The following is a 68,805-nucleotide window of genomic DNA, read 5'->3' as shown; positions in this document are numbered from 1 at the left end:
GTGGGGGCTTGCACCTCTCCACCTTAGTGCAGCTCACCCCCAGGTATGCCCAGCTCCTGCCCTGCCGTGCTTTCCTGCCCACCGCTGCTCACAGTGCCCGTGGTCCCCCCAGCGCCCCAGTCCACACTAAAACCTCATCGCTCTGCCGGAGTTTGGGCAGCAGTGGCAGCGCGGTCCGGTCAGGGCGATGCTCCCGCATCCCGCATCTCCGGTTGTTTCACACCGCGATGCCCCCGGCCATCCCGCGCCTTCTCCCAGCGCACTGCAGCAGAGCAGCTGGGAAGGAGAGACACGCTGCTGGGGAGGATCATTTTTTAAAAAAGATTTGGTAGAGCTTCCCAACACAGCAGCAGGTTCAGCGTGCCGCAAGCTGAAAAGAAGGGGAAAGCTGTTTATCCAGCGGTACCTAGCAGGGCAGGAGGATGCTATTGCCCAGGCAACAGTTACAACCCAAGCCAGGCAAGTTACGGCAGAGCCTTAACCGCGGGCCAGGCAAACGCCGAGGGGACGTTTGTTAACGTGCACGGGCTAGTCGCTTGTGAGCGCTGAGCGTGGGGACGCTGGAGCTACAGAAAAATCGCTCTGGCCGCTGAATTCAAAGCAACCCTCGTGTAATCAGGAGCTCGTGGCTGCACGCACAAGCCCTGTGCTGGCTCCCATCCCAGCCTGGCCACGGATCTGCTGCTCGACCCTGGGCGAATGGCCCCGCTTTCGCAGTGCCTGGGAGCAGCACGTTGGAAAGGGCTGGAGAGGACACAGCTCCTCCTCAGAGAGCTATAATTAATATTTGGAAGCTGCTGGCTGCTCTGGCAATCCCAAGCTATCCACATTGTGCCTGTGCCATTCACATCTCTCTCCTCCTGCTTTGTGGAGGATATTTATTATTTTTATTAATTACGTACTGCAGTGCACTTAAAATAGGGAGGAAGGGGAAGGAATGGCCAGTGCTTTCCCACCATGGAAAAGCAAAATGTTACATTTTGTACTTGTTGAAAGTTAAAAATCTTTCATTTCACAAAGTGTGAGATGCATTACTAATTGCACAATTATTTTGTTCCGTAGCGCTCGCGAAACAGAACTTGGAGTGCTTTCAGCAGATTCTGGTGTTGAGGAAATAATGACTTGTTTTAAAAAAAAAAGTACTAAATTAAGTGCTCTTCCTTTATGAGAATTATTTCTTGGGTTTCTAGGGTATTTCTTCTCTAACCCTTCTTAAGATAAAAGCAGCAAAGCTTTGCTGCATTAGTAATACACTGGAGTCCGTGCAGACCCTGAGAAAAGGAAGGGGAGGAGCAGGGACTGCTCCCTGCCCACATCCCACCACCCCACGCAGGATTTGAGCCCCTTTCTGGCAGGGTCTGGGCTGCAGCAGGTCACTTGCTTCCCCTTGAAGGATGGTCCCATGAAGGCCAGATGACACCTTACAGGCAAAATTCATCCTGTGCCCTACAGAGGAGCCAACAAACATCACGAATGCATACAGCGGGAGCAGCTCCTGCTCCCAGAGGACAGAGCCGGTATGAAGCTTGAGCGGTGGAAAGGAGAAGGGCAAGGTGTGTTTGCACTCAGGGAGAGGCACGCTGAGCTGGAATACGGCAGATGAGTTCCTTTCACAAGATGTGCACAGACTGTGTTATGCAAATACTCCCAGGGAGGTGGATTTTGCAGGTCTTTACATTTGGAGGTCCCAAAAGTTCTCCTGGGGTGGGAGGTGGGGTAGCCCCACCTCTGCAGTGCTGGGCTGCAACGTGTCCTTCCATGGCTGCTCTGTGCAAGCCCACCCTGTGTCCCTCTCCCACCACAAACTAGCCAGCCAAACTCAATTTAATACAACTATAAAACTAATTACATTGAAAATAGCTCTGTGGACTTTTTTCCATGTGCTTGTCCCTTGCCACTCTCCCACCACACACATAAACATCCAACCGTTGGGCCATACTCAAGTCTCTTTTCCAGCTCTGCCCTAAGCCGAGGGCATGCCTGGCAGCACACGAGAGCAGCATGGACTAGCAAGAGCAATCTTGCTCAGCCCAGCAGGAAAGCGCAGATGTTTGGAAAACTAACCTCTCCAAGACTAGAGGAAAAATAAGTCTGTTTCTGCAAGATTGATCTGCTGGCACCAGCAGAGCGATCAGCTGGACTTCTAGGTGAGCGGCAACAAACAGCAAATTAGAAGGTGTCAGCCCGCTGAGATTTCAGACAAATGAGAAAAGGAAGCAGGCGATGTTGCTACACTGAGCCTTTCAGCAGCTGCTGGCTAGGCTAAGCCAGCTCCTTGCTTTCCTGCAAGCCAGCCCAGGACTCTGCTGCAGTGGCCAGTGGCCACATGCTAAGGCCAGGGAGCCGGTGGCCGGGTGGGACCTGCTGCCGGAGCACCTTCAAGCTGAGCCGTTCTTTCCGCCAGCCAAAACTTTGCTGTCAATTACCTGTATTCTTAAAGCAAGCTTGAAGCTCTTTCGGTTTGCCTCAGAAGGCTTTGAAATGCAGCTACCCGAAACCCAAAATGCCAGCGCCCCATGTGCGGCAGGAGCCCAAAGGCTCTGCAGGGCGCTTTGGCCGGTGTGAGAACGCGCGGTGAATCACCCTTCTGCTACAGCCTGCTTTAAACATGAAATTTCTGCATCCCTGAACAGCATCCCTGTTAACTTCTGCAGCCCAAGATAGATCTGGATTTTCCTTAATGCCCCCCTCCTCGTTCCACCTAATTGTGATGGTTCTAAATCTCTCTTCTCCTGACAAGGAGCAAGATATGCCTCGCTGTGCACTGAAAAATAAAGTGAGTCATGTTCAGAAAGAACCATTCCCATGGAAGGTCAGTGGGTCAAACAACTTGAGTTGCCTTCACAGGCTGTGATGGTCTGATGACAGATGTTTCCACCAGTGCACAATATTTCAGTAACCGTTGTTTAGCTGCACTAAGGAGGATCAGAGCACCCCATGGAAACTCTGTCTTTATCCCCAGATGCTGACCTAACATATACTTTAAACTCTGATCCCAAAGGAATGATGCTCCCGATGCTTTCTTCCACCAAAACTGATATTGCTCCAAATGAGATGGATAATTAAACATCTCTGCTGATCCTGAAAGCCCTCAGAATAAAAAACCCCACATTACAACAGCACAGAAGCACATCACTGAGGAATGCACGTTGGCAGCCAAATTCTGTTCAGGTAAAAGCACTTACATGTGTGGTTTTGTCTTTTTCTGAACTCTCAGAATTTTTAAGAGATTTTTGTCTTTGGTGTTAGAGAAAAAACTTCACCTGATATTTTTAAATTTAGATTAATGACATCTGCTTTCATTCCTTCTCCCGTTCCCGTTAAATGAAGGCAAACATGTGCCATTTTCTCCTGCCACTTTTATCATAGAAATTAATGCTCCTTTTTGGCTGAAATGTCTGGAATAAGTTAAACTACCCCTGAGAAATGATTGCAATAGCTGGATGTGCAAGACAGGCAGAATTAAGGGTTTGCAAACAAAGTGGGGGAGGGAGTACGCTTTCAAGTGTTCTATAATTACTAAGATTTTTTTTTAATCCTGTTTACATTTAACTTTGCACATTAAATTCATAACTGTGGTGTGCAACCAGGTGCAGTAGCGATACACGAAATCTTATTAAGAGGAGTGAATGAAGAAGATGGGAGGATTTGGGATGGGAAAGGAGGGGCATTGTGATGGAATTAGCACCTGCTGATTTTCATGCTTTTTAACAATAAATTGCTTGTCAAGAAACTCGATGGGGACCAACTACTGTCAGTTAACTATGCACTTGAGGAAAATAATTGGAATGCAAAATGCAACAGCTCACAGCAATCTCCAAAACGTCCGGCTCCTTGGGTTGCCATCCAGTGGGCTCTGCCTTGCTGCAGCTTGGCATCATTCAAGGTCCTTTCCTCTCCTCTCTTTCACTCGCTCGTGCTAATTGCTGTGGGTTTTTTACAAACCCTTGTTCAAACTTAAATACAAAAGACTCTTGAGCAGTCTGGCTGCATTGAACTATTGTGGCTGCATCTTTTCAGCCCTGTCAGTGATGCTTGAAATAAAAGAGTTAGATTTTAACCAGGTTTGCTATTAGAATGGAAACAAGGATCAGCTGATTACTGGTCTCACTTAGGGAAGTCTCTCAGCTGACACTGGTGCTTAAGCGTTATCAGCCACTTCGTATTAATAGCTGTAGAAATGAAAGTTAAGTGCCATCATCCTTCTCATACAGAGGCAGAAGTCCAGGACCCAAGGAGAAGTGACTTGTTAAGATTGCTCAGAAAAATAAGTGCCAAACATGAAATTTAATCTCCACCTGGGGATTATTTTAAATTCTCATTGCTGCCACAGAAATGGGAGAAGGACCTATACAGAGAAAAACAACGGAGCTGTGGGTATACTTCAGGATTTATATTTCTATTGCTTTTCTATGGTCAATAGGATACCTGCTCCCATGGGCTGGGTGACATCCTGCACCCTCCCTTCAATGTCACGAGAGCCCTCCTTGGATCCCAGCACCGCTCATCTTTGGAAAGGGAGGTAAGATGCCAAATCAAGACCTGAACCCAGGGCTGAATCTGGGTTAAAAACTCCTGTCAGGGATCCGGTGAAACGCCCAGCCTCAGGCAGCTGGTGGTAGCGGCTGGTGGGCAGATGAGTTATACTCGGTCGATTGAAGGATCCCAAAATCCCAGCGGCGAGCTCTGCTGAGCTTCCCTGGGTGACCTAAATGCATTCACCCCGTTCCCAGCAAAAGTCTGGAGACTCTCAGGCTGGGCAAAGGCACTGAAGCAGGAATGTGCTGCAGCGGGACCCCATGAACCCACACCTGCAAACCCAGGGCTGAGACAGGCTCCCCACGAGCACCTGGGAAACCTAAGCTCAGTCTAGCACAAGCCCAGAGGCCCGGACTGCCTGAGCCTGCTCAGCAGCAGGATTTTTTCTATCATATAAGGAAACATCTCCTGCCAAAAACAGAGGAATGAGAGCTTATCTCCGAGATATGTCATCTGCCTGTGCCGCCTTCAGCTCAGTGTTATCGTGGAGCTGCTGGGGGACTCTGACCTTTGTGGGAAATGTTAAATCATTGCGGCTTTCATATTGTTTAATATTCCTCATTGATTATTTTCCATCTCCCTGAAGGCAAGAGGATTTGATTGAGAGCCAGAGCTCAGCAGTACCCAGTGCTGTGGGTGGTATTGAGCTTTTGAGAGAGAGAGAAAGCTGACAAAACAAAATGCAGCAAATTACCTTCAAAAATAAAGACAAGAAACCAAAAAAACTTTCAGAATGGATGTTTTTCCTGACCTGGACTAAAATCCCACTATCTTTTCCATAAAGTTTTAAGTCCCAGAGACAGACAAACATTGACAGCTTATTTCAGCTCCAAACCCCAGATTTCATTTGTTGCAGCTACAGAAATATCACATGGTCCTGGTTGTATTTTTTTTTTTTTTTTGGCAAGAACTGGCTGTATTTGGCATGCCCACCCAAGAGTAGGCTTGTGGGTGCCCCAGCCATGCGTCCTCACCAATGATCCGGGGTGCTGGCAGCACGATGCTGTGTGCCGGCTCCCCGCCTCACCTCCCGCTCGTGGACGGGAATTCCAAATCCAGCCTCAAGCAGGCAGGAGGAGGAAGAGCTGCCTGTTCAGCTGGCACAAGAGGGGCTGCTGCCAGGGAAAAGGCCAGCAGAAGCAGAGGGCAGAGCTCGGGGGAGGCAGTTTTTCACTGCGTGGGGGCCAGCGCAGCTCCCATGAGGATGTCCTGCTTCCCCGGACCCAGAGCATCCGTCCTCACATAAATCCACCCCTGTGCCAGACGTGCTGAATGGAGCAGAGACGCTGAGTAAGGAGGGGACCCATCGTTACAGCCTGTTTAATTGCCTTGAAGCTCGTTTTGAGGAACCATAAGCAGTAATCTCCCTCCTAATGGAATAGCCCAGAATAGCCATGTCTGGACAGCTCTTGCTACTTGATTAATCTCATCTCGGCCCCAGCCTCCCTCTCCCAAAGCTTCTTCCACAAAGCCCTGACTTGCCTCTTTCCACTGAGTCATGCACAGCACAGATCCCTCAACTCCCAGGCTGTTTCCTCAGCCTCATTATATTTTTAAAGCCTGGGTTGGTTCTTTTCCTCCCCCTGCATCCAACCAAGTATATGTTGGGATCTGGTTTATGAAGTCAGGTTTTGCATCTCCTGCCAGGAGTCGCAGTAACAGCCTCCAAAGGGGATCTGGTGCTCAGCACATCCCGTGCCATGCTGGCCGTGCCGCAGCTTTTGGCATCGGCAGAGGAGAAGCCCCATTGCAGCAGCCGGTGCAGGGGAACACAGCGCTCTATTCAGCCCAGCCATTCCCTCCCTGGTTCCAAGCTTTCAGGGTCTCTGGCATTTACAAACAGTTGTTACTCCTCCCCAAACTGCCTCCCTTTGGCTCTCCCCACCCGCTCTCTCCTCTGCTGCGGTATTCATTAGCCGGGACCTCCCGCCCACGAGGCTGCGAAATTGCTGCCCTCGCTCCTGCCAACAAGCATCAGAGACCTGGAGAGAAAAAAAAGAAGAAACCCAAGAGGAAAACATAGAGCTGAAGAGTGGTCATTGCTTCTGTTGTTTTAAGGGTTTTGTGCTATCCCGTGTCAGCTTAGGCGATGTCAATATAATAATAGCAGTAGATAATGTAGAAATACTGAGTATTAAGAAGTAGCTTTGAATTAATCTCAGCTTTATTTATTTATTTTTAAGTACAGCAAGTGCACCTCCTAGCTCCTTTATCTTTTTGGGTGCACCTGGAACTGTGAAAGCTTTAAACATGCAAATCCAAAGCTTAAACAGGGTAAATAGTTTTGCTTCAAACACTCCAGAATGGTGAAAAAAAAAAAAAGGGGGAGAAAAATCATGCTCTATATTTGGCCTTTGGATTTGTTGCATTTGCAGAAGGGGAAGGTTTGGGGAGCTTATGGATTTGTACGGGAGCTGAAAACCTCATGCCTGCTTGGCAGCCTTCATTGCAATGCACGCAAAAGGCGAGAGCTGCTGTTCTTGCATGCCAGGGTGAGCCCCAGCACTGCCCATCCATCCATGCTGAAGGGCCCTGCTGCAATGTGGGCACTGGGGATGGATTCCCCCCAACTCTACTCAATGTCTTTAAAAATTGCTTTTTAAGCATGTCTCTTCCCATCTCAGAATAAAACTTGCCTTCCTCCCACTGCAGATATTTGTGGAATCTTTATAAAGTGTCCAGGAAGGAGAATCATTTTCCCCCTTCACCCCTGGGCCCTTCAAAATTCTAAAAAAAAAAAAAATAATTTATCATCTTCCTAGAAAAACAATAGTGATGTCAGGAGTGGTCATGGAGACAGCCCGGTAACTAATCCCTGAAGGATCCCCACGGGTCTCTGCTCCAAAGGAGCCTGCAAGTGGCAGAGCTGGGAGCTGTGCCCTGCCAGCAGCACCGAAGGGGACTGTCAGCAGAGGATGCTCCGCCAGCGCAGATTTTCATCCCTCCGCTAAAGAGCTCTGACAGCACACGCCAGCTGAAGCTGGGTGTTTGCATCAGCCTAATGACACCGCCTGCATCCCCTGCTGCAGAAGTACACTCCAGCTGCGCCAGCCGCGGCATTTCTGTGCCGCAGAATGGGCAGCCAGGGGCACTAGCGAAGTGGCTGTGACCTTGAGGCAAAGCCTGGCCAGAGGGATGAGGACAGCTTAAGCCATTTCCCAGAGGCAGACACAAAGAGGGACGGGCCAAATCCCCTCTCTCGGCCATAAATAAGTTTTCCAACCCATTAGGAGCACAACAGAGCGAGTCTGTCGGCAGCGGGGCGTTTTCCACTGCTTGGGGCTGTCCACCGTGGATGTTACAACCCCTCGCTCTGAGATGGGACCTAGGAACCAAAAATGGGATTTTCCCAGCATTTGGGGTATGTCATGCCTGACTCCTCAAGGTTTAACTTTTGACCAGGATCTTGCAAGCTCTTGGGGGTTGTAAAGAAGATTTGTGCTATGCGGTCCATCTTTTAGCTATTTGCAGCGAAAGAGGGCACTGCATATAAGAAAGAGAAGAGCCGCAGCAGCAATTCACTGACCCTTGAATAAAACCTGATGAGCAGATGCCTCCATTTAGTCCTGGCTCCTTTTTCCATTTACACCAGACTCCCCAAAGTACCTGGTGGTTGGTCGCGAACAGTGAGCAAATCTGACCAGAGCACAGAGCTCAGGTGGACTTGAGTTTGATGTGAGTCAGAAACCCTAACATAAGGGGTTTTAAGATTAAAACCCCTGTTTTTAAGGTACCTTCTGGAGTTCAAGAGCAGGTTAATGCGCCAGTGGAGTCAGATCCACTTCCCAGCTTTTCTTCAGGAAGAAAAGACAAGGGTTCACATGCTTTCTGCAGGCTCAAAAAGCAAGGAGCTGGAGAGGGCTTCCAATCTATTCATATTAATTGTATTTCTTTACAGTCTTGACTTTTACAGCACTCCCCAGTTTGAGCTCCTCATTTTTCAGTGTTTGGGGCTAGCTGGCAGGTTTTCAGCTTCCATCAGTGAAGTAAAGCGGATGGTTACCCCCAAGTGCCTGAGAGCGCCCAGAAGAGCCAGGGGAAGTCTGGAGGAGGGAGCGGGACGGCGCCGTCCTTGCAGTGGAGAGAATGAAAAGGGACAGCCATGCCACGATGCAGCCCTACCTGCTGCTTCTCAGTAATCACCCAATTTAGCTGGTTTTTTCCCCTCTCTCTCCTTTTTCTCTATTAAGATTTATGGGGAGGAAGGTGCCCAGCTGCATCTGAGTGCAATAAACCTCTTGTGGCTGGTAAAAACCGAGGAGCTATTCTTCCAGCTTGTTAGCAGTCAGGAAGATGGAAGGAAGTGGGAGGAATCCAGAGGGTGAGGTTTTCTAATGCCTCACTCATCACTGCCGAACTCAGCGCTATTTATGGTGCAATTATCACCGCAGACAGACTCCTTTATCATCCAGCCAATATTCTGGGTAGAAATCCTATTGCAGCCCAGCCACTCCATATATCATTTGGGTGCAGGCAACAGCCAGGTGAAGAGGTTCGCTTGCGGAGAACACGTCTGCCAGACTCTGCTTGTCCCCGGCATCCCTGCCCGCCCTGTATTTACAACCAGGGAGGACGCTGCTGTCCTTCCAGTGCCCAGCGCAGCAGGAGGAGGCAAGGATAGCGGAGGGCTGTTCTGCACAGCAATGCCAACGGGGGAATCTGCTCCTGTCGGGGCACGAGGGATGGTTTTTGACTAGGAGCACGAACACAGAGCCAGTAACAAGTCTGCTGGGCTGAGGATGGCTCAGGGCAGCAGGGAAGGGAGAGGGATCTGCAGAGAAGTGACAGGAGGTGAGTTTTGAATCCCCTGTGGTTTCGTAAATGAGCCACAAGGTAGGAGAGGGGGAAGCAAGCCCTGGCTGGAACAGCAGGTTCCCTGGGTCTCTGTGTACCCTCACAGCTCTGGAACACCCTCCTCACCTCCTGCCTGGCCCCATCACCAAAGCCAGTGCTGCAAGCACCATCCTCGAAGAGTCACCTTGAGTGGGCAGTGCAGCTCCACAGACCAAAATTTGGATATTTTTCCTTTTTTCTCTTCCCAAAACTCCTTCTTCTCTAGGGAGGAAACTGCCCCTTTCTCCTTACTTTCTGCTGAAACCCCTCCCGAAATTTAGCTGCACTTCTCCATGGGGCTAGAGGGTCTTGGAGCAAACTTCCACACAGCCCGCTCATCGGGCTGGTTTTGGACAAGACCGGAGCAGATTGGCTCATGGACAACACCAGTGAAGCCAGGTTTCCTCTTAAATACCCATCTGGAAAAAGACTGTGGTGTACATTCTCTGATGTCTAATAAATGTTGAGCATCCCCTTCCCCTCCCCATTAGCAGGTGCATTTCTCTTCTCTATTCCACCACCCATTTTCACAGACCTTGTCAGGACCTCGATATATCTGGAAGCCTCTTCCCCTGTGTCAAACGTGGGTGGTACCGGGCAGCTGCTAGTGGGAACCAGCAAGAACACATGCAAGGCTGCTGAGTTACATAGCCTAATTTTCCTGGAGAATCAGACTAAACTCCCACCCATGTCACTGTTTCCACTGCCAGGGCAGAGCTGAGATGCCCCCTCATCACCACTCTACCACCTCCCATTTATCTTTCTTTGCACAGAGCTGGGCTGGATTTATTAAGGGATGAGCCTTCATACTTGCAAGGAGTGAAATTCTTGAGGCACAGGAACTAAAATAGCCGGTGCTCGCATTGCCTGTTTACCTCCTAATTGTCACTGACTCCTGCCTTTTCACGTTCCTGGTGCTTAAAAAGGGAAGAACAGATCTAGGCAATGTAATTTAATACACCAAACATACTGGCTTAATTGCAATCCCCATAAGCCAGCCACACAAAACTCTAAACAAATTCGATTAATTTATTTCAATTTGCACAAGTCTCCCTCTCAGACTGTAATTAATGGAGGGAAACAATTAAGGTAAACACAGCACAGCTGAGAGAGCTGTCCTTGCTAAAAGTCACATTTTATTTAAATAATGCTGTATTTAGCTAAGTTCCACACTTTTAACAAGTTTCCTGTTTCCTCGATATTTAATCAGTTCTGTAAAAATTTTGCCTGGGCTGAAGCGGTTTTGTGAAATCAGAAATCAACAGGAAGGGCACGAGGCAGGGAGAGACCAAATCACCGACGGGTACTTGGGGGCACGTGGGCTGTGGGCAGAGACTCAGTCAAGGGGCCAGTATGTATATATAGGGCCCTACATAACCTCCCTCTCTCTCTCCACATGCTGGCATGCTCCAACGGAGTATTGGCGATGGCTTGCTTGCTTTGCTGAGATTTGCTTTAGTTGGGTGGTGGTGCCCTCCACCAAGGCAGTGCGTGTTGCTCCCATTAGCTGCACCAAACACCTCCCCCTTACAATCCTATATATCTGGACTGAAGCTAATTGGTGTTCATTAAGACTTTGACAGCTTCCAAGAGAGCTGTTAGCATCAGTAATGGCTCTCTGTGATAGTGTGCCATCCAGGGACACGGTTCCACCCGGACCCTGCCATGGCAGGGGCTGGACAGAGCTGTGCTGGGGTAACCCTGCATCCCCCCCCCACACACACCCAGTGCTCAGCCTCAGGTGTGTTACTGTCATAAAACTGGGGACAGTCACATGCTGGGGCATTAATTCCTCTTCCAGGTGCTCCCTGGGGGGCTAAAAGGCTGCCCTGAATCAGGTGGTGTGGGAGGGCTGGGAGGCAGCTCCGTGCAGCTGCCCCAAATCCAGGGCTCCCCAGCTGCAGGTTGGTGGCATCACTGGCGTGATGGGCCCAAGTGGTTTTTTTTTAAAAAGCCTTTAGGAAAAGCCTGTCCCAGTAAATCTGTTTACTAACAGTGTAAATTATCCACGGTCACGCTGAGGCAGCTCCACCTGATGCATCTTCCCAGATCTCCTGCTCCTGCCTGGATCAGGGCTTGGCTTTGCATGGCTCCCTTGTGCAGTGCAGCCAGGAACGTGACAGCAAGGCACCTCCAAAATGCCGCCGAACGGGAGGCAAAGGTGTTTGTCCACCTGCCGCTTGCTATCTGCTCCGGGTCACCTTCAGCACATGCCCGCAGTCACCTGCTCTGCTCCGTACAGAGACTGATTTCACGCCACACGCAGCCTGGCTGGAGGTGGCGATGGGGATGTTTCTTCAGGGGGACGGGCAGGTCCCACTCTAACTGCTCCAGCAGTGGCTTTGAGTCACTTTTTTCAACACTTGTCATTTTCCAGCTTTGAATACATCCCGTGGGTGAGTATTCTGAAGGAGACAGCACATCTGTCTTCATTGCTTTCCTTTTTTTTTTTTTTTTGAAAAAGCAGGAACAATACGATCTGCCTTTCTTTGCACCAACTGGTGCTGCTAAAGGATGGAAAAAATTAGGTGCTGGTTTTCTCCTTTTTCTTCCCACCTTCATTAACCTTAACATGTATGGTGCTCCTCTTTCAGCGAGAGCATGGCCTTGCTAGAGAAGATCTTAGCTCGAACAATCTCATGTTGATTTTCTGCTATCTCAAGGACCGGCTGGTCTAATTAGTTTGGAAATGCGCCATTTGTTAAAGAAAGACAAGGCGCAGCCTGACACCTGCTGTATTAATTACTTGCCTCTTTAGCTAATTGCTTGCCCACACTATTAGGTGAGGGAAGTTGTCACCGATGTTTCAAGTTGAAGGTGCCAAATGGGAAGAGAGGGAATGGTGTTGGTGGAGAGGAGGTCAGGTTTCGGGATGATCGAAGCAGTGCCAGTGCTGGTCCTGGTTTACACCTCCCCAGGGATGTAAAACAGGATAAGTCCCAGCATCTACAGAGGTGGGGGCTGGATGGGGTGGGAAGAGGGACCCGTTTGGAGAGTGGTCCCCTGACTACCAGGGACCTTGCTTGGTGACCCTGGGCAACACATTGCCTCTTCCCAGCCCCAGTTCCTCCCTGTAAAATCCAGAGAAGGATACAGATGCTTATTTGAAAAGCTCCAATGAGGAGTGTTGTATAAAGGCCAGAAATCATTACTAGGTGGTGTTGGGATGCACAGGGGAGGAGTGCACACAGAGATGGAAAAATACAGGGAAGAAACGAATTTGAGCGGCAGAAAGCAAAGCGCGGTGGTGCAGGCAGTCAGGACCTCCTGTGCTGCAGGGCCAGGCAGCTCATCTCCCCTGGGGTCCTGAGTGCCACCAAGGAGCCTACGCAGAGACGGACTCGTGTCCCTACGACTCTGGCTGCTGATTTGGGGGTGAAGCTGCTGCATGCACTGCCACCAAGTCTGTCTGGGGCAGAGAGGCTGGAGGTGCCCATAGCTGCCAGCCCCAGCCATGCCAGGCAGGACCAGATCCAGTCTCTCTGCAGGCTTGTGGCAGATGACGAGGTGAAGCAGGAGCCCTTGGAGATCAGGAAAGAGCTGCTCCTGGCTGCCCCAGGTCCTCTGTGTCCCCGCAGACAGAGTCAGGCTGTAGCAGCCTGGGACCAAAAGCTGCCCAGAATGGACCTTGAGGAGCAGAGCATCTCTGGAAGGGATGGTTTGGTAGGAGCTAATAATAAGCCCAACATCCACCTCACAGTCCCACCAGCTGGTGAGGACACTGGGGTCCCCTCACCCAGGCAGACATTTGGGGCAGGCTTGGGTGGGTGGCAGTGTGGAAGTTGCTGGGTCCTTCCTAACTTCCCCCCCCATCCAGATCCCAAGTGCTCAGTGAAACAACCGGTCATCCCAGTGGGGCTGAAAGATGCCTGGTCTGCCTTCACAAGGGGTGGTGGGAAGCTGTTCTGTCCCAGCTGCGTACTGGGACAAGGGGTTTCTTCATCTCCCACCTTTGAGCTGAGGCCATGCCCAGCAGGGGGGCCGGAGGAGGACATCCCACCCCCAACTGCCCCAGTCCCCTGCTCCAGTCCCAAGGTGGCAAACAAAATCTTGCTGGAGGGAATGGAGAGAGGGTCCCCCAGCACAGACCCTGTGCTCTTGGGGAACTGGAGGTGGCCTCAAGCGATGCCCCGCACCGGTTCCCGGCTTCACTTCTGGGCTGATGGAGAGCTTGGGGCAGCCTGGCTGGGGCCAGGGCTGAGAGCAGGGCTGCTTTTTGGGCTGGAGGTGAGAAAAGCATGGCCAAGGCTCTGGCAGCAGCTGATGCTGTACATCCCCTCCGCTGTGCCTTCCTCCTCGCCTGCACTCAGCCTCTTCCTGACATCTAGTGGGAACAGGGCAACACGGCAAAGGGATCTGGTGCCATTTCCAGACTCCTGGACACACAGACACGAACTAGCTGCCCGGTTGGGTACAAGGCCCAGGATGCTGGAGCCACCAAAGAGCCTGGGACTGGATGAGAAAGTCCCCTCCAAAAAAGAAGGAGGGCTGGCATCTCTCAATAGGTCCCCATGGGAAATGTGCCCACCAGACAGTCTGAGCCCAGACCAGGCTTTCTGTAACCCTTTTCTATAAATGACAGGGCCTTCTTTCTTCCTCCCGCCGCAGGGCAGTGGCAGGGCGCTGGTGGCTGGGCTGCTCCCGGAGCAGCCGGCTCTCCTCTCTCTGCACCCTGCGTGGAGGAGCAGGATGGGACCCTGGCCATGGCCCCCGGTGAGGCTGGAGGCAGGGGCTGGCATCGGCCACTGCACACGGCTGGGCTTTACCAGGGCACAGCTCTTTGTGGAGAACTGCTGGGGGTGACATTCAAGGTATAATTCCTCATGGAGCTAGTTTTTAATGGCCTGGCAGAGACCCTGCTCTGAGGCAGGGGACCTTTTTTTAGGGTTAGCCACTATCTCAGACCGCTTGAGCCCTCTCCCTCTCTTCTACAGTTGTTGCAGGTTCCCAGGCAGGGTGCAAAGCAGAGCTGGGCAGAGGAAGTTCACTTCTTGCCCTTGGTTTTGGATGGCACATTTGGGAGGTAGGTGGAAGAGGTGAGGTGGGAGGGAGAGACAGCTAAGCCCTGTCCCAGCAACATATCCCTGCGCTCGGGGTTGAAAATCATCCCCTCTCCATCCAGGGCCACCCTCTCCTTTTAGAGCCCCTGCGTGTCTCCCTGCATCGTTACTCAACCCTAATGTCAGCTCCCAAATTAAACCTCTTCGCAGCTCAAAGCCCTCTGCCCTCAGGGCTCTCCACAGCTTTTGAAGGACAAACACCCTCCAGCGTCATCCCACACTGGTCAGCATCTCTACCAGACTGGTCTCCCAGTTCCATCCTTCCCCAAAGCCTTTAGCTGCAATGACAGGCAGGAGCTAGTCCCTCCTGCCTTGTTTCACGTGCTCGCTTTCTGTGAGCAAAACCACCTTATTTTTTTTTCTTGTTGCCACCTACCTTTGCTAGACTGCGCTCACTATGTCTATCTAACTTGCTGTCTGAAGGCCAGGCTGTCACCTCTCCATGTGTCCCCAGAGCTCCCTGGTGATGCCCAAGCACTTTCATCAATAAGCAGCTAAAAGTTAAACACCAGTAACAAAATACCAGCACCAAAAAAAAGGTCTTTATTTCTTTATTTCAGATTTTTCTTTATTTCAGATTTTTCTTTATTTCAGATTTTTCTTTATTTCAGATTTTTCTTTATTTCTTTATTTATTTCAAATTTCTTTATGTATTTCAAATTTAATTCAAAGAGCAAAGACACTAATACAAACCAAAGGCACTCCAAGCAAACCGGAGTGATTTGCACGAGTCCCTTCCCAAAGCATCCAGATGTGGCTCTGGTCCCCAACTCTCCCCCAGCGTGGACACGGTGCAGACCCACACTTCTCCCCTGCATCCCCCCATGCCTCCCCCTTGCTGCAGGGACCCGCAGTGGCCCAGGGAGCTCCCACGCTTGAGGAACAGGCAACTTGGAGGGGTGTAGGTGAGGGGCTCGGCTGGGGGTGGCACTGGATAAACTCACATTGACCCTGTGGAAATGAAAGGCACTGTGGAGGTGTCCCTCCATCACCTACCCCTGCCCGCCCCAATCCGACATCCTGAGGATACAGCCTCTTGGGGGAGCCGTGGTGCCCCAGAGAGAGCAGCAAAGTGGGGGGAGGACATGGCTTAAAGGTAGAGGAGCAAATCCAGCTTTGAGTTGCCCTCAGGTGCCCTGCACTTACTATGGTCCCTGGGGAGCAAGCCCTCAGCTCACCCTGACGGTCACTCAGGGGAGGCACTTTGCTGGAGAGGAGGGACCCAGACCTCTCTCCTGGAGAGAGCAGGATGGGGAAAGGCAGTGGTCCTGGGCAGGGACCCCTCTGGAGCTGTGTCCAGAGCCTCCTGCCTGGGCTCAGCCCAGCAATACATGCAGTAAGGAGCACTGTAGCCCCAACTTGATTTTCTCTCCCACACATATATCCAACAGCCCACTGAACCCCCAGATGGGGTGTGGAACCTTTGGAAAAAAAGCAGGGATAAAATTCTCAAAGCAATGTTAATCCAACAACTCACTAAGTGGGTATTCACTCCTAAAATTCAACCCAAAGCCACTGAAACTATGGATGATCCCAGACCTTCAGGATTTCCACGGTGGAAAGCCTAGGCTGTCCAGGGGGATGCTCTGTTCCCTGTGTTTAGAGACAAGCAGCAGCCAGGCACCTGCAGACAGGCACTTGCTCCCCTGACATGGAGCTCACAGCCTTGGTCACCGGTCCGGCCCCCTCCCTGGTTCTCCGGAGGTTCAGCTCCCTTTGACATCACTCTGTGCTCTTTCAGGGGATCCTGAACAGTTCTGGGTCCCAAGTGCAAGGATCTGACCTCAGTTCAGATCCTGATTTTCTCCTGAGGAGGCAGAAAGTTCACAAGAATCACTGAACATGGGAAAACTGCGCTATTCAAGGAGCAGAAAGTCCCGCAAAGCCAATTCCAGGCTTATGTCCCTGGCACCATCGGCTCCTTCCAGCCCCCAGGTCCAACCCCGCAACCTGAACCCAGCCAGGCTTGGGAACAGCAGCTTTTGGGTGGGGGGAAAAGCACCAACGCTGTCAAATCCCCACACACGCTTTCCCATAGCACTTCCCAGCAGCGGAGCTGGCAGTCGGGATGTGGCCAGCAGCCTCCAGCAGGGCTCTGGGCTGGGGAGGCAGCCGGCGAGCTCGGTACAGCAAACACGACAGAACATGGAGCAGAGCAGTGGGAAGGGGACATCCTGACCTGGACGTGTTCAGCGAGCAGCATCTCCTCGCTGTGTGGCCATGGAGGTGGTTATGAGCAGCACTGTGGGCTTTGGATTGTTTAATTTAACTTTTCTCCTTGTTTGAATAGAAATGAAGTCAAACTGGTAAGCAGAGGCAGAGCCATCGGCTCCTGAGGCTGGGGGAAGCCGCTGGGACCTCTCTGCCTCCCAATGCCACCTCTCCCAAGCCTGAAAATCTGCTGCACAGAGCAGGACCATCTACCAAAAACCCTAGGGTTGTCCTTCAAAAAGGAAGAGGTGATCCTGGCACTCGGTCCTCTGCCCAAAGAAGAGTCCTCCTTAGCACTGAAGCAGCTCAGCAAGTGACTTTGGTTCCCAAGACACAACCCGGCTTTCCATCCCGGTCCGATGGCACGGCACGGCCGTATCACCGAGCAGCTCCCGGAGGCGGTGTGGACGGTGTAGTGTCGCTGCCGGTGCGGCACCGGCCCCACCGTGCCGGTCAGAGGGTGCCCAGCTCTTCGCTGAGGTCACTTTTGGGAAGTAGAGGTGGGGAGGGGGGGCTCAAACCATACACAAACCCATGAAGCAACACATAAAAGAAACCCAAAGGGGTGGAGGTCTCCCCTGCAGAGAGTGCGGGGGCCAAGGGGGGATGCTCAGACCCGGCCCCGGGGGCTGCGTTCGGGCAGGGGGTGCCTGGCGGGGGGCTGCTGCAGCAGGGCGGCGAGGATGCGCTGCAGCTGCGTGAGGCGGGCACGCAGCGAGGTGGTGGAGAAGAGGTTCAGCTGGTAGGACGGGTCAAGGGGCAGGATGGAGATGAGCCACCAGCACCACGTCGGGCCGTCTGCCGAAGCCTGGAGGGGAGAGAAGGAGAGATTTCTCCGTGTCGGGAACTGCAAGGTGAACGCGTTGGCCTTTGGGCGGCATCGCTGATGGGAAGGAGTTGCTCTTGTCAGGATAGCAATGCCAGCTTTGGCTGAGGTATTCCTCTGAACGGCCCTGTTGTCTGTCCAGGCTCAAAACTGCTGGATAAACTAATTTAATTTCCAGACAAGCATTCCCCAGGGAGTCTCCAGACACAGATGTAACCGGGAAAAAGTCTATGCTAAAGAGACAAAGAAATATCTTGTGCGTTTCCTTGTTTAAGGCAATGCTTTTTGTAAGCGTGGCCAAATCCTGCATGGTCAGTGTCTTCTGGGGCATTTGCCTTCTCGCCATTCAAAGAGGCGAGGTGCAGGCCAGGCAGGCACAACCGCTGGGCAGTGCTTTTGTAAACCGGCTTTTTTAAAACCTGAGCTAAACTAAGAGCCAAACGCTTGATTCAGCTGAAGGAGGACAAATTGTTTTGTAATTGTGAGCACAGTGTTGATGCAACTGCTGGCCGGGACAGCCTTAGCCTGGGACAAGCCAGCAAGAGCATATTTGTTAAGATCTAGACAGGAAACACTTTCTTAAAGGAGTGAAAACTAAATTTTGAGATTTTGGGGTTTTTCTCCAGAATCTGAATTTGTCAGAGCAATTTAATAAGCAAACTGGATCCTGCCCTCTTAGCTCCTCTCCTCCGGCCAGCTATGGCTGTCTCAAAGGAACACAATGAGCAAGGAGACCACAGACTTGCTGAGCTGTGGGGTTCGTTTCTTTGCCCATTTGTTGGTTTGTTTTTTTCTTTGCCCAAGTGTTTTCAAATGCAGACAGTTCAGTTTCTTGGTTCTCATTTAGGAAAGGACTCCGGGAAAGCTTTTAAAACTCAGTGCTCGGTTTCCAACAACAGTTTAAAACCATAAAGAAACATTAAACAGTTTTAACAAGCAAGCCCTGCCATCTCTCTGAGTGAGAGATGCTGTAACTGGTAACGGGAGTGAAAACCAGGGTTGGTTTGCTCATCTTGGGGGTGAGCCACCCTCCCCATTTAGAGCATCCCTTCCCTCGGGGCACTACCTGGATGTCCTCTTCCTTCTCCGGCAGCGGTCCGTGCTGCATGAAAATGTGCCTGGAGGCAAGGTCTCCGTGCTCACAGAACCGCTGAGCCAAGCGGTAGGTGCTTTCGTGCAGGCACTGCAGCTCCTGCAGCTCCTCCCCGGCCACCTGCGTGGAGGGAAGAGGAACACAGAAGGTGTCCGTGGGGAGGCTCTGTCCCACGGCAGCGGGGACTTTTGCCCCAGCCCTGCCCTCACCTTCTTGTCCTCCAGGTACTCGATGTCGGCGGTGTTGTAGCCGTCCCTGTGTCCACGGCTCAGCACCCGGAACCGCCGCCTGCCGATTGTGTCCACCAAGGACCTCCCGTCCGGCAGCAGCTCGATCTGCCGGATCTCCAGCATGCAGCCGTAGTCAGCAAAACTGGAGAGAGCCAGGGAGAGAAAAGAGGGGCTGAGCTGGGATGCTGGTGGTGGGAGAGCTGCTTCTCCTGAAGGCACCACCTCCAAGGAGGAAAAGGCCCAGGAACAAGCTGGCTGGGAGCAGGCAAATTTGGAGATTCATTCAACTCTGTTGAGTTACCACTTGCTGTAAGAGGGGAGGGAATAGCGAGCACCCTGTCCACACTCCCCTGGATTTGCCTTACACCAAAATGACTTGGGTCCTCATACTGCCCTGATGTCTAGTGGTCCTGAAGACACCATCCACTGCAGAGACATCCTCCCAAAGCCCAGAAAATGTTATTTATCTCACTTCACTTGAACAGGACTGGAGCACAGGGAGGATATGTCATGTAAATACAGGTATTTAACAAAGTACTTGGGCTAGGAGCCTGGAGAGTGAGCCCACCCGAGATCTGGAAGCGCCACCAGGAATATAAAGATGGCCACACTGCACCAAACAAAAGCCCATTTAGCCCAGCATCCTCTGCAGCTTGTTAAGGACAGATTATGAGAAATACAGCAATTTTAAAGTGCTCACTAAGAGGAGCTGAAGGACACGGCCAGGGAGCCATGCAGCTCAGAGACATCCTGAGCCAGAAGCTGTTCCCAGACCGTCGTATTTAACTGCCACTGCTGGCTCTGCCCAGCTCCAGTGCTGGCCCCATTCCCTGCCTGGCCGGTGGCAAAGCCAGGAGGCAGCGAGATCCCGTTTCACTCTGCTGTGTGGGGAACGCACCACCTCCCTGCCGATTTTATCTGCGGGGTGCGGTGGGATAGGAAATTGCGCCTGGTTCCTCCTCTCCGAACTACCTGGGATTTTAGACATTTGGGGCTGGGGCAGAGAGGGGCAAATCGGCCGGGGCAGAGGGAAGCCGCCTTGCCCAGGAGCTTACCTTTTCCCGTTCTCATATATACACATGCCAAACCTCCTCGTGCCGGTCTCCTGGCACCGCCGGATCATGAGGCGGTAGCGAGGCTCGAAGACGTGCAGAGGGCAGGCGATGCCTGGGAAGGACATCGTGCATACGAAGATGGGGATGTTCTTGGTCAGGCTGAGGGACAGGAGGAGAGACCGCTGTGAAACCTCCCAGAGCAAATCCCATCCCAAGGGCTCTGTATCGGCTTGTGCCATGACCACTTCTCAAACCAGACCTGTCCTTTACTCCAGGAAGTGCTGCTCCAGTGCAGAGCCACACCAAAGCTTCCACTTGGCTCACCAAAAGCCCAAGGACAGACTCTGCCCACAAACCAGCTCCTTGAAGACATGCTCCCTCATCCCCAGGTGCCCCATGGGACACGTCTGCACCCACCCAGCACTGCTATAACGTGGTCCTAGAAGTGGGACAGACATCACTTGAGCAGAACCAAGCCAGAGCAACAGTGTGTGGTGTGGACAGCCCCCTCGGAGCCCCTGCTGGCCCCCAGGCACACACACACACACACACACACACACACACGTGCACACACCAGACAGGTCCCTGCTTACTTGGAGAGCTCTGCCATCTCAGCCCGGTGCAGCTCCCGGCGCTCGGCCAGTTGTGCGGGGAAGGTGGCCAGCATGATGTCCTGCAGCAGCACGGTGGGGCTGTAGCTTCCAGCCTTCAGGTACTAAAAGAAATTACACCCAGAAGTAGGTTGGAGAAGAGCAGCGGGGCGCAGCACTGAGGTCCTGCCAGGCTCTGAATCATGCTCACTTTTACTGGAGCTGAGGGTAATTTTAGATCAGAGAACGTCAGGAATAAAACCGATCAGGGGATGTTGAGCCATCTAGCAGGACGGGATGTCAGCTCCACCGAGACCTCCAGACGCAGCTCAGACCCAGGGCCCGTTCAGTGCAGCGTCCTGTCTCTGACAGTGATGCAGTCCTTGTATGACAACCTAATTTCCCTGATGGTCTCATCCGAATCCCTTTTCATTAAAGATTAAATCAAATCCCCAGGCTAGCAGGTTTTCCATCCATTTCCATTTTTAAAAGCAATTAGCATTCGCTTCTTTCTTTCTCTCTCTCTCTCTCCCTTGCAGTCCTGTTTACAGTCTCACTAAATCGCTGTGGCATCTTGTGGAAATTAATCTCTTGGTCTCAATTATCAACTGTCCGGTCATTCCCATGTGAGTGGAGCTGACACCGCCGTGCCAGGGAGCTGCTAACATAAGAGCATCGCACCTTCCCACCCCAGCCCTGGGCAGGCTGCCGGCAGCCGGAGCCGGTGCCCAGCTCTCCCTCAGGCTCCATCCCATGGGACACGTGTCCTCACCTCTCTCAGGCTCTGTTTGCAGAGAGGGCAGTTGGGCCGATGGTCCAGGCAGCGTTCGAGGCACTCTTTGCAGAAGGTATGCCCGCACGGCGTCGTCACCGGCTCGAAGAACATCCTGCAAAGGGACCAAAGTCAATGGACCGCAGAGAGCAACACGGGGGAAGGAGCACAGGTAAGCCCAGCAGAGAGAGACTTCGCAGAGCCTCTGTTCACAGGGCTGGGTGCCCTCAAAGCTGTCATTCCCCAGGCCTGGCTCAGCAGCCTGCTTTGGAAACCCTGGCTGGTCTCAGCTCCACAGTGCAGGGGTCCCACAAAGCGCTCAGGGACCTGCAGAAGCCCAGGCTGGTGGGCAAAGCTGTGGGTGCAGCTTCTGGCTATCCGCAGCCTTGTACCTGCATCTTCCTTGAATCACCATGCTAAGAGCAAGAGAATTTGCTTCCAGCAGGAACAATACATTTCCCATGTCCTCTCCTACCATATCAAGGGAAATCTGCTGCCTTCACCAGCCTTTTGCACTGAAGGCAGCGATGCTGCACAGATGCGATGTCATGGAAAACTATTCACACTGTGTTTTCCAAGCCCTGGCAGCCCATGGCTATGAAACTCACCTTTACTAAAGCTGCATTGGCTAAGCTTTGCTCATAACTCCTTTTAATTAAATGGAAATTTCCTAATTGACTTATGCCTTTAATTAGAAGCGTGGGCTCAGACTTTTGGACTTGCACAACGATGTAAGATGAGAACTGTCCCAGGCCTGAGCACTGCTCCCCAGCCTTGTGGGGTCCCCAAGGACCCCATCAGTACACACGGGGCACCCCTTGGTCCTGGCAGGGCTGCGGCTCCCCAGACACCCACAGTGGTGTGTAGCCCAAAAGGCAGCGACGGGAAAGCGCCTTCTTCTCCCCTGCTCCAAGAGCAAGCACTCAGGAGGCTCCAGAATCAGAAATTAAATGAAGGACTCAGGAAAGTCCTGCTCGGCACTGAGCCCCGACTCCTCCTGTACATTATGCTTCCCTGCTCTCAGAACAGACCTAAATTCACCTCATCTGGACCAGATACAGCCTTGAGCTCTCTCTCCCCTGTGTCATTCCCCTGTGCCATGCCTAGACCTGGAAAAAGTCGCCACACAGGAGACCTTGACCGTCTTGCACGTTCAGCAGTGCAACACCCAGCCCTCTGCCAGCAGCCGCTTGCACAACTGCTTGAGGTCCTAGGACACACCAGAAATAACAGCCTGGTTTCAGCATGCCCTGTGGCAGCACCCAGCCCTTCTCCAGCCACCGACTCAGGAGATGGACCCAGCCTCTACCCCGCCTCCTCTTCCACCTCCAGCAGGCACAGAGCTCGGAAACGCTCCCCTCTGGGTTTGCAATATCTCCATCACGGAGGGTATTTCCCTGAGACAACACCTTCCTGTTCCAGCCTGCAGCTACAAAGGGCAACCACCGCTTTCAGTCTTTGACCCCGCTGAACATCCCCACCTTCACACGTATGTCCCAAGTGATGGTGAGCCCTGAGACAGGGCGATCTGAGCTCTTGCAGCCTCGCACGGCAAAGCACGCCTCTGTCTTCCCCTCTTATCTCTCCCGAAACCTGCGTTTCAGCAGTACTGGGCACTGAGTTTGCTATGAAGATGTGAAGAAAGATCCACACCAGGAAAGAAAACCCAGCAGGTGCTAATTCTTCATCCTGAAAACTCTCCCACCGGAGAACTCACCGTATGCAGAGGGAACACTCCAAGTCAGATATGCTCAGCAGCTCCCCAAGGCACAGCTGGGTACACTTTGCTGCTGCTGTTTCCTCTTCGTTATCTAGTGGCAAAAGAGAAGGAAAGAGAAGAAGACCCCCAATTTAAATAGTGAAAATGCGACATAAACCCCTCTGTTGACCCATCTGTGTTCATGCATAGCTTTTACATCAGCAGGTCTCATGGTACTTGGTAAGAAAGGTGCTATCTCCCTACTTCCTTCTGCAGGCAGAGAAACTGAGGCACTGGGAGGTGAAGTGACCTAAGAAGCTCCCAGATGGAGGTCTCTGGAGACCTGCCAGGAGTCATCATCACCGCTTTACGCAAACCCAGGTACGAGGCAGCCATCTGGCTGGACGCTGATGGCAAGTTAATGCCAATGGAGGTGCCGCTTCCCCCAACACATGGCATGCCATGCCCCTTGCAAGGGAATTTAATCTAAATCTAAACCCATCTAAACCCCTGGGAACCAAAGGAAGCCTCTCCCTGACTCCACACAGGGAACAAGTGATGTCTGGCTTTAGCAAGAACTTTTCACCAAGCTAGACCCAAAAGTCTGGTGCAAGTTCACCAGCTCAACACAGGAAGATCGGATCCTCCTCGTGTGCATGAGAAGCGGCAAATGTGCTGCCAGAGTGCCCCTGGGATGTCTGCTTGCTGAGCTGGCACCCAGCGCCAACACTAAGTTTTCAGCCCCAAAATTGATTTTAAACAAGCATTTTGCATGAGATGACATTTCGGTACCTTTGATGACACTCACCTACCAACCACTGGCCCTGCCTCTCTGCTGAAGTCTCTGGTTCTTGCCGTCGCCCCGGCTCGGAAAGGGTGGCTGTCCCCTGGCCGTGCTCAGATCCAGCGTCCCCTCTGCCATCCACCGGCTCTCCCTCCTGATCCTAGGCACAGCAAAGACAAAATCGAGCCCAAAACCTCTTCTCCCTTTGAATGCACAGCCCCATCTGTCCCACCAAGCCCAATGGCACCGGGAGGCTTTCTGGTGTGTTGCTGTTTATTAACATCTTGCATCTGCGGGACAGCAGGAGCGTGGCCTTCAGACATTCCTGCTCATCTCATGGTTACGTGGGTTTACTCTGTCCAGATGTACCACCTGGTATTCAGGTGTATCTGAGCCCATTTTTTCCAATTTCCCCCTCTCTCCAAACCTGCCAAATTAGTCTTTAGAAGGCAAGGAGCAAAAGATCAGCTTTCCTTAATAGCTGCTAATGGTCTGAATTGTTCTCAAATGTGGGGTTTGGATGAAATAAACTATTAAAACTTACTTTTTTTCTTTTTTTCTGCATGTGGTGCCACTTGGGTGTTTTAAACACAATGAGAGTCTAAAATCTTACCAGAAGTATTGCAGAATAAAACTGGGAGAGCAATGGAGACAGAAAGAGCCTCCTCTGTTTCCCCAGGCCCCACAACACCAGCTCCGACAGTGTCTTTGCTCTCCCACCCTCCACTACCTGCAGCTTCTCATCCCAGCACACATGGCTATGGTACTGCACAGCCTCCCCTTATCACCCCTCCTTTCCCATCATTGGAAAACCCCAATTTGGGATTTCCCAGAGGGACATTAAGTCCCATCACAGACTCTTACCCTGTTGCAGGCCCTCTTACCTGAGCTTGTGCAGAAGACGACGGGAGCGCAGGGCTCCCTCCATCAACCTGGGGACCGGTCGAGCCCCGGTGAGCATCACCCAGGCGTGCAGCAGCCGTGCGTGGCTGAGGAGCATCCTTTTGCATGAGGATCTGCAAGTAGAAAGTGGGGCTCGGGGGGTGCTGGGAGAAGGAAGCAGGGAGGTGGGTGGGCTGCCAGGCTCCCTCTTTCCCCAGAGCAGCCTCCTGCTCACTGCAGGGCACATCAGGGTTACTTGTTTCAGCGCTGGCTGAGCGTTCTGTCAAACAATGCCTTAGCAGCACGAAAGGAAGAAAGCAGCATGAGGCAGCAAACAAAACAGTGTATTTTAAGGGCTGGGAGCCATGTTCTCCATCACCCATAAAGAATAGGAAGGGAGTGAGATGTGGGGGGGTACAAGGTCATTCCCCATTCCCCTGCCCTTTCCCTCCTGGAGGGCAAGTGTCCACTCATGGCATGAAGTCCCCTCCCTGCTGGAGGCCCCACTGGTGACAGTGATTTTGGTATACAGGTGGGTGCTGGCCTGAAATCATCTGCAGAAAAGACACTGGCTCTTCAGTGGCAGCTTTCGGCTGGCTGCTTTGCCTTGGGTAACTACTGATGCTGCCTCAAAGCCCACCTCATGCCATGTCAGCATCTAAACCCTGCAAAGCCTGAGACCTGAAGATACGGACTGAGGAAGGGGAGTTCTCTTTACGGGTGAATCTGTATCAGAGGGATGGGAAGGCTCCTGGACCAGGACACGACTTCCCTTGATCCCACTGCTGGCCAGAGCAGCACAACCGTGCTAGATTAGAGTCCTTCAGAGGACAAAGGCATCTCCTCATGTGATGCAAGGGCACAGGACCCCGCCACAGTACGGCCCACGTACCTTCTCCATCTCTCTCCGAGCAGGGTGGAAATGGGGACTGAGTGTCAGGCAGTGTTCCCACGCCAGCAGGGCTTCGGCTCTCTGTCCCATCTCCAGAAGCACCTTCCCTTTCCTGAAAAAGCCCTGCAGAGCAGAAAAACCTACGGTGACTATGAGACAGTGGCCAGCTGAGCACGTGCCCCTTCAGCTCCCATGCGAGCCTCGAGGGAATCTCCCTCCAGCCTCCTGCCTGCTCCCACCCCTGGCCAAAGCACCCAGATATGTTGCTGCTCCCGTGCTCAGACTCGTCTAAAAAAGACAGGTCCACCCTCCAGGTACCCATAAAACAGGACTCTCCCAAAATGCAGCAGTTGCAAAAGCCAAGCAAACAAACCCTACAGAGACCTAGAAGAGTCAAGGGCTTCTGCCTTTGAAGCCACAAAACTATTGCCAAACGAGAGCTTCACAAATCAGCAAGCGAGCTCCCAGGGCTGATTTCTCCAAGGGCAGCTCAGCCTCCGGCCAACGCTTTCCCAAGCCCCCAGCTGCGACCCTGCACACCAGCACGGCTACGTGCCCTCACCGCCTGCACGCCAGCAAGGACAGATGCAGTGCCAGACCTCCCCCATTAGTGCAACGGAGCGCTTGCAGCCTGCATTTGCAACTTAACGGGTCTGGCAAGTGTACTGCTGAGCGGGATGAATCCAATGGCTTGGAGAATTCAAGAAAAGGGGGAAACTGTTCCCATACAGTAAGATTTAGCTCGAAGCGCAGCCAGTCGATGGGGCCTCCGCTCACCTCGTGCTGTCCAGGCTCAGCCCTGCACACAGCATCCAGGTCCTCCAGCGCCTGCGGGTGCTGCCCCAGCGCCACAAGTGCCTCTGCCCGGCAGAGCCGCAGGGAGTTGGAATCTGGGGCTGGAAAGAGAAATATCGTCACTCGTGTGATGAGTCTGTGGTGATGCAGTGGGGCTGGACGAGGCCAGGGAGATGCCGCCGTGGTGGGACAGCCCCTGCGCCGCTGCCTTGCGCTGAGCACAGCCAGCTCAGGCGCTCCAATGATGGGAAAGGAGGTGTGATAAGGGGAGTGTAACGCACAGGAATCGCTGGCCTCGGAAGTCTCTGCAAGCAAGTTATTCCCCCTAAATATCTAGTTTTAAACTCTTGGAGGCTCTTCCCTTTGTTTTTCCCCATGTCCCCCGAACGCCCTCAGCCAAGGGGCCCCACCACTGCCTTGGGACTCAGCCATGCTGGGATCTGGGCTCTCATCCATCCTTCTGGGATGCAGCAAAGCGGCTGTACTATACACGTAGTCCTTAAGGGGCTGTTGTCATGGGAGGGTCCACAATGTGATTCACCCAGCAGAGCCACAATAACACATTACCAAACAAGCCTGCAGCTACAGAGACCTGAGTTCCCAAAACACCAGGGAGCCTCCTGGACTCACCTGGCCTCCAGGGCAGAGGAGAAACCAGGGGAGGTGCAAGGATGTGCTCCCAACATGTGACTCGGGGTTTCCAAGTATGAGAAAAGGCTGAGATTTCCCAAAATGGAGGAAGAGAACTGAGCATCCAGCTCCTTGTCAGCGAGATGTCACTGATGCGATCTCAGCGGTGGGGGACACACAGCTCCCAAGCGTCACAGTGCTGGGCAGCCCACACACTCCTGCCTGCTCCTAAATAACAGGCAGTGAGACCCTCTTCTCTCCTGCCTCAAGGAAACCCCATAAAGACCTTCCTTCCTACCAGCACTGCCAGCAGGGCAATTGGGGTGGGGGATGTCAGGGAGTACGAGCAAGCAGCACCTCAAAAGCCCACACTCATGGAGTAACCAGGTGTGGTAATGTTTGTGGGTTTGAACTGCAGAGATTCCCAGACCCACCCCGTTATATCACAGCTTGCCGTGGAGGTGACCTACATCCAGTGCTGTGCTGGCTTTCCAGCTAAGGCAACAGGTCTGCGTCCCCTGCAGTGCTGAGCATCGCCCGATGGCTGCTGAGGGCTGGGGTCGGGGTCCCGCTGCTCCCCGGCCCCTTTGGGGACACCTCCGGTGTCACGCAGGTCCCCACTGGCTCCCGGCTCCCTGTGGGACAATGGTAGGTCCAGAACAGGTAGCACGTGTGGTGGCCCTGCAGGATGCTGGCTCTGAGGCTAACCTTGTATCATAAATTAGGCACCATTCGCAGCCACTGGTGCTGCATTTACAGTGGCAAAGCAGTGCGGGCAACATCACCTTGCTGAAGGGCCAGGAGCTCCCTCCGGGGCGAGCCAAATCCAGGGTCCCAGCCGGCAGCCGATCAGTGATCATCAGGAGACATCATTGCTGCTGATGTCTCCTGTCCTCCCAACCCCGGCAGCCTTTCCTCCTGCTCCCGTTCAAACCCGGCGCTGATGCAGCTCTGACAGCAAACTGCAGGTCCGGACTAGCAGCCCCATGACAGCAGGGCGCGGGCAGCCAGCATCTCCCCGCACCCCTGCCTGCCTCCGCTGTCACCGTGCCCAGCGCCCACCGGTCTGCCCAGGCACCCGCCACATCTCATCACGGAGGAGGAAGCTTTGCCGTGGCTATTGCCTCCTTGTCCCCCGTTCCCAGCGTGGAGCACAGGGAGACCTTGCTCTCTACCTGGTGCCACCATAACCCGGAGAGCAGCAGAGCGCCCAGCCGCTCCTGCACCAAGGCTGCACTGGCCACGCTGAGCTATGCAGCAGGGCAATGCGTGAGCCCTCAGAGCTTATTTTCATTTCTAGCGTTAGCCAGGAGCTTAGGGCTCAAGTCAGGAAACATGGGAACCTGCTGCTCGGTACCCCGTTCCACAAGCACATGTCCAGAGACGAAATATTCCAGCCCCTAAAGACAGGTAGGGATGAACAAATGGGTGCAAAGTCTAGAGGCTTATTTTCCATGTGGGCAAACCCATTCAAACATTTGCACAGCCCAGCAATAAAGCAACTGATTTGGCAAAAGAAAGATGTGTAAAATGGGGCTGTGAATTCTGCATTTCTCTTCTGCTGCAGCTATTTTTGATCTATGATATCATTAGACATTAGGGACGTAAGCCAGCTGGCGGCTCCGGTGGCTGATGAGTGACTGATAGCGCTCCCCAGCCTCCCGGCTCCAGGCATGTAGGGAGGCCTCCTGTGTTACGCGCAACAGTGCATTTATTTTGTTCACTTAGAAAAACAGAAGATAAAAAGTTGACAATTTATTTTCTCCCAAGCAAAGAAAGCTGCTCTGCAGGCTGGGCTGGGCAGGGCACTGCAAACTGGCCCGCCGTGCGATGTTGAACCATGCAAAAAAAACCAAACCACATTCTCATGGGTCGAACGTTTATCAGTGGTTATGTTTGAAAGCAAAGGGGAGCCCGTAAGAAGTTGTGCAGCCTGAAAACAGTCTGCAGGAGTTGGAAAACACGTCCCGAAAGCACCACCCACGTGGGCTGAGCCTGAGCCACACCAGCAAGTGCAGGTTGACGGGAGCTGCGGCTGTGATTGTAATTTCCTCGTTGCCCTAAGCCGGACTTCCCCTGTCCTTCGGGGAATAGAGCGTGCAGGGAAAACCGAGGACAAAGCTTGCAATAGTTCCTCTTTATACTCACAGAGGCTTTTTAAAGAGATATATAACTGTACAGCCCAATCAGACAAAAGCCTGCCAATAAGGAAAATAGTACTAGAGAACCACGCACGTGCGTTTGCCTTGAAGGACGGGCGCGCAGGGTACGAGACAGACGCCTCGGGAGGTTGCATAAAGGGACCTGCTTTCTGCTGCCAACACCAGGATCGGCCAGCCCGCTCGGCCCTTTGGTTCCAGGCATACCCTGAACCTCTGGCACTTGTCTCGCAGCGGGCGATGAATAAGTGTCTGCGCCGCGGGAGGAGAGCTGACTGCTGTCATAGAAACACCATTGGAAAAGGGCCTCCACCGCCCCAACCCCCTGCTCCAGACACATTGTATAACCCCTTTTATTTAAGCATTACTCTCCAAGAAATCCACTTACAGCCACACATTAAAGCAGATCAACCTCCCCCCCCGGGCCCGATCCTGACCCTGCAGGCAAACGTCTCGCCAGAGCCGGTTGCAGAAGGGGGCCAAGGGCTGCCCCGCACCACGGGGCTGGCACAGGACCTCGGCCAAGGCTGCGTCCTCGCCAGGCTCTGGGGGTGAGGACGTGTCTGTCCCGGACTGGAAAAGTCCCAACCACTTTACATAATGGCCAGCCCCCCGGGCAGAGCTCTTTCTCTGACCCTGAAATATCGCTGGGTGGCAAGATGCAAGAAGCCGTTTGCTGCTTTTTCCAGCCGCTTTCGAACTCCAGAAGCGTGGGGCCGATGGGACGCAAGCTGCGCGCCCTGTCCTGCCCATCGCCCTGGCACCTGGGACGTGCAGCGGGGCTCGCCCGGCCACCCGGGCAAGAGACAAGGGACGTGGGAGAAACACCTAGCAGCTGGATGCTCCCTTCTCATCCCCACCAGCCCCGCCTTTCCAACACTTCCAGCCTCCCAGGTCTCCCAGCTCCGGACCGTGCCGGCTCAGAGGACACCGCGGCGCTGGGACAAAGCCACCCGCGTTGGTACCCAACAGCACAGCCTGCGCATCCTCCTCTCAGCCGTAGCGCTGGCCCCTCGCACCCAGCACCCCCAGCCCCCCAACCCACCCCACCAGCCCCTGGGGTCCGGTGGTGGTGCTTACCCAACTCGAGCCCTTTTTGGGCCATCCTCAGCGCTTCCCGCGCATCCCCACGGCCGAGACGGTCCCGGACGCGTGTCTCCAGCCAGGCCAGGCGGCTTTCCCGCTCCACGCATTTCTCCAAGAGGCCGCAGAGCACCACGTTGCACCTCGCCGCCCCGACGCCCAGCAGTTTCAGCCTCTCCTGGCACAGGGGGCAGCGGGTGGGCACGGCCCCCCCGAGACACGGCTTGCAGAAAGAGTGACCGCAGGACACGGTCACCGGCTCCCAGAGGAGAAGGAGGCAGGACGGGCAACGCAGCGTGTCCAAGGGGACGAGGGATTGCCGGACCGGGCTCCCCCCCCGGGGTGGGGAGGACGGATCGCGGGGGTCGCGGCTCATGGCAGCAGTTACAGCCGAGGAGACGGAGCTGCCCCTAGGGCCGGCGGTGCCCGTACACCCCGGTGGCCGCCGGCTCCCCGCGCATTTGTCCCGCTCCGCCCGGCTCAGCCCATCCTCAGCCCGGCCCGGCGGAGGGCTGCGGTTCCCGTCCCGTCCCGCCGAGGCAGGACCCTCCCCGCCCCGAGCCGAGCCGAGCCGAGCCGAGCCGAGCCGAGCCGAACCGGCGGGGGCGCCGGTGGCGGAGCTGCCGGGGCCGCCATTGGCCGCCGCCGCCGCCGCTCTGCGCCGCCCCGCCCCGCCCCGGCCGCGTTTCGTAACGGAGCCGGCGGGACCGGGGAGCGGGCGAGGGGCGGGGGGCGGCCAGCGGGGAGGGAGGGAATTGGGGGGGGGGGGAGGGGTGTCTTATGGGGAACGGGCTGCTGAGAGGAGCTACGGGGGTGTTGGGGGGGGGGGCTGCGGTGACCATCCGCCGGAACCGGGACGCGGGGGTGTTGGGGGGTTCGGGGGTACGGGGGGGGGGGGGAGTGGAGTGTGAAGCCGTGCGGGGGGTGCTGGAGGGGTCTCCGGATCAGCTCGGGCACACGGTCACCCGGGGGGAGGGGGGGGGGATCTTGGATACTCTGAAGCGGTACCGGGGGGGGGGGGGGAGGGATGTTTTGGGGTGCTCCGGAGTGGGGCCGGGGCAGTTTGGAGCCAGCCCCTGGTGCGGGCAGGCTGGGGTATGTTGGGGTGCGACGGAGCGGGGCTGGGGCACAAGGCCTGGGGGACACGGGGTGCTCTGGGTTGGGGACGGGAGGGTGGGATGCTCCAGAGCAGCCGGGCCCCTTTGCGGCCCCCGCCACGCAGACCCGTCGTGGCAGGATGTTTTGAGGGAAAGGGGCGTCCCTCCGGTGTAGGTGGGAAACTGCATCTCCCCCAGATGCTCGACTTATCCAGAACTGAACCAGTTCAGGCCCTGGCTGTGGAAGGTCTCCTTCCCACTCACGGACCCCCAGGCTGGGCTCTGTGTCCGAAGGGAGCTGCATCCCACCACCACGCTGCCATACAGCTCTCATGTAGCAGGTGCTGGGAAAAACAGCGGAGATCTGGCAACTCTGGAGCTTAGCAGATCAGACTTTACGTAAGGACGATGCACATTCCCCAAAGGCTCTTTTGTGTGTCCCCAAAACCAAACCGAACCTACGCACGCACTGGAAGGGATGCTCAGGGCGGGAGATCACCAGTAGGACATGAGTGCTGGTGAAACCCATGCCCCACTAAGGGAGTGGTTGGCAGAGGTTTGGGCTGTGGAGCAGGTTTTGTTTCAAAATCTACTGTGATTGCATTAAACAACTCATGAGTGTCTTTAAAAGCTCAACAACTAAGTATTTTATGTGGGCTTGGAAGGCTTCGCTGCTTGCTCCGTTATCTTTTGATCCCTTCAGAGCAGAGAAATCTCCGGCGATGTTTAGCAGCGCAGCCCCGAACACCTCCTGAGCGTGCCGTTAGGGACAGCGGTCGCCCCAGGAGCGCTGGGGGGCTGTCGGGGACTCTGCCCTGCGGGGGCCATTTTCCATGTTCCCCATCCGCAGGCTCGGTCTTTGGTTGCCCTCCCAGAGGGACCTGCCACATCACTTCCCCAGCAGTTCTCCCAGTTCTCAGATGGGCAAGGCTCCTTCGCACCAGACACTGTCCTCTCATGATTTAGTTCTCGCCGTGGCTAGTTTTTCCACCAAAACCTGGCTGTTCACTAAAGCAAAAGATTGCCACCAGGGAGTCCTCACCAGCCTTATCTCCAGATTACCCCTCAAGAAGGACACGTTCACGGCTCCTGAGCCGTGAAACGAGGGTGATTTTAGCTACCGCGGCCACCTTTGCAGCGATGCGCTCGAAGAGTGCTCCCATAACCTGTTTGTGGGGCTCAGTTTGGGAGCCGCAGGCCTCTGCCACGGGCAGCCGGCTTCGGGTGAGGAGTGTAGCATCTTTCATCACCCCAGCCAGCTCCTCCGGGAGACACTGGGCTGTTTTCCTGGGACCTGCCTCCTTCTTTTCCTCACCTCCTGATTCACTCTACAACCATTCTCACGTGTGTGGGCTCTCCAGCGCCTTGTAAGCGGCGAGGACGTGCTGCTGCCTTTGCATAATGCAGTTAAAAATCAATCAACCACGACACACGAGTCGGCTGGAAACCAGGCTTCATTAGCGCCAGCACAAGAACAATTTGTTTTCTCCATTCCATCCAGAGCTGAGCTGGTTCTGAACTCCAAATGCTTTTGCTTGTCACTGGTGTGTTTGTGCTGACTCAGTACATAACTGCAAAAAAAAAAAAAAATTTAAAAAAAGCTTTAAATGCTTAATGCTAACCATTCTGCTGGCCAGATGAGGACTTCACGTTTTGCATAACACAGAACAGATCGCACTGTGTTAAGGAACTACTTGCAAAGCACAATAGGATTTATTTTATAATTTATTTATTTTTTCCACTTTAAAGGTGGGAAACAGCCCAGGGTCAGCGCAGGGTGAGGAGTTCCAGGTGTTGCTGCAGGGGAAACCAGTTCCTCCTCTGGCTCCCAGCCACACGTGCTGCTTGTCCTTCGGCTCGAGTAAAGCCTCATTAATGTGGTCCAGACTGTTGACAGTGCAACATGGGGATTTCACACCAGCTACATTCGCTCATTTTTAGTGCATAAATATTTGTTGCAAGCGTTGACATTTGATTTTGACACAGTAGGGATTAAGGAGCGGCTCAGAGGTGACAGCACCTTCCCAGTGGTGCCTTTTTTTGTGCAGAGAGAAGAGACCTGTGTGCTCCTTAGGATATCTTCAAAGGCACCACAAGCACTTGCTAAACAGGAACATGCAGCCTGAATGTCGTGACCCCTTTTACACACAGCTCTCCCCGCTCTGCCCGCCAACCTCCTCCTGCGTGGATGAGGCTGTCACCATCAGACCTGAAAGTCCTGTTGCACAGAGGTAAAACTAGTTTCCCCGTTTTCAAAAGCAGCGGAAGGGGGAAAACGCTGGCATCCCAGCTGCGGAGGAGTGTTGCCATCAGCAAGGGCCACGCGGGGCTGACGGTGGCACGGAGGTGTAAGAGCCCGTGCAGCCTGCTGGGTGGTCAGGCAAAGAGCCGGGGCCAAATCCAGCCTCAGCATCTGTGCAGACCCACTCGCGCCCCCGTGGTTTACAGCACCCTTTCAGCAGCGCCGCGCCTGGATCCCGGCTTGTCTGCAAGCCTTGAGAGTTGGCCTAAGGAATTATTTTTACACCTCGGTACGTGCAAATAACATGTAGGGAGTTATTCGCATCATACGCCTCCCAGCCTGTCAACAAACACATCAGCTTGCTGGAATTTTTGCTTTATTTGCATCATAGTATTTCTAGATCCAGGATGTTATTCTATCGCCAGGTTTCTCCATTTGCCACACGCGGTTCAAAGCCGGTCCTGGGAAGTGAAGCAAAAGGAAGTGGAAGCAGGTGGTGTGGGAGACTCTTCGTCTACAGTCACAGCTCCTCTTTTATAACAAGCACCTTTTCTTTCGGGTCTTTGTATTCAATAAGGGGAGCTGCTCCATCCCTGGTTTTCTCTCAGGCAGAAGCAAGCAGATTGGCACACTGCTCCTTGATGTTTGGTATTCGAGGTCTGCAGTGTGCTGACTAGGCATTGGGCAGGGAGCAATCATATAAATTACGTGGTATTGTTCCTGGGTCCTGCAACTCTGCTGCTTGAGAGCTCAGAGAGGCGCTGACTCTCTCAATAAGGAGGATCAGATGTAAACAGGGTTGGGGAATTAAAGAAACCTTTAATATTTTCCTTTAAAGAAAACTTTAATATTTTCCCTTCTGAGTCATACAGGCTTTGCCTGAGGCATCATCATTCCTAGAGAAATGAGTTGACTGCCACATGGATTGGTGGGACACGGAGCTGCGACGTAATGTTACCTCATTGCTCATGTAACTGAGCTTATGCCTGAACTCCTGGAAACTGGAGAGTCACACGGGGAGAGCCCAGATCCGTATCTGGCTCATTTTACTTCTCTTGGGCCAAACATCCTGGCAAAGAGGTTGGCAGAACATTATCACTCGGTCTTGGAAGCAAGTCCCACATAAAATGCATGGAGATGTCTTTTTTTCATGGGTGGTCACGTACAAGCCACATACCCCAGAGAAGGGAGTACAGGTAAAAGCGAGGTCAGACTTGTCCCCATTATCCAGGGGGAAGCCCTAGGATGGGTGACAAGACCATGGTCTGTGGTGCAGGGTGCTATAAGTTTGCCTCGATGCTTTGCAATTGTTTCATTGGTGTTTCAAGGGCGGCTGAAGGTAGAAGATCCCACGGAGGGGCCCAAAGTCAGGACAGCTTGTTCAGCACCATCTAATCCTAGGGTGCATAAGGGCACGGATAACATAACCAGGGGATGAGAGGAGGAAAAGCCATAAGGAACCCACACTCTGAGGACATGACTCCACCTTTACATTGCAGCCAGCTCCACCACTTCCAAGGGGGTTGGTGTCCACAGGGAGCTGCATCCTAGCAGGCCAGGCCCGGAGGTCATATCCTCCACTTCATCTTCTGGATGGGGAGAGCTGATTTCTAATCAGTCGTTACTGCAGGGTCAGACAAAAGTTACCAGCTTCACAAGCTGCGGCCAGGGGTGACGCCGTGGTGGCCCATCACTGCAGCTCAGGCACTTGCCAGGCTGACCCGCCCCGCTCATTCACCAGCCCGCGTGGCCTTGGCTCTTTGCCCCAGCAAGAAGCGAGTATTTGCCACCTGCCTTATTTCTTCCTTTTTTTCCTTTTCCTGTTTAGCTCCCACCCACCTGACACGGATGCCGGCAGGGCTGGCGGGGGCCCAGCGCTGCCTTTTCACTTTGCCAAAGGAGGCTGCAAGTGGCGGTGGGTGGGCTCTGCAGATGGCAGAGCCTGGTCTGCGGTGATGCCTCCGTCCTGCCATGGTCAGGTCAGGTCCAGGGTCCAGCTCGTCCGACGCATCCCACCTCTTAACGGGTCACAGAAGGGTGCTAGCTGGTGGAGGAGCCCGGCTCCCCTTCACAGGGCACCGACTGGGAGCGACTCTACCGGTGCCAGTGGGTTTGCCGGGGTGCAGGGCAAGCTGTGAGGTCCTGCAGCCGAGCATGCGCTCCATGAATGCGCCTTTCCCCAGTGGCCAAGTGCTGCTGGGTGAGTGCTCGCCCCAGCTGCACTGCCTGGGGGGCTGCACATCTGTCCCCCCTCTCTGCTCTTGGTGTTGGCTCCTGTACAGATGTTTTTCCACATGAGCTTTTGTGTGTAGCTTCCTCTTCCTCTGCCCCGGTCTTTATTCCTTCAGCTCCAGCGTCTCCACCGCCACCAGCCGGATAATTTCAGTGTCTTTGTGAGGACAAAAGAGCTCTTGCAAAGCCAGCGGCTCAAATTCCAGCTCAGACCTGTGTCTGACCGACCATGGAGGAGAACGAAGCACTTTGAAGACTCAGAAAGCAACGCAGGGGGCAGCTCAGGGTCTTCCACAGCCCCCCCTTCCCCACAGCGAGCTGATGTGAAGTCCTAAACACAGGTACTGGCCTGGATTTCAGGCAGGATGAGCAGGGCAGTGTCTCTACCGCAATTATAAATAGCTGCTTGTGGGCTCCCTGGCTGGCTGCAGTGGTGGTGGCCTGGGCAGAGCTCTCTGCTCGGGGAGCAGACAAATATTTCTGGCTGCACCTTTTTTTTTTTTTACCTCGGACTGTTTCACCTCCACCTCTCGCTGCACTTTGGATGGCAGGTGAATCGTGTTTGGGTAAGTGAGTCATCGCCCCGCCGCCAGCGAGCCCTTTCATAACGCGCAGACGTCATGGCTTTTAAAGAGGTCAAGTTGTTAGTACTCGGCAGAAGATCTCTCTCCCAGAAACCTGTCCTGGTGGATCTGCTGGAGCAAGTTGCAGGTTTTCCTTCACAAGAAGCCTGGCACCATTTCTGTGTAGACTTTAGGAATGTACTGCAGCGAGCTTTGGGGATTACAGAGCCCGCTCTGCTCTTCTGAAAGAGCAAATGCAGGAGTCCGGGAAGGGTTTGCAGGGGAGAGAAGATCCTGTGAAAGTTGTGTGTCCTTAGAGTCACTTTCATGAAAATGAATCCCAAGCAGCTCAGTGAATAGAGCTCTGCCGTAACTTTTAGCTGCTAATTAACGTAGCAAAAAGTCTTAATTTACAGATTTTCAGAATGAAGGGAGAAGTTGCAGAAGGCCGCGGCACAGAGAGGAGCAAGTGTGAGTGCTCTGCAAGGGAGCAGGAGCAGAAGCAGGGATTTGACCTTCCAAAATATCCTTCACTTGCAAGACTCAAGTTCTGTTTGGGTTTTGCTTTTCTTATTATTCAGCACAAAAATAGAAGAGTCGTTTCACAGGAAACCTCTGCCCGGCAGTCTGCAGAGATTAGCAGATCATAAGCAGGGCTGCGGGAATCAGCTTTTCTGGGAAAGTCAGGATTTCTAACTGTTTCCATTTTTTAGTGGAATGAAAAAGCAGCTTGAAATTTTCCATGAAGAAGGTCACTTGGGAACAGAGGAAAGATTTCTTTTTGATCTCTACCTTAGAGAGGCTTGTTTCCCTAATAGGACACTTTATATAATAAAGCCCCTAGATGCAAGATGAAAAATTTCACGGCAAAATAAAGGCCCAGCCTTTCTGTTCTGAAATTGTTGGCATTTATAGAAAATGCCTTCATTTGGGGGCATCTCTGCATGAAATGGTATGGAAATCAATTCTGTCTCTACGCCTAAGCTCTCTTGGCATTTCTGCTGCTACGAGGCCCTCGACAGCCACGTGCCGCGCGGGGTCCCTGCGGGTACCCCCAGCTGCTGGGAGCAGGGGCAGCACAGCCCCTCCTGTTCTCCGAGGACCAGCCGAGGTTATTATGTAAAGAGGAGTAAATGTGTGTAAACAAGACTTGCTTAAGTAACTCCACGGCTGCCAGTTTCTCTTGCTGGTCTTCTTTTGCTACTCCACCCCTCCAGAGCCTGACGTGATGGGCGTTCGGCACGGCTCTGTCCACGCTCCTCTCCCAGCCGGGTGAAGGCACATCAGCTCCAAGGAGCCCCTAGTTGAACCTTGCGGATGCTTCGAGAAAATGAGGTGGTTAAACACCGCGATGAAGTCAGACCTCACGCCCGGCAGTGCTTGGGAAGCTGCTGGCTGTCACGTCTGTGGGCAAGCACCCATCCCCGCGCACCAAGGTTGTGCCGGGAGACGCCAAGCTCTCCGTGGCCCTATCCTGCAAGACAGCCACCGTGCCCCTGCGGCTGAGACAAACCCCAAAAGCCAAATGTTCCACCTGCTTCTTGCCTCCTCCACTACGTGTTTTTAGAGCCTTAATCCACGTGGCTGGTGTGGATGCTCGCGCTATACGCCCATTCATGTCACCTGGCTTCAAGCCAGGGCTGAAACGCGACGAGGACTTAGGGACACCAGATAATTTGAAATGGTTTTTCACCCCCGCAACTTTCTCGGAAAACTTTGACCCGTTCAAATCACGGCAGCACACGGGCACAGAGGGGAGCGAGCTACGTGCGGGGCGAAGTGCCAAAGGCAGGACAGAGAACCTCTCGGCTGCCGGAGGAGACGCCTGGATGTTCGCACAGCCAGTCCCTGGGTGTGTTTTGCTTTTTGCTCTTGTGCCACAGGGATCTGGCTGCACGTGTTATATTTGCACACAGCTTAGCGCAGTGGCCTGAAGCAGGGACCGTAAAACGCAAACAGCAAAAAGACTTTGCCTGGCTCGGCCCTCGCCATCCCCCAGCAGTGCGGGGTGTACCCAACACTGGCTCTGAGGACGTGAAGATGCTGAGATTTGGGGCAGTGTGAGGGCACGTCGGTCGAATCACCTGCAGACAGCTGTTTGCAAGCTTCGCTCACTTTGGGAGCTGGGGCACAAGGTGCAGAGGACAATTTTAGGGCTTTTAGCTTGTTAGGTGAGATACCTGGCATCAGCTGAAAAGCGGACTCTCACTCCAGTGAGATGCAACACCTCTCAGCTCTAACTAAGCATCTACAGGCATGCTTGACCTCAGAAAATAGTCTGGCACAGCATGCTTGAAAACTTTCCAACCTTTAACTTGAAAAGAAAAGGCAGGGCCTCCCCTTTTTGTGTCCAGACGCAGAGAATTTATTCCAAGAAATTCCCATCCTGCAGGAGTGTGGCCCGAGAGGACTGTAAAATGCTTCAACTCCATCTACTATTTGCAAGTAGGTTGTGTTTTGTGCAAGAGTCCTGCGTACTTGCACGGAAGAGAAAGTAAAATATGGAAAATAACCCCGCACAGGGTTATTTTACATTAAGGGACTCTTGTTCATGCAGTAATAAGGCACTGAGACGTGGGCTTTCCCTGCTGAAGCCAAACCAGAGCACTGAAACCCAGTTTAGCTTTTGGGGTTGTTTGTTTTTCCTGTCTTTGTGCTTTCCCTTTAATCTTTGTGCTGGATAATTAAGACAACATTCCTCAGCATCTTGCCTGCTGTTTGTTGTGATTATACAATAGCCAGCTGCATTCGCTCCATGAAAACAATATCTAAAGCCACATTTTGTGGTTTCAAGTAAAAATCCTCCACGGTCTTGACTCTTAAACTCGAGTTTGCCCGAAATCTGCATTACTTCGGAAAATACCCTTAAAAATAGACTCCTTAAGGAAAGTGAAGCAAGGCAGCGACCCAGCAAAGTTTGCATTGACGTTTTTATTGCCGGTGAGACTTCAGGGCTTGGCCTAATACCTCCAGCAGCAGGGGAAGGTCGGGGTGCTGGCACTGCTTTTGAAGGGCACAAATCTCCTTCTCCCAGGGCCCTTTTCGCTGCAGGGTTGGACCCCGCAGGCACCTCCCGCACCTTACAAAACAGCCGAGGGGTTATGAAACGCGGGGACCCGTTGTCACACCGTCCCATTCCCGGTAGATGGCGGTGCCAGCTCATTTTTCCCCAATTCCCAACCCCCCCCACCACCCTTTTTTTTTTTTTTTTTTCCCCCCCACCGGTTCCAGCCCCAGGCGGGCTGCGCGGGGAGGGGGGGCTGCACTGCAGAAAGGGAGGTTGCTGGTGGTTTTTGGTTTCTTTTTTTTTTTTTTTTATTTTCCCACTGTAACAGCTTTTCGTATGTTTCTGATAAATGTGAAATCGCAGTCAGTTGTAACAGCTCAGCACAGCCCCAGGCGTCTGGAGCCGCCTTTGGCACAGCCCGTCTGTCCCTGCTCAGGCTGCTGCCTCCCACAGCAAGAGGCTTAGAGGGGACAGGGGGGATACTGGTACTACCTAATTTTGTGGGACTTTGCAGAGCCAGGCAGCCAGAGCCCCCAGATTTCTCTCCAGCCCCTTTCACGGTCTTGAACAAAACCTGCCTGCGCTCACCCAGACCCCAGCTCCCCACCTATTGCCTTTTCTTGGCTGTTTCCTTCTCGGCAGGGACAGGTAGCACTGGGTAGGCAGCGTGACTGGATGAATAAATAGCATTTCTCTTTGGAGCCTACAAACACCTTTATTTGGCTAAAAGTGGCCCAGGCCCCCTCCGGCACGTGCTGCCGTTTGCATCCCCACCTCCTCAGCGTGTCCCGGGTGCGCGCTGCTGCTCCAGCACGGAAAAGCTAATCTTTGTCTTCTTTCTCATCATCCTTGTCACTGCTGTGGTCCTGAGGCAGGAACAAAAAAAGAAAAGGGAACAGGACATGAGGGGTGTTTCGTGTCCCATCCCCTGGTACCTCTCTGTATTTGATAGCACCAATAGCCAGCACCCACACAGGGGTTCGTAGGTGCAAACCCCACAGGGCTGGTGGGCAGTGGGGCAGCCAGACGCCAGCACAGAGCTGGTGGTGTGGTTACCTCCTGCAAGGCGCTGCCAGAGCTGCTGCTGCTCCTCCCGTCCTCTCCTCCGTCTCCCTGCAGGGGCGAAGAGAGAAGGACAAGCATCACCGAGGACCCCGGCACCCCGTTTGCTGTTCGAGCTAGAGCCTCGAGTCAGAGATGTCTGGTCTTGTGGTTATCTAGAGCCAGGCTTTGCACCAGTGGTGCTGTGCCCATGGCCCCGCAGAGACCTCCAGAGCCAGGAGCAAGGATTCGGTGGTGTGTGCAGTGCAGACAGCATTGCTGTCCACAGCAGCATCTCATTTGGGTTGAAACAGAAGGAAAAGGAGGGAGAACTAACTGGGAATATTGGGAACAAAGAGAGCTGTCTCTCAGTGGAAAAGCCAGGCATGCAGTGTGATTTCTAGGCTGTGGACAGCGTAGCTCCATCCACCAGAGGCATGGGGTTGCCATGGGTCAGACGTGGCTTCCCTTCCCAGCCAGGATGTAAATTACTTGGGGCCGGTGCTTTCTAACGCCCCACAAACCCTGCCCACACAGGGCTCGGTGGCGACCTGGGAGCTCTGCATCATTCACATCCCCGTTGGACCATGCTCCCCCACGGAGGTGGCCCTACTCCATAGCTGCCTTTCTCCCCTGGGACACCGATCCTCCTCGCAGGAGCTGGCCCCATCCTGCCACGTGCTGGGCAGTGGGTGCTCGGGGTGCTGGGTGCCCCACAGACACCACACAGCCAGTGGTACAGTTGGTCCAGGGGGTCCCCAGCACGGTCCCTGGCATCTGATGGTTTGGGAAGTGCTGGGGTCACCCTGAGCCCCAGGCTGGGGACTTTGGGGCTGGAAACCCTCTGGCAAACGGTTCAGCAGCTGATCTGTAGAAAAGGGATCATTCCCCTACCTTTTCCTCTTCCTCCTTCTCCTCCTCTTTTTCTACCTCAGTCTTTTCCTTCTCTTCTTCCTTCTCTTCTTCCTTGTCCTTTTCCTTCTCCTCTCTCTCCTTATCTTCCCGGCCAAACCCTACAACAGGGCACAGAGGGAGGTTGGTTGCCAGCAGGCAGCATCCAGCCCATGCAAACCCAGCAGGTTCCCCTGCATTCACGCCAAACACTCACATTTCAGGATTGTCGACATTTCACTGAAGCCAAATTGCTCTGGGGCACGACACCGTCACGCCTATGGCACAGAGGGAGCCTGAAGGAGCCATTAGAAAGTGGAGTAAGGTGAGCTTTTCAGGGATGAAAACGGCTCCCTGGATCCCACCATTCATTTTTCTCTTCTCCATGGGAAAAGAGGCCCTGTGCACTTCCTACTCCCCAAAACAGCAGGGAAAGGGGTAAAGCAGTCTGTGGCCTCCACAAAAAAGAAAAAGACCAGACCTTGTACCCACCCAGGCAGCACCCACTGCCCTGCACCCAAGGAAGCAGCAAGGGGAGAGTGATGGAGGCAGACAGAGAAATCTTAGGGCAAACGTGCAGGGAGATGCCTTAAACCTGCCATGAGCAGGTGCAAATTACAGAAGTCTTTCAAATTAAATAAGGATGAATCAATAGAGAGCAGGCATTGGGGGTCCCAAGAAGCCTTGGCAGAAAGAAGACGTCCTTCGGGGACAGGGCGATGGCAGGGAGAGAGATGAGACAGCAGTGAGCAGAGAGCAACAGCAAGAAAACTCCAAGCATTGATTAGGTGCCTGAAAGGTGACATGAAAAGAAAAGAAAGACAGCTTGCTTTAAAAATAGCAAGACCAAACAAAGTCCGTGAAATAGTCCAGGCAGGTGAAACCCTCCCTCTCACACACAAATGGCAAAACAGGGCAAAGGGAAGGGCAGCAGGGGCGAGGGATCGGGTCCCTTCTGCTCCCAGGGAAGAGCAGAGTTGTTCCCTTGCCGCAGCAGGTAATTAGGAAACGGTTTCTCTTCCAGTCACTGATGGAGGCAGGCAGAATATTAATGATTTTTTTAAAGTTGGTTTTTTGGTGGTTTTTTTTTTTTAGCCATAAAATGACATCATCTGGTTGGTATTTGGGCTTTTAAAAAGAGCCAGTCGAAGCCTCTGAGCTGATAACATTGATTTGTATTTTCTAGACAGGTTTTAAGACCCTCGGGATGCTGCAGGGCAGCTGGAAGCAGTGGGGTTTGGGGCAGCATCCAGGGAGAGGCAGATTGGACAGGGAGGGCAGGAGTGTGGGAACTGGCTGATAAAAGGCGTAATTAGTGCAAAGTTACAATCTAATTAATAATGAACAGTAATCTAATTAATCTCCGTAATTAAGAAGTACAACTACCAATTGGAAATAATTACATTTTAATCTAAAATCATTAAAAATAATCAAACGTTAACAAAAGAAAAGGCAGCTCCTGGGAAAGTGCAGAAGATGCAGCTGATGCCCTGACTCCGGGTCCTGCTCACCAAAGCTGCTCTGCAGCTCCTGCAGCATATGCCCAGCCCCAAATCCACGGAGAATGCCCCTGCCTTGTGCCTTAACTGCCTGGGGACCGAGCAGATAGGAAAGGCACAAGGTACCCAGAGGTGGACCTCAAGCTTTGAACTGTGAGATGGGCAATCGGACCAAAGCCCAGCAGCCAGGGCTGGGAAGGGGTAGCGCTGCCCCAGCTCACGTTAAGAAATGCCCCCGTGGGGGGCTACAACCCTTTGATTCCCTACCGTACCATTAACCCCTGTCCCTGGGGACCAACCCAGCAGATTTCCAAAAGATGGGGTGGGCTCCCCCACCCCGGGGCTCTGCCACACTCCTGTCCAGGGAGGTGCCACCCAGCACCCTGTGCAGCCCCTGCCGTGGGTGGTGGCTCAGGTGATGGCAGCCAAGGCTTAGCTTTTTCCCATCGGAGACCAGCAGATCCAGTTTTGCCTGTTCCTTCAGAGCCTCAGCCACACTGCATTTCAGGCAGGCAGGTTTCCCTATCCTAGATGAGCTGGTTCCCTAAAGCCCGGGCAGAGCAAACCAGCAAAACCCAGGGACCAGCTCTATGGTCCCCACTGACAAGCTGCACTTGTCCTCCATGGCCGAGCAAAGCGTGAGGTGCACGTGGATCAGACCACTGACTAACGAAGCAAACCTGCATATTCATACCCCACCAGACACGATAGCCTGGATGGCCCCCAGACACAACGGGCTTACAGGTCACAGTGTTTGTGCCCACTCCTGTCTCACCCAGCGGACTAAACTCCTTCCCCCAAGGCTCAGGCATGATGCCTGATTGCCATCCCCAAGACCACATGGAGCACAAGCTGTCCTGGAGATGCTCCTGCTGCCCCTGAGATGCTCCTGCTGCCCCCTCTGCTTCACCCTGCCTTCCCGCTCTGGTTCTCCAGCCTGTAAAATTGATACGCAAGTCTGTAAATCCCCCTCAATGACAGGAGGGAGACAGGAAAGCGCCTTACCTGCAGCTGGAAAAAGGCAAGTGGCCTCCTCAATGCCTGCCTGGCAGCTGGATCTGGGTATTTGAGTGTTGCGGTCTCCTCCCCAGTCCCACATTCAGAGCAGAAAAACTGGCTCTGCCACCCGCCACGGACAGCACATGACACCAGGAACATGACCAGTCGCATTCGTACCTGCAAGAGGTATTGCCTCCAGCACGGGCAGGAGCAGAAAGACCCTTGGCAAGCAAGCCAGGGCAGCTCTAGAGGCTGCGGACACCCACAGGGACCAGCCCTGGGACCAGGGAGGGCACTGGGGACTCAGAACGTGCTATGGTCAGGACCCTGCTGGAAGCAAAAAGGGGATTTGGGGGTGTCCTTAAAACCACGGCAAGAGGAACCTCGAGCAGGTCCTTGCTCCCCTCTTGGTGGGAGGTGTCAGGTGGCTCCAGGAGGTCCAGGCAAGGCTGGACCAGCAGAACTCGGCACTCCCTGCTCGCTCTGATGCTTGTCCTTGCTGCTGGCTTTCACTCCAACATATCATTAAGCAAATACCTGTCAGCAGAGAGCAGTTACCAGCAGGTTTAAACACTTGCATAATGTGCTTCCCCTCTAATGCAATGCCCTCGTTTCTAATAGCACCAATATGGGATAATAACAGTAACAATAACGTCAAGAAGGGCTTGTGTACCTGAAAGCTAATTTGCTTTCTCCACCTAATAAAAGGTATTACCTCTCCCACAAGATTTGCCCCATTTAAAGCCTTCAACTCTACAACAAAGTTGCTCCCGCAGTCATTTGACTTTAAATTACAGTAATTGCAGCATGCGTGGAGCCCCCTCCCACCGAGCAAGACTAACCCTGGGTAACCCATGCGGGGAGCAAGCAGCTGTACAGAAGTCACTTGTCCCAAAAACCTGGCCATGTCTGTGCCAGGCCTCCTCCACCAGAGCCTGCACCGGCCCCAAATGCAGAGCAGGAGTCCACTCAGCAGGCTTAGATCAGAAATAAGGGATGGGTTTTAACAGCAAGGGTGGATAAACACTGGAGCACCTCAGCAAAGCCAGTGGCAGAGTCCCTGTTGCTGCCAATTTTACAATAAATAGCAGTGGTGCTTTCTAGCACGGATGCTTCACCTCACATAAAAATCATTTGGGGAACTCCCAGCAGCCAGAGCTCAGTCTTGGGGTAAACGATGGCAGCAATCCCGGCTGTCCCAGTGTGATGCAGCCACCAGGTCAACAGGGCCAGGGAACTCGGGGTACAGTGCAGGAGCTCAGTGGCGATGTGTACAGGGAGCACGGCACGGGACCCTGGAACAGATCCAGGGAGGATGTTTGGCGTTGGGACCAGCCGGCATCCAACCCCACTCCTCTGAGCAGCTCCTGCCACCTTAGGAGGATCCTCCCCCCCAAACACCACGCTCGACCTTATTTTTAACTGGTGACCTCATTGCTCGCTCCCTGCCAGCCCCAGCTGGGCTCTCAGTACTCTGATGCAAGGGACCTAACCCTGCAGCATCCTCCAGTTAGAGCAGCCCAGGGGACAGCCCTGCCATCACTCCCTGGACACGGGGACACAAAGCTGCCACCACCCAGCAGGAGAGCGGAGAGTGACAGCCGCAGCCACTTCTAGGTCCCAGCCCACAAACCGCATCAGCTCTCCTCTCACCCTGCAGCAGGCACAAAGCTGCCCTTGAAGAAAGGAAAGCAACCTGCCAGCCAGCACCCGAAACACCAGCGTATGGCCACCCCCGCACTGCTGTCAAAGTGCAGAGCTGCGAGGGACTCGCAAAACTCCCAGAAAACATTAATTAGCACAGTACTGGGCACTTACATCCTTCATTTGTGTGCCAAGGGGCCTTCGGCTACAGAAGACCAATCTCTCTGCTTAAATCACATCATCATAAACTGCTGTTTATTTAGGATCCAGTGTGCACACCTGGGAAGGAAATGCCAGAGGTCTCCTCCTCCTTCTCCTCCTGCCATTTCTTCCCTTCCTGCCTCTGAGTCAGACCATTTAATTTGTGCTGCAGGTGACCTGGGACAGCTGTACCCTTGGTCGGGGCCACCAGTAGCAACATAGCTACTGCTTCTTCCAAACAAGGACAACTGCTCATCCTGCCTATGTCAAAGGTTTTGCTGCTACTGAACGTGTATGTTTTCATAATGAAAAATGAGTCCCTGGGAAGCTGGATGGGCAAGGGCTGGGAGGAAGTCCCAAAGCCCATCAAGAGGACCAAGCCTTTTTTATGTTTTAAACCTTTCCACAGCAGCTGCCAGGAAGCAGCTTTTACAGCTGCAAGTAACAGAATCTCTCCCAAGGAAAGAAAATAATTGTGGAAGGCCTCCCCCCCCCCCCCCCCCCCCCTCCAAGTCACTGCCAGCATCTTAGCTAACTCTTATCTATTCTCAGCCACATCTCACCTCCCCAAACAGTACCAGAAGTGCTCAAATTACTGCCAGCTCTCATTAGGTTCATGCACAAGGCAAGGCCGAGCAATAAGACCTCCAGACAGTTGGATGCTGAATTCTGATGAATCCTTTGGGTGGGAAGATTTCAGCAACTGTGGAACTGTTTTTGTTGGCTATCTATTGCAGTCTTTGCACTGGCACACAAGTGAAACCGGTGCACGTTTCCTTATTGGCTGCTATAACAAAATCCAGGTGGGCCTATGATTGAAAGAATTACTGTCTGCATCTTAAAAAAATAAATCTCATTTCCTTTAATTATTAAACTACTCTATGCTAAAGCACTGCAGGTCAGTAGAATTTATCTGCAAGAAGAGCAGCTGCTGCTTCATAAAACCCCGTTACCTTTATTTCTTCTCTTCTGACATTTCTGTAAATTTTGGCTTTGCGGCAGGAGCAAAGCTGCCATTTTGCATGGATGCAGGAATTGGGAGCTCAGCTGTGGGAGCTCTCACTCCCCAGCCTGTGTTGAGAGCCCTCTTTCCTATGAGACAGTACCCTGCCATGAGAAAAGCCCACCTGTCCCAGCCCCAGAGCAGCACCCAGCCCTGCCCCACAAACCACAGTCAGGGCTGAGAAGGAAAAAAAACAACGCAGTTCTTTCTTCTCATTTCATTCGTGCCCACCACTATCTTGATAGCTTTTAACTGAAATGGTTGTCAAAACAAATCCTTTCTTTAATAATGCTATCAACCAAAAGAAGAAAAAAAAAAATACAGAGTTTATTGTAGTGCAGATTTTTTTACCCCAGACATACTCCTTTCAAGTCTAGTTTTCTTTAAGATACAAAAAAAGGCTTTCCCTTTAGAGATCTGATCAGTCTAACCACAACTAAGGCAAAGCTTTTTCCATATATATAAAATCAGAGGAGCATTAGCCAAAAGGTATTTTAATAATAAAAACACTTCTCTACTGCACAAATAGAGCAGAGGAATGTTAAGCCTTCAGCACAGCAGAAATGTGCAAGACCTGCTAAAACCCAGAGATTTTTTGAAATGGGATTTGAGCATCATTGTTACCAATGAGCAAGTACAGAGGCAGGTGTGACACTCGGTCACCTCTGGTTGGCTAGTCTGGACTTCTTGAAGTTCCATTTTAGCTGTGCATTTCTGCTCTTGTGATTCCAACAGAGGCTGCTCCCTCCCAGTGGGCAGGCTCAAAAGATAGAAATTGCAAAAAAGACCAAAGCAGGGAACTTTCACAGCACAAAGAAACAGATACCATATGTGGAGCAGCTTCTGTGACAAATTAGGACTCCTGCTAACAGAACCAAATTGCTTCCTCTCCCCCTACTTTAATATACCTTCCAAGAAGGGGCATTGCATTATAGTGTTTTTACACAGAAACAGAAGAAAAGCAGTATCTGAATTTGTGAACAGTCTGTGGCTGACACGTCAAGCTGCACGGAAAAAGGGGAATCCTCCTGCTGAATTCTCTCATTAAATTGCCCAAACACAAATCAATCCCTTTTAGCCAGTTCTCATTTATTGCTATAAAGCAAAGTACCCACATTCCTAGGGCCGGGTCAGCATTTTCCCAGCTCATGCTGAAGCAAGCACTCTGCAAGAGAATGAGAAACAGCACCCTAGTGAGAGTCCCCGTCCCACATCCCTGAGTCATTAACAGACATCTTCAGGAAGCTGGGGCTTCTCTTCAGCAAGAATGGCTTGATAAGGAATCTTCTCTGCTCTTTTCCATCCAGCCTAGGAACTGCAAGGTTCATAATCATAAATATTTGCCTTTTCTTGCACCTCCTATCCAATATTCACTTCAACACCAATGCAGAGCTATCAGGAACCTAATTATGTCTCTCTGACTTAAAAATCACACCACGATTTTAGCTAACTCTTTAACTAGCCAGCTGCTCCTCTTTTCGCCAGCATTGTCTTCACAGTCCAGAGAGCTTCTCCAAAGAGCTTGTTAACACATACAGCAGAGGGATTTCAGTGAAAAGATACAGACAGTCCATGAAAACAGAGAAGCAATCTGCACTTCAAGTCTGTCACATTGTCCACCAGCCTGGACTATGCTAATCACATCTCTCAATGTGCTGTAAGAGCTGTCATTGCCAGACTGCATTTAATCACCGTTCTCGCAGCAGCAGCGATCAGAGTTAATCTTTTTCCCTTTAATAAGAGCTATTACATCATTCTCCAGTACGGAAACTATGAAGTGGGAAGGTCAAAAAGTTCTTAATTAGAAGGATTTTTATTACTGTGATAGTTCCGTTCTAGCCTCAATAAGAGAGATCTGCAGTACAGGCAGCAAGAGCTGGAAGGCATCTTGGATATATGAAGCACTGTTTGAAGCCTATGAAAACAAGAATCAAAATACACACATGAATAATTATGCTACCAATCAGCTTTGCTAACTACATACTCATTTCAAACAGCATTGATTAATGCACATAAAAACCAGAAGCCTAGTGCTTGTCAGATTTTGAAGGCTTCATTCTAGAAATCAATTTAATATTAAGTTTTTGAGGGGCTTTATGCCACTAGGCAAAAAAGCAACTGGCTTACAAACTGCCAGACAAGATCAGGTGCAATCCAGATGTAGGATACTCTTTTTGATAACAGAAGAGAAGAATTTATTTCAAAGTGAAGGATAAGCATGCTGTGGCAGGAAGGAAGAACACACCAACAGGAAACACCCATTTCCTACCACACCTCAGAAGTTTACAAGCATTGAGAACCAACTTAACAGCTAGGAAGGGCTGGGATTCTTGCATGCTAGTTTCTGAGCTCGTCTAATGTTTGACTCGGGACATTTAAATTCTAGAAATCCAGACTGTGGCATTTAATATGTGTCTTTGGACCCATCATAACTGTCAGCTGAGACCACGTAAGCCTCACTCTTCACTAAGTAACTAATTTCTTGTGCAAATCTACAGACATTTATTAAAACTTTTAAGGTATTAGATAGGTAAGCAAAATCTTAGACCATGGGTTAGAGAACTTGGCATGCATAAGGATACTGAAGTGGGAAAAAACAGCGTATCTATTTTTTAAGTATTAAAGTTTTAACTTTAGCGTAACTGACCTCCAAGAACACTCCAGTGATTAAGGGATTAAGCACATCTGCTTTCTCTTTGACCTGCAGAGATCAAACATATATTATCCTGATTGAAAATTTGATCACATTTCTTCAAGCAAGATAAAGCTAAATCCTCAGTAAGTTTAAAATCACCATGCTCCCTTGACTATAGGAAAGCTAAGTCACAAGCTGCAGAGGACTGGCCTTGCAGCATGCAAATAAGAACAAAGTAACCCACATATGCCCAACACAAGTCCTATATGACTACACACATTACATCTTCAAATGAACTATGGACAACTGGAGGATTTAGAGATAATGATATTATCTTCAGTAACACCCAAGTGTTTTGGAAAATCCACAACAGGATCACAAACCTTATTTTCTTCCGTCTCCTTAGTACTGTCAGCACCAATTCCCACCCCCACTCTGTGCCAGGCTGAATGCAGCAGGAGGCATTCAAAAGCTCAGCATACATTCAGCTGCCACAATTTGGGGAACACTGACCTAGAAGACCAGTTCACAGGGCAAAAAATGCATACATAAATGTGCAAACACAAAAAGTGCTTCGTGGTGAAGATCCCAAGGCTGTAATCAACTCACCACATCTCATTCCTAAGAACTATGGTGTTACTCTTACCCCTGCAGTCGTTAAGCACGTAGTAAACTCTTTTGAGAAAGTTGACAGTTCTTTACAGAGCACAATTGTCATTCTGTGGAAGAGTGGGGAAAACCATGTAGTAAATACAGTCTACAAGAATAACTTCCTTTTAGCATTCCTCTAAACCACAAATACCTTGTTTCCATGCATATAAAGCTAAATTAAACCAAAACTGATATAGGGCATATAAACAGTGTATGAAGATCCAGAAGTTCGCCAAATAAATTAAGGAGGGGAAAAATGGAAAAAGAAATAATTAAAGCTGAAGATCTGAAAAAGCATTCAGAGGACAGACACATCCATTCAAGAAGGAACAGTACTAACTTACTTTTTTTTTTTCCACTGACAAGTGTCATTTTCCGAATTAGAAAGTACTGCATATTTCATACACTTGTCAAGTATCTCCCGACATAAAAGAAAAATCTCGTGTTATGCATTATTGGTAAGACCAGTCTACTAATTAGTTGCCCTAATTTTACAATATCACATACCTAACATACTAAATGATTAACAAAGAGCTAATTAAGAATCACTTTTATACAACTGTTTTGTCATATTTTAAATGTCTTATCTACTAACTAGCACAAGCTTAGGGCAAACCTTCTTAACTATATAAAAGCTTTCAAGGAGGGTTTCCTCTTTCTTATCAAGAAATGTCTTTAAGCTGGAAAGAGACAGCTGAATTCTACTGGAAGACAGTGATGCCACCCATTGCAACTTTGAACACATATGCAGAATTCAAGAGCACTGTATCCCATGGATTTGCAAAGAATTATTAGACAGTTTAATCAGTACGTAAATAATTATATGCTACACATTGGCTAAGAGATTAGCTTACTGTGAAAGGGTCTTGGCTCTCTCTGTGGCTGCCACCTCTTGTTTCTGACCACGTAGAAACAAAGCTGCGGTTTTGTGAAACATTTCAATGGAGCATGCTGTCAGTTCAGCCAGACTTCTTATGGCAAATGCATGAATATCCTGCAAGATTTAAAAAGATCCCCCACACCAAACAAAAACTATCAGCTTTTATTATTTAAAACAAGGGAATCATGCAAAATACTATCACTACACTGCCCTTTCAGACCTCAGAATCTGCACAGAAATAGAAACCCATAAACTCTGGGAATCACAACTGTAACTTAGCAACCAGATAAACACTCTGTGGTCAGATACTCTCTTCCTTCATTACTTAGTTACCTCTACTGTTTTTTTAGCATCATGGTCACCATCCCTGGATTCTACTTCCTGATTTTCTTCACTCTCTTTTTCTTCTTCAGGAAGACTACTGTTGAATTGTGCTATCCATTCATGAGCAGATGTCCTCACCTGTATGAAGATATGCCATAGTATTTAATGACTGGAATGAAGCCCCCCTGCATACCACAAAACACGGAGTATTGGATCTCTCTACAGGATGTAAACAGCTACAACTATGTAGTGCGAAGAACCAGGACAAATGATCCTAGTGCCTTCAGGACTTTGTAGAGGGTTGGCTGCCCTGATGTAGCTGAGGGCCGTCATTTGTCTAGCACCAGGTGCTGGAGTTTACCAGCAAGACCACGACTAACAGAGGTGCTTGAAAAACATGTCTGCAGAATGCTGCTGCCACTTGGTGGATCTGAAGGGTAGTGAAATGAAAGCAAGAAAGGCGATTCTTCCTCATACCAACTTCTCAACATAGTAAAACCAGTTGCTTTGTGCCAAGAGGAAGGCTTCAATTCATGTCTGTAGGTTGATTTCACTGTGGTGGCTGAAGGTTTACTGCTCTCGGTTATCTTTGCCACCACTTATTACTGCCCAGTGACAGGGCAAAGACACACTGGTGCCTACTGCTTCAGAGCCAAAGACATTACAGAACATAATTTTGCCCCATAAAGTCAAAGGAAAAGGCCCATCTCTTTTGCCTACCATTGCCAAAGGATCTAAAACACAGCTTGTTTTCATGCCTTTGATATTTTCACAAGCAAAGCAGGACTGAGAAACAGCTCCTGTGAGGAATCTCTCCAGCCTTTAGAAGATGGAAAATAACTCACCATGATCAGTTTGTCCGGTTTTGAGGAGATACGCAATTCTGAAAACAACTCTGTCACTTCTTTTGTGAACTCCTCCTCTCCTAAAGGACAGGAAAGGTTAAAGAACCCACACAAAGGACAGATATAGGAATAAGCAGCATTTCAATGCACAACTAGCTCTGCGTAAGTCTGTCAACTGTTTCCTTTGTTTCTCTTTGAATCATCAACTCAGGCAAGAATGCATCAAACCTGGTCTTTTTAAAAACAATTTATAAGGTAAGTTCTGAAAAGGTGGAGACACCAGCACCAGAAGGTTAGCTTTTGCTTTCTCAATTCTGGTTTTGTAGCCAAGGTAATTTCACTTTTTTTTTTTTACAGGCAGCATTTTATAATGCACTAATGTGCCCATCACCTTGGAGAATCTGAAATATCACTTAAAGTCTACAGTTCTCCTGTTTTATATGGCAGGGCAGATGTTAACAGTGGGGGGAAGGCTGTGAGATCCATCATGTGCAAATATAAAAGATACATTAAATGTTAAATGATAGCAGGTGCAGGTGTGTAAGCCCTCCCTGATGAACCATTTAGGTAAAAGCAATGAAGAAATTTACATTGAAATCTGCATAATCCTCAAGAATCACAGGGCTCTTGTGTATGGAGCCACCTCTGAGTGTTTTGGTCTGTGTGGCTAACTCTTACTTAAAAAAAATAAATAAAAAGGCTTTTTGCTTTCCCACAGGTTGGACAACTCTATTCACAGTCTTTCCCTCATGGTCAGGGGAACCCAGCATCTCTTTCCATTTGCTTGACTGCCCTGGAGTCAAGCAACTCTAATCCTGCTCTGGCAAGAAATCGTTCCTGCTACAAAATTAATGCACAGCAGCTTTCCAGAGATGAAGGGTATTGCTACCTGTCATGCTCCTGGCCACAGACAGCTTTAGGATTAAGCATCCAGCTAAAGGCTAATTTAACTTCGGCATCATGCCCATTGCTAGTGATCTCAGGGCTGGCTGGCTCTACACTGAGAATTTCATTGAGAACCAGCTTCTCCTCCCAGAGCCTGGGGCTCTCTTACCTTTCTTTTCTTCCTCCTCTTCATCAAAGAATTCAGGTAAAGAAAATGCTTCTTTGAGTTGCTCCATCTCCTCCTTCAGTGTGTCCAACTCTTCTCCAGAGAGGGCATTTAGAACCGATTTCACCTAGTTAGGGGCAGCACAGCCAAAGAGAGAATCATAAATCCAACAAGAAAAAGAAAGGGGATGGAAGATGCAGCACTGGCTTACATTGCATGTGAAAACATCACAGATTGACATTAATGAATAAGTGGTATTTCCCTACAGGAAAGAAGAAAGGGAAAAAGACCTATTTCTGAAGTCTCCTTAGATACTAATGAATTCTTAAGGAGTTATTCAAGTAATTTCTTTCATAAAAAAGTGAATGACTTCTGAAATTGCGTGCTGATCTGCCCTCCTCCCTGCCCCAAGACAGAGAGGACAATCTCTGCTGTGCTTACAATACTCTCCTCCACACCAAGTCAGCAAGCAAGTGGTATGACAAGAGAGTAACTTGTGAAAAGCTGTTGAAGACATGCAGGAACTGAGGCTAGCTGGGTAAAGAGAATGGCTCTAGGAGCTGAGGACAGGACATAATGCTCCCAGGGTAAACATCAGATCATAATGCAGGGGTCAAAGTGAAGTTGAGTAATCAATCACTTCATAGCAAGTTCTGAGCACCTGATTTTACATGTATATACATGTATTTCTAATCTTTTTTTCCCTGCTCAGCTGAACTCAAAATAGAACACAAATTGCTCAAGGCCATTACCTTTGATTCACTCTCTCTGGAAAGCATCTCTAAGGCCTCCAGATGTGAAAGACCCTGAAACTCATCAAACAGTAACCCATAATGGGCTTTCTTCTCCGTAGCCATGGTAACCTCAGTAGCTGTCTGCTGCTCTTCTTTCTCCTTTGCCTCTCGTAAGACCTGAAAAAGAAAAGCAGAGGACTTGGGTCAGTGCCAGAAGATACAGAATATGGGCAGAGAAGGCTTTTGGTTCAATAGTAAATTGACAGGTCCACAAAAGAATGGAGAAAAAAAATGAGAGAAACCAATGAGGAGCTGATAAGGAACTGCTATACCTGAGATAACGTAGAGTTTCTGTTCATTAGGCCCTTTGTTTTTTTGAATCCAGGGTCTCCCTCAGCTATTACATCCATTGTCTTTTTCCCGATGAATTCCAAGGCATCCAGACCTCCACTAATAACACTTTTTCCCTAGGAAACAGATTTGGATATAGACAGCACATAAAACTCACAGAAGGCTATACAACTGAAGAAATTGAACTGGGGGATTTATATCAACAATATTATGCCAGACACTCACATACAAGCCAAATTGGTCCTTGTCACCCTAAAATTCAACCCTAATCGCCACAAAAAGAGCAGGAGGACACGGAAGGAGCCACAATACATTATCATCCAACAGTTTAATAGAGCACTCAGACAGCTGCAGCAATCTAATAGGAAATATATATTTTTATTTTGTGAACAGGCTGATTCTCAGCACATTAAAGTATTTAGTTCTCTTCCTTCCAGTCAGAAAACACTAGACCTGTGGCTTTTGGTTGCTAACTCTTGTTTGGGCCTTAAAAGCAAAAGCAAGCTTTCCATCTGCAGCTCTTTCAGACTCATGGGCAAATTGACAAGACAGCAGATCACAAAAGCACAGTTTCTAAGGGTAATGGGTTCCTTTGAAGTACGTTTCTCACGGTCACAGGAGCAAGCTGATTTCCAAGCAATTTGGGCTAGTTTCACAGAAGTTTTTGAAGAGGACAATGGATTTCATCTCTAGACAGTTCTGTGGAAACATTCCGGCAATAAGTCTGACCCTGCATTTACCTGAATACTCCAAAGAAAAGGAGCAGAGATAACAAGAGTACAGGGGTGACATGCATGGGAATGCACACACCACACAGTCCACTATTAAGGTTTTCTGTTACATATCAACATTTAATACAGAACTATCAAAATTCAAGATGACTTACACATTAAGTGCCAGTTAGCAAGGCACAGAATAAAAACTGTCTGAAGGCTGAAAGTTTCTCACCATTCGTCCCACAAAAGTAAAAATTTGAAGTTTCCTCTTACGATGTTTCAGATGAAACGCAAAAACCCAACACTCTCTTAAACTCATTTTCTCCTGTGTTCCCAACTCACTCACTGTGCTTTGAACAGCAGTAGAGATCGTTGATAAAACTCCAAGAGCCCCAGCAATAGGAAAGGAACTGCCATCATCAACTGCATCTGTGCTGCTAGCACAAGGATTCTCGCTTCCTGCATTAGAAGGCAGAAAATTAATTTCCTCACTCCCCAGAAAGATCCTGTCAGCTGCAGAGTGGAGAAAATTAACCAACACCAAGAGTCAGTCAGGAGCAGGGCTAGAATTAGGATTACTTTCCTACCTACTCTTCAGAGATAACAGAAGTATGCAATAGAGTATTATTTTAGCACACAGCCAGATGCAGGGTAAATGATGTTATTTTGGGGCTGATTATGTTATGAGAAACATTTCAGTGGTGTTCTTATGCAGTAAAAACTGACCTGTTGTAGCATCTCTAGTCTCTGAAGATATTTCATTAGGACTGGGGATCCCAAGGGTTGTTTCTGCTTTTTCTATAACATTTGAAATACCTTGACCTAGAGAAGACAGCAGTATTACTTTAAACACGAGATACAACAGAAATCAGAACAGAAACAGGGTTAGGGCTGCATATTGTTTCTCATTATTCTGGATTCTTCCTGTTCAAGACAGTTTACCCAGCACTAAAACCTACCACTATCCAGATGCTTACCAATGTAATGAACTCAGGTTTCACCCCAGCTTTTAAATCAAGTTATAAATATCAGCTGAATACCAGTTTAAAATACCAGCTGAAAATTATGCAAACACCTTAAAAACTTGAAAGTCATTTTGGCTGTGCATGTGTCCTTAATCTCACTGTACCTTTTAGTACAAGTTTTCCCCACTAACTGAATGATTCTCTCAACATTTTTCCAATAATTGCTGCTATAACAGAAATCCCCTTCTCTAGAAACAAGCTCAAAAGCACTAGCTTGAGATATGAAGCATGGTTAAAATATTTATCAAATACCAGAAAAAGCCTTACCTACAGTAGCTACAGTAGCAGATGCAGTTGACAGAAGAGATTTCCCCCAGCTTCCCCAGTACCCCCATCCTGTCTGAACTCCAGCAGGAGAATCTGAGACCTTTGATGAAGAAAAGCAGAAGAGAGTGATGCAGGTACTATGGTGAGGAGAGGAACGCAAGCAGTCTGTGATGTGCAACTTTTGTGCAGCTTCTTCTTTTCCGATAAACAGCAATGTGAATTTTCAAAGAAGCAGTGAGGCTTATGGTCAAAATTCTTCTGTGCTCAAAACCATGAAACATTAAGTCATGTTATTAAGAGCAAGCACAGGAACATACCTTGAGGGTTTCAGCTGTGGTCTCTTCTGTAGCAGCAGGCTGACTTGGGGGTTTGGGTTCAGGTCTTTTGCGCGTCATAGGCACAGGCTCAAGCTCTTGCTCTCTCTCTTCACTGCTCTCAGTGCAGCCAAGTTCCTCTGCTTTCTGTTCATCTTCATAAGAGGTTTCTTCTTTCAGATTTCCACCACTGTCTCTCTCAGACATGACTACAAACATCCATAGAAAGCAAAGCAGATAAAATAATCACTCCCTTCCACACTTTGACACTAGTTCAAAAGCATCACATTTGCATTTTAAATCATGAAACACAACTAAGACAGAAATCCCTTCACGTGGCCACACACACCTGCACAAACAGATTATGTTTTTAAGCAAGTGTGTATACCAAGTTACGTCTGACTGGAAGAAATGTCACACTTGGAAGTTTAAAGTCCCACAGAAACACGTGGCTTTATCTAACCGACACACCCTCCCCGCAGGAAAGAAGCAGGTCACCAAGTCTGAAAAGCAAATGAAAGGTACAAAAGGTCCTCAGATAATTAAATCCATGACTTGCTTCACCAAAGAAAAGAAAAAACAAATTGCTTGGGATGGTTGCTTTGAAGGGTGTTAGATACAAATGGGGATAGCGGTCAGAATGCCAGGCAGGTAGGGAGGCAGCAACTGGTTCGCTTCTGTATTTAGGGCTGAACTTCTCCAGGGCATTCAAACCACCCAGAATTTGAGATGTGCTCCAGCTGCCACAGCAACCGCCCCTGACATCGCACATCAGGGATAACGGTGCCCACGAACAGGGCTGCCACGCTGCGGCCTGCTCACGGGGCAGAGGTTTCTCCCTCCTGCTGGCTTCACTGGCAGCACTTCACCAGCTCCGGGGCAGTAACTGGAAGGCAGCAGCAGCAGGCAGGGACAGGCAGGACCACACCGAGCACCCCACAGCCCCCCGGCATCGCCACCGGCCTGAAGCTGTGTCCCCGGAGAGGCAGCCTCTGATGCAACCAGGGCATCTACCCCCAGCCACGGGACTCTGTCAGCTTTAAGCGGAGAAGGGCCAACACCACGGGGAGGGCAGCTCCGGGCTGGGGACCCCCACCCCATCTCCCCGTGACCCCCCCACAGCGGCTAGCAGGACCCCACAGCGACCCCAGCACCCCCGGGGCCGGCCGGCCGCTGGTGGGCTCCCACCGGGCCCGTCCCTACCCGGGGCACCCCCCAGCCCTGGGGGAGGGGGTGAGGGGGGGGGGGCCTCCCTGTGCCTCTGCTTCCCCGGGAGACCCCTAGAGCCCCAAAACCCCCATATGGGGCCACCTGCCCCACAGAGGACCCCCAGGTTCCCTAAAGCCCCCTCACGGAACTCCTGCCCCATACGGGGACCCCCAGCTGCCCACGCAACTCCCCCCCCCCCGGTACCGCCTGCCCCACAGGGGACCCCCAAGTGCCCCCAAACCCCCCTCCCCTTGGGACTCCCTGTCCCACAGAAGACCCCCCCGAGCCCCTTGTGCCCCCAGGCCCTCCGAAGGCCCGGTCCCGGTCCCGGTCCCGCCTCACCCGCCAGGCCAGGCCGCCCCGCCAGCCCCGCGCTCCCCCCGTCAGGCGGACCGTAACCATCGAGGCGAAGCGCAGAGCGGCACCCGCCGGCTAATCCCGGAAGTGCGGCCCAGGCCGGAAGGACGTGCGAGGAAATACGTCCGGGCAGCGGGGCCGGCGGAGGTGGAGGTGCGCGGCGGTCCGGGACGCGATGGGGGGGTGGGGGGGGCGGGCGGGAGAGGGCCTGGTCTGGCCACCCTCCTCCCGGTAAGAGCCGTGCACCGCTGCCTCACAGCGTTACGGTGACGCCAGGCTTTACCTGGCGACGTCGGAGGCGGGGGGGGGGGGGGACGGCGGAGCGTCGCGCAGGCCCTCCGCGCCCACCCCGCTGCTGCGGGAGAAGTTGGGGGACCTGTGTCTTACCGCGCTGTTTTGGCATGGAAACGCTGCCTGGGGGAGGGGGGCGGTCTTCTGGCGTGACGTCAGGCCCGCGTGACGTCAGGCCCCCGTGACGTCAGGCCGGCGCGGCCCGGGTTCCCTCGGCTGCCGTGGGGGGAGCGTGGATGCACGTCGTGTGGATGCACGTCGTGTGGATGTACATCGTGTGGATGTACGTCGTGTTCCCCGCTGCCTCGAGCAGCCCAGCTCCAGCGGGGTTTTTCCACGAGCGAACTTGGGCGCGTGTGGGGCAGGGGCTGCTGGGGACAGGGGTCCCGTTTGGGGGAGTTTTGTGCCTGATTGGTTTTAGCTGACAGAGGGAAAAACACACTTGTTCTCGTGTGCAGCCGATCCCCTGTCTTTCATGAGTTACCCCGTGACATGTGTCAGGCAGCCAAGGGACCGCGTACACGGCAAAACACCACGTCCTGGCGGGCAGCCACGTGTGGGTGAGATCTCCTGTGGGTTTTTGGGCTGTGGGTGCAGCCACGGTGAGATTTCCTGTGGGTTTTTGGGCTATGGGTGCAGCCGCTCCCCCAGGAGCCTTCGCTGGTGCCGGCAGAGGGTGAACCCTCCCTGCGGCCTCTCCCACACTGGGAACATCTTGTCAAGGCCGCGCCATCTGTTTTCACAAACTTTCCAGGATTTAATGTCTTCAGGGCTCTGCCATGTACTGCTCCCAGATTTGAAAGAGGACCAGAAGGGCCTCGCGGGTTCCTCACAGCAGCCTTGTTTCTGCAAGGCACCGCTTTGCGAGTAGGAAGGTGTGCTGTGTGCAGAAGTGATCCATTTAGATCGATTTAGTGTGCGTTATTACCAATTAGCTTGCTGTAAATGCCAAAATGCGTTTCCACGTCGTGTGCCAGAAGTGGCAGTCAGTTAGAGCAGTCTGTGGTCTGTCAGATGTGTCTTGGTTTATTGCTTCACTTTTCTCCAGGTATGAAATGATGTTATGAGCAGTGAATGTAAAGCTATATAACCTGCAACCTCTTAGGCCCCAATTTTGCAGTGCCTTATAAATGCGTGTAATTTTAAGTACTATCAGCACTTCCATTGACCTCAGTGGGACTACTTACAGTGCTCTAGGTTAAACACAGATACACTTTTTCAGGATAAGAGCCAAAGATGACTCATACAAGTGTATGCATCATGGATTTTTATCTTTCCACTGCTATTTGTTGTTGCAACTTATGGTTTAATAAAGGTTAAATATGTTGAGCTCAACTTCAGGTTCGGTTGTAAAATAGCCAGTTTCTATTCTGCACATTTCATCTTGCTTGGGCTTAATGCTTTCTTGAAGAATTGTGATGTTGGCACTGTTCACGCTTTATCCTTTTTGGATCCTTTATCAGCTCCAGCAGCTGTTTTGCATAAGTGTGATGGTTGAAGAATATGGATTTCGCAAATCATTTTATTTTTCGCAGCACTTGGCGGTGAGAGATCATTGTCTGCTTAGCAATAATGGCTTTTCCAGAAGTGAAATGTGACAAACAATTTCTAATAAATCGGACCTCGAAGAGTTTAATAGTAAAATTCAATGACCCATCACCAATGTTTTATACATTATGCAAGCTCAGTGCAAATATAGCAGAGAGCATATGCAATTACTGAAGATAATTATCCTATTCTTATGAGGGAAAATGTTGCTGAGTATTTCTTGTGTTAAATAATTGACTGAGGTTCCTAATGTCATTTTAGGAGGAGTGTCACAGACACCTGGAAATCTAACAATTTAAATTAAATAATTTAAAATGACAATAACACAGGCAAAGTACAGGAGGTACTGGAATTATTCTCTAATAAATCTAAAACATTAGTTGGGAGGTTATTGTTTTAGAAGACCATAAGTTATTCTGTGTGTTTGATTCAATACTGAAGATAAGGGTTTATCTTTACTGCAGAGCTATTATCAGTTGTAACTACATCAAATGCTGTTAAGTCAAGTCCCAATGCATGCAAAAGCCATTAAGTGCAGTGGCATTTTTAACTGAAGGCAGTTGGGTTGTGGAGCGATGTATGCAGAAGATCTGCGACCGCAGCTTCTCGCTTGCTAGCCCAAGTCGTGACAGAGTCTCAAATGGCAACTCTGGCAATCCAAATGTCAGTGGTCCACAAACTACTAATGGTGCGCAGCCTGCCTTTAAGAAATCTGCACAAGGTTACCAAAATACACAGGTCAGATGTCAGCAGTCTTCTGAAGGCTCTGAAACACTGAAAATACTAGGGGTCTAAAAAAGGAAGGATAAAACCACTCCTTCAAACAGAATAATAGTTGTTCAGCAGCAGCAACCTTAGTATTGGGGTTTTTTCAGACCTGTCCAGTTGATGTGGCTGGGATGCTCTTCTCCAGAGGCAGCGGGACTGGTAACGCTTTTCCTGAAGTGTAACTGGTGGAAAACAGGAACAAAAGAGGCCTTCGTACTGTTTTTAACCATTTAGCTGTGGGAAAGTAGCTTCTTCAGCACAACAGTATAATTGAGTTCTCAGCGCTGGTGTCATGTTATATGAATGGACAAGAGGCATGATAGAGAACAGAGTGGGGCCAATAAAAAATAAAGAGGGCAGATGAAGGGATTGCTTTTTACAGGGAAACAAGTGGAGAGCCTGTTTTCCAGTTTCTCCTGCAGGATTCAGTGGGTGAGTTGGTTAGTCAAGCTTGAAGGAGAGTTGGACACAGCTGTCTTCTTTGCCTTCTTTGTTAAACTGGTTTTGGCAATAACCACAACAGAAATGGGTCAGATACCATGTTTCTCATCAGATGTCAAGTCTGGAATCTGGTTTGACCTTCAACAGATTAACTGAAAAAAATTCCTAGTCTGGGTAGTGTGTTATCAGCAAATTTTCCCATTCTTCAGTATGCTTAATTTTTCTCTGCTGAAAACACAGTTAGTACAAATCACCTGTATTTATTTATATTACATTATTTTTCATAAGTGACAGGATTTCTGTCTCCTTTAGGCAGTGTTAACTAGTGATTCTGGAAGGATGAGAAGTGTCTGCATTATTTATTAAGAACATTTATTAAGAAAATTTATTCCTTTGTATTGCAATATTTATGAAATTCAACTCTACTAGCATTTGTTATTGGTAGAAGAAAAGGAGATAAATTCAAAGTCACAGTCAATGGGGTGAAGTGAGATTCTTTAAGATAACTTTTTGGCTTGTGGCTTCTGTACTCTGTAAATTGTTGCTTAGGGCTCTGGAGCAGTCTAGATGGAATCGTAACTTCAGGGAATGCATATTGGATTAGAAAGTTTCTTGAATCAAGCTTCCAGGAAGATTGATTACAGATTTTCTCTTATCGGTGTCATCTCACTTTGTTACAAGTTGGTTTTATTCTGGCTTTCAAAAAAGGAAAATCCTTGTGTGCAAAGAACATGAAAGTAAAGGGTGTATTCCAATGTCTTAAAATATCTTTTGTGCACATTAATTTGAAGAGTGTTAATTCTGTCCCTAGACAAAAGAATTTTTCAAATTGCTGTGAAATATGGGGCAGCATTTGGGTAGAGCAGATGATAAACAAGACCACTGAGATGTAGCAGCATAAACTAAAAGATTTTCAACAGGGTCTTACTGTAAAACAAACAAGAAAAAAAGAGGCAGAGTTAGAATACAGCAGCAGCAAGAGAGGTTGCAAAAAAGGAAGTATGTTTAGACATTGGTGTCCTGCTATTCAGAAAGGGACTTCCTCTCTGTGGCTGCAGATAACTGCCAAGAGAGTTTTCCCAACACAAATTATAAGCATATTATTATGTAAGCATATTTAGACATCTAACACCGATTGTGCCTCTAAAATCAAGTAAGTAGATGTATAAATGCTAAAAATCAGATGTGTGTGCGCTTTGGTTTTTCTGTAGATGCTAAATGAAAGACTGGCTTTAAAAAAACAGGGCTTCAAAGCACTTTGATATTGGTGGGTAGGGAGGCAGAAATTATATCCTCTTTCTTGCTTTTCTTCCTCTATTAAGAAAGCACTTTTTCTCGGTTAACAAATGCAGAATCCACTTTCTGACCCTAAAGATAGTTATGCATTTCAAGTAGTATGAACAATTCATTCTTTTTTTAAAACCTTTTTCCACTTAATGATTATTGTTCCTGAGATTATTTATTTGGATGGGAAGATGAACATCTAGAGGACTGAAGGTTGTGCTAATGCGTTCTTACCCTCGTTTCATTACTGTGTTCCAAGCAAAGCTCTGATTTGGAACCTCTCGGCTGACAGTTTATATTATGCTAATCGAAATCTGTTTACTGAAAATGAAATTTGAATACGCCATAAGCTTGCTATCATTAATAAACTTAATTTTTTTTTCAGTTGGATTTCCAGTTTCCACTTCTAATATTGATGGTCTTGAAAGTGCATTTGGATCCACGACATCTTCTATCACTGAACAAATCAAGAGCCTCCTCTCCTGTCTCAAAGCAATACGGACAGCTTAATATCATATGACCTCATTTCTCCAAATTAAATGAAAAAAGAGTTTTCTCTAGTTTTCCATGAAGCTCAGCTATTGCCTGTTAATTTTGACTGTTAGTGCTGATCTTTCAATTGGATTTACACCAGAAAATGTAGCTTTTAACAGGACAGTTGCTTTTGGGTCTTTCAATGCATCACTTCATACAGTGTCTCAAGCTTTAGTAAGTTCTCCAGTACATCATGATATCATAGCCAAAGAGGGGACCAGTATTTTAATTGAATGTAGACTGAACATCAGCCAGTATGAATATATTCTTTGGTATAACTCCAGAGGACACCTGCTTGAACAGAAAGATGAAGGTGAGCTTTCCTGCTGTTTTCTATCCTCCAGTATTCCCCTTTTATACAGTATCTGAAAACCTCTGGGACTTTATTATCATTTTCCCTGCCTATCCTCCCATTTTTACAGTTGGGAGATAAGGAGGGAGCAAGACAGAGCCCTTTGCCCTCTGGCATGTGGCATGTGAATTATACTTGAGTCCTGTCCTAGCCCATCCATCCTGCTGTGGTGCCCCACAGAATCATTTCGTTCAAGAGGCATCACAGTATTCAGTATAGAAGAAATTAATCTGCATCCTACCAGATACTACCTGATGTTTTTATTTATTATTGCTCTTTTTTATACTATATTTTTTCAAACACATGAATTAAACACAGTCGTCCACAACTTGTGACCTTTTCCAGCTGGCAATCAGTGTGTTAATTTTGCTACAGGATTTTTTTTAAAGCATGGGGTAACTTACTACATATATTTTCTGGTTTATGCACCAGTGAGACTGTGGAAACTAACACAATTTGTAATGGTCAACAATGAAATACATGCTATTTAACCCTTTTGTAAGAGGGAGAATATATTTTCCTAGCCTTTGGCTCTTAGAGTTCTGTCCCTGTAGTTTTTAATTTTCAAAAAATAATGTCTTTTAGAAATGCATGAGGTTTTCTCTACTCTATTAGTATTAATTAAGGTCATCAAGCTAATTGATAGGATCTTCTTGGAGGCCATCTTTCTGCCTTAAGCATTCAGTAACCTCCTGGTAGTTATAATGCCATCTGGAGATTAGTTCAAAGTAGAGTAATTAGAAGAATGAGTTATGAAAACAGTTTTCCTCCTAAGTTATAAACGCATAGGAAATACTGTATAAAGCTAGCTTCTTTCATTGATTTCTTTTTACATGGGTTTTGTAATTCAGCACTGCATGCTCAGCAGAAAACTGTCTCAAAAAAATCTGGGGTTCTTTTGCCAGCAGAGCCATTTACAGACTCTGATCTTTTTTATGGGTCACTTGACTTTTGACTCCGAGCGTATGGAAAATTAGACTTTATAGAGGACGGTCTTTCAACATAATATTACACAGTGGGCAAGAAGCACTAGTTAAGAATTAGGTTCTCTGTCAGAAAGAGCTAGCAGTTCGAAAGCACACAAGAAAGTACAGATGAGAGAAAGGAGAAAAACCAGAGTAGCAAGCGTGCAGAATAATTTACCATTAAGCAGTAGGATTGGTAACTGGCTTTCTGCATCACAAGCATGAAAAGGAAATTTCAGTCCTTGGTGTAGTGTTTGTATTATGCTAGAAATGAACTGCTTACTTCCAAGCTCTGTCTCCTGTCGACGGAGCAAACAGCACATGTCTAGTTTACCTACTGATTTTTGTTTCATTAGCTCAGTTTATTTCTTTTGAATCTCCAGGTGGCCGGTGGAGGATTGCCGATAATTCCCTTAACATCACAAAGGTCAACTTTGCTGACCGGGGGCGATATACATGTGCAGGTGTTAATCATAATGACACCTTGTATTACACAGTCACCCTGAGGGTTATCTTCACCTCAGGAGACATGAGTATTTACTACATGATTGTGTGCCTCGTTGCCTTTGCTATCACCCTCGTTTTAAACATAACTCGTCTGTGCATGATGAGCAGTCACCTCCGCAAAACAGAGAAGGCTATCAATGAATTCTTCAGGACGGAAGGGGCTGAGAAGCTTCAGAAGGCTTTTGAGATAGCCAAGCGTATCCCTATCATTACATCTGCCAAAACACTAGAGTTGGCCAAAGTCACTCAGTTTAAGACCATGGAGTTTGCTCGGTACATTGAAGAGCTTGCCAGAAGCATTCCCCTTCCACCTCTGATCCTTAACTGCCGGGCGTTCATGGAGGAGATCTTTGAGGCTGTGCGAGTTGATGATCCCGATGAAGTTGGGGAGGAGGAAAAACAGACCCAAACCTGCGGTACCCAAGCTGCGATATACCCCATCAACCCAGAGATCAAGCGCAGCGATTCACCAGCTGGGGATTCAGACGATGGGTCCATGAATGAGCAAGGTCAAGAGATAGCCGTTCAGGTGTCCATTCACCCACAGTCAGAAGTGCAGAGCATTGACACTGTTTCTCACGATAGCTGCCAGTTTGCGCCTTCTGAGGAAGGCACCTGCTGAATCCAGCAATACGCTGTTGTGAAGAAAGCACAGGTGACCCTAGGATACTGCAAGAAAGGGGTCTGCGAACAAGCTGCCTCAGTCCTATATGCACAAGTTTTCCAAATTGCAAGGTGCCAGAACTGCTACTGAAATCTGCATTTCCCATCAGTGTTGATCTAACGATTTCAAGTCTGTTAGAGAAGGCCATTTGGAATATTGTGCAGTGGCTTTTCTTTTTAAAACAAGCTTGCTATATCTAAAATATTTACAAAACAGGAATTCTTTGTCCTTGGCTCCTTGGTAGCTTCTGATACTTCTGATCTGTATTAGAAGTGGCCAAGCTGGGCAGTACCACTTGCAATAAGTTCTTTTCATTTGTGAAATCTTTCTTCCTTCACAAAGTGAGCCGGAATTCATTTGAGTAAGTGTTGTTGTCCTGATGAATTGAGTTGTGTACTCTTTTTGAATTGCCTCTTGGTGCGTGTGGCCCATCAGAACCATGGTGAGCTTGAACAAATCTGTTTTGTGTCGTGTGCTTCTATGTTGCTATCAAAATGTACTGTACTTAGGAAAAGAATAGTACCAGGATCTGCTGCTGGATTAAACGAATTGTAGTTTCAAAGCAGCTTAGAGAACAACCAGGGGGTCTCAGTTTTCCATGCATCTGCAGAAAACTTGCACATACTCTAGCGCGTGGAGAGTGAATTGTTGTTACAAAGCTTGTCACTTCAACTTGGTGCTGATTACCAAAGCGCCTTACCCTGGTTCTGTCTTACAGAATTGAGCAGTAACAGCACTGCCAGCACTGTCTGCCTTTTGACTTTGCTGATTTTACTCACTATAGAAAATCCAAAGTTTTATATTGTATTTGACATTGTTGTGAGAAAACAATGACAGTAATACGTAGTGGCATAATTTAAAAATGAATTCATCTACAGATCAGGTGTCTCAGGCACTTCTTTCTGAACAACATTATAATAAAGGAGGTGAAAAGTAGTGATACTTGCTTTGCTCTGGCTAGTGCTTTCAGAAAGCAGTGGAAGAGGGGGTGGTTGGCAGAGGGGCTGGCTGAGCTGTTTGCCAGACACTGTTTACAGGAGTGGAGTAACTCACTGAACGTGCCCTGCCTCATCCGCTGAAGAGGTGTGGCAGAAGGGAGAGGTGCAGGTGCTGACATACGTACACACATAAGTGCTTCACCAAGGTTCTCCCGCATGGCTTCCTCAGCTGTAGAGATCCCGCCTTGAGGAAGCAGAGTGCAGTCAAGAACCTAGTTTCTTTTTTCATTCTTTGGTGCTGATTTTTTTTCTCCTTAACATTTGTAAGTTCTATCACTTAAATAGCATTTTATATCCTGTTGAGATTTAGTAGATGTAAGGCTTGTAAGCACTCCACAAATTAATTTCTTACAACTACTGGAAGCATATTGCCATATAATTTTAACAACTTGGCAACAAGAGCACCATTTAATTTCCCACAACTCTTTTTTCTTTCCTTATTATTACAGAAATGTCAGTTGAACAAGTGATTCTGGACGGCTGCTCAGGATTCTTAAGAGGATTTGATATTACATTTACATGAGTAGAGATGGAAAACAAGCAGGCACAGTGGTAATAACAGGGTGGGGCTGTCTGTTGTAACGCATGCTTTTAGCAAAGGGTCTGAACAAATTATATTTATCGTATCATATTGGAGAATGGGAAACTGAAGCATTTATTACCATTTTAAACTACCTTCTGGGGAAAGTTCTGCAGTCAGCCACCAGTAAATGCAGCCTAGTTGGCTTTGGCGTATTGGATAAGAGTGGTGTTTGTCAGGAAGGAAGAAAATTGCTAGCCTTGGTTATAGTACCATTCCCACCAACTTGGTACCATTTTCAAGACTGTAGCAAACTTTATCTGCTTCAGGGGAATAAAGCCGTCTGTAGATACTTACAGTAGCCACTGCATGCAAGAGTAACTCTTTTTTGCTTCCATAGTTTGATGGCACTTTATGTCCAGGTGAAAAGTTTGTATAGTTTTGTGTAACTTGTCTGGTTTCTTTAAGTTTTTTGAGGTGATCAGTGTTAAAGATACTCTTGTGGATAAATGTCTAGTTCTCTTAGAAGCCTTGCTAAGATGCTGCTGGCTTCACTTCTGTACTACAATGAGCTGCGCAGGTTTGTTGCGCGTGAATGAGTGGAGATTTGGGGGTTTGCACCATTTTGGATGTCCTAGTTGAAAAAGGTAAAGGCTATACGAGTGAATGAACTGTTTTAATCTCCTTTGTGCCACAGGTCATCAGGATTGTACCTGCAACTGCCTTTTTTCCCCATAAACAGCTCGCCTTGCTTCTATGAAACTGTTGCACTATATGCAGCAGTAGCATCTTGGACATTTTGTCCTGAACTACGTACGCAATGTAGAGATGCAGCTACAAAATCAAAGCTCCATTTAACTGCTTGCTAAGAAGCAGTTATGTGATTGTGATTGACAGATGTCTCACCAGAAATGGCAGCTTACAGGCAGCAGAATGACACTAGAGGTGTGTCAGATGGGCGTCAGGAGAGCAGTTTCTAGATTAATTCAATCTGTTCTTTGATTTTCATACTTTATTTACATAGCTCCGAGTTGTTACTAAGCACAGTTAACGTGGTGTCTTTGCGTGTCCTGTTGCTGGTGGAGAGGAAAGAATGATCATGCATAAAGGTCCTCAGAAATGCAGTTGCAGTGTCAATTGCTGGATAGTAAAGTTAAGAGTTTTGCTGAATTATTACAGTATTTTGTTCACTAAATTAATTTCATTCCTGTTTCGTAAGGATTTCAGTAAATCAGGAGTACTTATTAAATGTAGTAACTGATCCTATTCCCACTGAATTCAATTAGAGCAGATTTGAAGCTCTGGTGTATTTTACAAATGATATTACAGGATTTTCATGCATCTGAAAACAAGGATGGTGGTGATGTTTCACTGTAAATGTAATTTCCAGAGAATGAAACCTGACACTAGTTTCCAAACAACTTGTGAACTATTCTTCTTACCCTAAGTAGATGTGTGCACTTAAATTTGTTTGATGCATCTAATTGAGCATTAACATTGAAAGATGATGTAAAGTGTTTCTCTCTTAACTTTTTCTAGGACAAGGAGGGTCTACAGTGATTTCCTTGCTTTAAACTAAATTCTTTGACAATCACAAGGCTATTTTTCTCTTCTTTGTGACTTACTCTTATTTTAAATAATATTAAATCTACTTGTTACCCAAGAGTACCTAAGACTAACTTTGTACTGGTTATTTGTATTACCTGGATTGTAATGTAACTGTTTAATGTAACCACACAGGATTTCATACTTTCATATAATGAATTGGTAGATTTGCAAAATAAACTTTAAAAAAAAGCTTCATTTTGTTAGGGTTTTCTTTTTTATCAGTAAGGGGTGACGAGTGCCTGTCTATCCAAGGTTAAGTAACAGCTGTATTCAACTAAGCAGAATGTTTTTAGTCAGCCTGACAAAGGTTGCTGGGATATTCAGTTATCTGATAGACCATTCCTGCTATGACATCTTTGGGTATGTCATTTTTTTATGTCTCAAAGTCCCCAGCAGCGTCTGTAATAATTGTTA

General features: G+C 49.9%; 4 protein-coding genes across 7 annotated transcripts; 1 reads left to right on the top strand and 3 right to left on the bottom strand.

Annotated features, from left to right (window-relative positions):
- Positions 1-15,059: 15,059 nt before the first annotated feature.
- LOC126050782 (LON peptidase N-terminal domain and RING finger protein 1-like) lies at positions 15,060-32,477 on the bottom strand. Its single transcript, XM_049829105.1, has 13 exons — positions 32,293-32,477; positions 30,131-30,789; positions 26,244-26,362; positions 25,467-25,589; positions 24,577-24,708; positions 23,717-23,852; positions 22,927-23,020; positions 21,210-21,324; positions 20,441-20,562; positions 19,848-20,006; positions 18,772-18,934; positions 18,536-18,682; positions 15,060-17,451 (listed from the first exon to the last, which is right to left on the bottom strand). Exons 1-13 carry the CDS (start codon positions 32,475-32,477, stop codon positions 17,254-17,256), a joined length of 2,352 nt encoding a protein of 783 aa, XP_049685062.1. The 3' UTR covers positions 15,060-17,253.
- Positions 32,478-39,991: 7,514 nt separating this feature from the next.
- LOC126050935 (101 kDa malaria antigen-like) lies at positions 39,992-43,996 on the bottom strand. Of its 2 annotated transcripts, none has more exons than XM_049829498.1 (5): positions 43,711-43,996; positions 41,424-41,502; positions 41,210-41,328; positions 40,331-40,387; positions 39,992-40,140 (listed from the first exon to the last, which is right to left on the bottom strand). In XM_049829498.1, exons 2-5 carry the CDS (start codon positions 41,440-41,442, stop codon positions 40,096-40,098), a joined length of 240 nt encoding a protein of 79 aa, XP_049685455.1. In that variant the 5' UTR covers positions 41,443-41,502; positions 43,711-43,996; the 3' UTR covers positions 39,992-40,095. The 2 variants fall into 2 exon arrangements, with proteins under 2 accessions (XP_049685455.1, XP_049685456.1); XM_049829499.1 differs by having other exon boundaries at positions 41,424-41,484; positions 43,711-43,752.
- A 3,624-nt stretch (positions 43,997-47,620) lies between these two features.
- On the bottom strand, positions 47,621-58,413 carry FAM114A2 (family with sequence similarity 114 member A2). Of its 2 annotated transcripts, none has more exons than XM_049829311.1 (14): positions 58,299-58,413; positions 56,349-56,554; positions 56,032-56,131; positions 55,466-55,561; positions 55,086-55,198; positions 54,005-54,139; positions 53,691-53,849; positions 52,942-53,065; positions 51,888-51,967; positions 51,052-51,180; positions 50,693-50,832; positions 49,834-49,906; positions 49,200-49,253; positions 47,621-48,467 (listed from the first exon to the last, which is right to left on the bottom strand). In XM_049829311.1, the coding sequence occupies exons 1-14, from the start codon at positions 58,312-58,314 to the stop codon at positions 48,369-48,371; spliced, it is 1,524 nt and encodes a 507-aa protein (XP_049685268.1). In that variant the 5' UTR covers positions 58,315-58,413; the 3' UTR covers positions 47,621-48,368. The 2 variants fall into 2 exon arrangements, with proteins under 2 accessions (XP_049685268.1, XP_049685269.1); XM_049829312.1 differs by lacking the exon at positions 58,299-58,413 and adding an exon at positions 57,897-57,990.
- On the top strand, positions 58,000-68,576 carry MFAP3 (microfibril associated protein 3). 2 transcript variants are annotated; one of them, XM_049829314.1, is made up of 3 exons: positions 58,000-58,064; positions 62,629-63,090; positions 64,478-68,576. In XM_049829314.1, the coding sequence occupies exons 2-3, from the start codon at positions 62,811-62,813 to the stop codon at positions 65,221-65,223; spliced, it is 1,026 nt and encodes a 341-aa protein (XP_049685271.1). In that variant the 5' UTR covers positions 58,000-58,064; positions 62,629-62,810; the 3' UTR covers positions 65,224-68,576. The 2 variants fall into 2 exon arrangements, with proteins under 2 accessions (XP_049685271.1, XP_049685272.1); XM_049829315.1 differs by lacking the exon at positions 58,000-58,064 and adding an exon at positions 59,191-59,250.
- The last annotated feature ends 229 nt before the right edge of the window (positions 68,577-68,805 follow it).

The sequence above is a fragment of the Accipiter gentilis genome, chromosome 26 (genome assembly GCF_929443795.1).
Source record: "Accipiter gentilis chromosome 26, bAccGen1.1, whole genome shotgun sequence".
NCBI lineage: Eukaryota > Metazoa > Chordata > Aves > Accipitriformes > Accipitridae > Astur > Astur gentilis.
Note: the sequence above shows the minus strand (reverse complement) of the source record. Positions and strands in the feature narration are given on the sequence as shown.

Excerpts from the sequence above, each read along its gene's own strand:
- FAM114A2 (XM_049829311.1), bottom strand. Across the intron at positions 51,181-51,887 it reads AACCGGACAAACTGATCATG|GTGAGGACATCTGCTCATGA; the intron begins GTGAGTTATTTT and ends ATCTTCATACAG. Across the intron at positions 49,907-50,692 it reads AGAGCCAAGACCCTTTCACA|AATGACAATTGTGCTCTGTA; the intron begins GTAAGCTAATCT and ends ACTCTTCCACAG.
- LOC126050782 (XM_049829105.1), bottom strand. The coding sequence starts at position 32,477 with ATGAAAGATGCTACACTCCTCACCCGAAGCCGGCTGCCCGTGGCAGAG. Across the intron at positions 20,007-20,440 it reads GAGATGGCAGAGCTCTCCAA|CCTGACCAAGAACATCCCCA; the intron begins GTAAGCAGGGAC and ends CCTGTCCCTCAG. Across the intron at positions 18,935-19,847 it reads ATATATGAGAACGGGAAAAG|TTTTGCTGACTACGGCTGCA; the intron begins GTAAGCTCCTGG and ends GGCTCTCTCCAG.
- LOC126050935 (XM_049829498.1), bottom strand. Across the intron at positions 40,388-41,209 it reads AGAAGGAGGAAGAGGAAAAG|GGAGACGGAGGAGAGGACGG; the intron begins GTAGGGGAATGA and ends TCGCCCCTGCAG. Across the intron at positions 40,141-40,330 it reads CTGGCAGCGCCTTGCAGGAG|GACCACAGCAGTGACAAGGA; the intron begins GTAACCACACCA and ends TTCCTGCCTCAG.
- MFAP3 (XM_049829314.1), top strand. The coding sequence starts at position 62,811 with ATGAAGCTCAGCTATTGCCTGTTAATTTTGACTGTTAGTGCTGATCTT. Across the intron at positions 63,091-64,477 it reads GCTTGAACAGAAAGATGAAG|GTGGCCGGTGGAGGATTGCC; the intron begins GTGAGCTTTCCT and ends TTGAATCTCCAG.